The sequence below is a fragment of the Bidens hawaiensis genome, unplaced genomic scaffold (assembly GCF_021521415.1).
Source record: "Bidens hawaiensis isolate Kalapana, Puna unplaced genomic scaffold, B.hawaiensis_p1.1 tig00003536_1, whole genome shotgun sequence".
Lineage (NCBI taxonomy): Eukaryota > Viridiplantae > Streptophyta > Magnoliopsida > Asterales > Asteraceae > Bidens > Bidens hawaiensis.
In genome coordinates this window covers 2,302,258-2,374,346 of record NW_027491199.1, presented here as the reverse complement: position 1 = coordinate 2,374,346, position 72,089 = coordinate 2,302,258, and the positions used below count along the sequence as shown (strand labels likewise).

The following is a 72,089-nucleotide window of genomic DNA, read 5'->3' as shown; positions in this document are numbered from 1 at the left end:
AATCATTACTCCATTATTATTTTTATTAAAAAACAAATAAAAAACCACCAATCATATTCCCCTTTTCCCCACCTTCTAGCGCTTTGGGAGTGTTTTGGGTGGGGAAAGCGCCCCCTACACATGGTCTATTAAAACATTAGTTTTCCTCTCTTTTGTTCAATTAAATAATATTTTTTATACATTTATTATAATATTTTCTCTTTCATCCACTCACAACCACTTCTAAAAAATATTAAAAAAATTATAGTGTGTGAAAAGTGAAACCTCAATGTAAGATTGGTATTCTCAATCGTTGCCTCTTCTCATTCATATTGACATATAACAATATTATTCCTATTATACCCCCGCAGTCGAATCGGGAGGAGAGCGAAGGTTGAGACTGGAGCGAAAGTCTTCAAATAAGGCACGAGGTAGTCCCTTGGTGAAAATGTCAGCAATCTGATAGCGTGTCGGTACGTGTAGGACTCGAACTTGACCACGTTTAACTTGTTCTCTGACAAAGTGGATATCTAGCTCAATATGTTTAGTGCGCTGGTGTTGAACGGGATTTCCGGATAAATAAAGCGCACTTACATTATCACAGTAGACAAGGGTAGCCCGTGAGACCGGTTTTTTTAACTCAAGTAACAGATTACGTAGCCAACAAATTTCAGCCACTACGTTCGCAATTCCATGGTATTCGGCTTCGGCACTCGATCGTGAGATGGTGGGCTATCGTTTGGAGGACCACGAGATAAGGTTGTGACCAAGGTAAAGACAGTACCCCGAGGTAGAGCAGCGGGTGTCCGGGCATCCCGCCAGGTCCGCGTCTGTATATGCAGGGGCGGACCCACATAGTGTGGATCGGGGTCCCGGGACGCCAATGTTTTTTAAAAATTTATTAGAAGCGGTATATTAAATTTTTTGAGGACCCCATAAGATTTAATACTTGGAACCCATACTATTAATGTTGATGTGGTCTGGTGAAAAGTCCCTTGTTTTATCTTTAAAAGGTCATGGGTTCAAGTCTTACAAGGCTCAGTTTTTGGTTTTTTGTGTTAATTTTTAGTGTTAATCAATCATTTGATTGCTAATGTTGCAATGATAACTTTGGAAACATTCAAACACCTCTAAAATACATATCATTGTTTTCAACTTTATGCATGGTTTTCTTTAGAAACATTCAAACACTTTAAAATATCAGTTTTATTTTTCACTAGTTTAAGTTAATGGTTTTCAACACATGCTTATGAAAGGGTGGATCTAGGTTCTATATCAAAAATGTTTAAGAAAGGGAAAACAAAGTGTTTATGTGTCAACCCGACCCATTTTGACCCGTTCAGGTAGTGATGATTGAAAAGAAAGTTTTATTATGATATTGTTTTTTATTATGTTCTTCGCCTCGACCCGACCTGAACAACGACCTACCCGAAAAATTTGAACACCGAAAATATGGGACCCCATTGGCAAAAAATCCTGGGTCCGCCACCGTGTATATGCAAGAAGAGAGAGGGACGTGGGGCGGCGTAACGTGATACCAAGATCCGAGGTACCCTGAATATATCGTATAATACGTTTTAGCGCATCCCAATGTGTTGTATGAGGAGCATGCATATGCATACACACTTGTTGCACGACACACGTGATGTCGGGACGAGTGAAGGTAAGGTACTGTAGTGCGCCGGCGAGGCTTTTGTATAGCATTGGGTTGTCATAAACATCACCAGATTTGGACCCAAGTTTCGGGTTTGTGTCAACCGGGGTGGACACGGGTTTGCATGTTTGCATACCGGCACGTTTAATGATATCTTTCTCATACGCTTGCTGTGACAAAAACATTGTATCAGCCTTTCGTGAAACCGAGATGCCCAAAAAATAACTAAGTGGTCCAAGGTTTTTCATTGAAAATTCATCCGCAAGACCCCGCATTAATCGATGACGAAGAGCATCAGTGGATGTGATTAAGAGGATATCATCAACATAGAGAAGTAAGTAAGCTGTTTCATATGTGTTGTGGAGTGTGAACAGAGAGTTGTCACACTTACTCTGAGAGAATCCCAATGTGAGAACATAATCGGTGAATCTTTGGTACCACGCCCTCGGAGCTTGTTTCAGACCGTATAGACTTTTTGAGGGAGCATACATGGTTTGGGAAGGCTTTGTTTCGAAACCCCATTGGTTGGTACATGTACACGGTTTCAGTAAGCTTACCATGTAAAAAGGCATTTGTGACATCCAGTTGATGTACTAGCCAAGACTGTGAGAGAGCTAATGTCAAAACTGTGCGTATCGTGGCCGGTTTAACCAAAGGGCTAAACGTGTCCCCACAATCGATTCCAACCTGTTGCAATCTCCCATCACAAACCAATCTGGCTTTATAACGTTCCAACGAACCATCCGCATTAAATTTATGTTTAAACAACCACATACTTCGTATGACATTCATGTGCGGTTGTCTCGGAACTAATTCCCAAGTCTCATTTTTAACAAGAGCATTAAATTCATTAGTCATGGCATTGGACCATTCCGGTATAGTTAAGGCGTGGATCCGGTTTTTAGGTACAGGAACGATATGGGTGGAGTGAAGATTAAAGATTTGTTTTGGTTTGGTTATACCGTCCATGGCGCGGGTGCGCATGGTCCGTTGTGGTGGTGATGGTGGTGGAGGAGAGGGTGTAGGCTCGGTGGGTAATGGGGTGTAGATGGTCTGATATGTTCTCGCGGGTGTTGTAGTGGGCTGGTGTGGTGTGGTCTGGGCCATAAGGGACTGTTGAGTTTGGCTAGGTGGGGTAAAAGATGCTTTGGGAGTGTTTTGGTGTGGTTGTGGGTTGGGGTCAACGTGAGGCCAAAAGTGTGAGTTAATGGAGTCTGTTAGAAAGTCATAAGATGGTTTAGGAGTGTTTTGGTGAGCATATGGAAATATGGTCTCGTCAAACACGACATGACGAGACACGATGATTTGATTTGTTTTTAGATTTAAGCACTTGTATCCTCGATGGTTAGCGGGGTAACCAAGGAAGACACAAGGCATGGAGCGAGGGGAAAGTTTATGTATGGTAGTAGATGGAATTAGAGGGTAGCATAGACACCCAAATACGCGCAAGTGGTCGTAAGAGGGGGGCGATGATAGAGTAATTGAGTAGGTGTTTTGTATTTTGTGGTTTTGTGGGGAAGAATGTTGAGGATGTACGTGGCCATTTCAAGGGCATGATGCCAAAATTGTGGGGGTAGGCAAGAGTGGGCGAGAAGTGTTCGGATGATGTTATTAATTGACCGAATTGTACGTTCGGCTTTGCCATTTTGAGACGACGTATGAGGACAAGAATGGCGAAAAAGCATGCCAGTGGTGGCGCAAAATTGCTTGAACGAGTTGTTGACATATTTGGTTCCATTGTCACATTGTAGTGTTTTAATTTTTCGTTCAAATTGAGTTTCAATTTGTTTGTGAAAATTAGAGAATGTGGTAAATACTTGGAATTTATTAGCAAGTGGGTATGCCGATAAGAAGTTTGTGTGATCATCCAAAAATAAGATATAATAACGATGCCCTGAAGAGCTTAAAATAGGCGACGTCCATAGATCACTATGAATTATGTCAAAAGGTAACAATGTACATGTAGTAGAATCAAGAAAAGGCAAATGAATACTTTTCCCAAAAACACATGATTGACAAACAGTCTTATTAGTACGTGCAAAATTAATAAAACTAGAGGTTTGCAATGAGTTCAATAAATTGTCCCCTGGGTGACCAAGGCGGTGATGCCATAAAAATTGAGAAACCGCAACAAAAGTTGATGGTGTTTTGAGGTTGGAGAGTAGGGACGGAAGGAGCGTGTAGAGGTCACCGCTGCTGTTGCACCGGATTATAGGGATCCGGGTCTTGTAATCCTTCACAAGAAAACCAAAGGGATCAAACTCAATATAAATCCAATTGTCAGTTGTAAGGCGGCGAACGGAAACAAGATTTTTTATTAATTGTGGAGCATAAAGAACGTTATTTAGTTTAAAGGTGGAAAGGGAGGTGGTAGGTTTTGATTGCCATAACCATTAACCGGAATAGTCGTGCCATTACCAACAATAATATTTTGTTTAATGCTATTATTAAAAAAGGAATGAAAATTACCCGGATTGTTGGTCATGTGTTGTGTAGCTCCGGTATCCATTACCCATTGGTCGGGCGGATTTAATGACATCGTGTATAGTGCTTGCTCGATGTTGGTGGGCTGATAGGCAGCAAGGTGCGCTTGATTCGGCCAGGGCCCAAGAATGCCATTACCAGTAGGAGCTTGTGGTGTATTGGGTTGAGTTGGATAGGGACAAGGTGGTGTGGACCATTGAGGGTAGTAAGGGACCGAAGGTGGATTGGGTTGAGCCGGATAGTTAGGTGCTTGGGTCGAATAATAATTAGGACCTGACCAAGATGGATAGTAGGGCTGTTGTGGTTGCCAGGTTTGAGGGGAGTATCCGCGTCCACGACCAGATTGGTGTCGGCCACGTCCGCGACCCCGGGAGCGAACCCCCGACCACGCGAACGATAATCAGGGGACTCATAACGATACTCTGCTGGTTGGTGAGGACTGCTAGTGTTACTAGATTCGGGTTTATTAGAACTTGCATGAAGGGCAGTACCGGCTGCCTTGGAGGCGGCCATGGCCGTTTCAGCCTTGCGGGTTTCTTCACGGAGGAGGCAAGATCGAGCATTATTAAACGTGGGTAGTGGTTGGAGTTGTTGAAGAATGTTGGCAAACGGACCATATGCTTCATTAAGACCCGTGATTAATTGCATGACGAGTTGAGTGTCGTCAATGTTTTTGTCTACGTCCGCCAACTGATCAGATAACATCTTCAATTCCTGACAGTCAGCGGTGGCGTTCGGAAAATTATCAAGGCGGGTATTCGAAAGCTTGTTGGCAAGGTATATACCCCTCGTGACTTTATTATCTTGAAAGATGTCTGCAAGTGCTTTCCAAGCATCATACGCGGTGGTGTTCTTCTTTATAATGGTATAAAGGAGGTCTTTGGAGATAGTGCCGTATATCCATTGGAGAACAATGGAATCGACGTTCCCATTGTTCGGTTTCTTTGGTGGCGTCGGCTGCTTTGGGGTCAGAGGAGGCGATCTGCTGGTTAAATGGTCGAACACCATGAAAGCCTTGCAGTGGATTTTAAATAACTCAGACCAGGAGGTGTAATGAGCGGATTCCATCTCTAGAGTGATTGGAATACTGGTCTTGCTTGATATTGGATACCGTAACTACCGGGTGAAGTTTTGAGTCCATGTTAATGGTGTGAAGAGAAGAGGAAAGAAAAGTAAAAATAATCAAATAGGCGGCAGATTAGGGTAGAGAAGGTTTTAGGATCGATGAATTAGGTTTGATACCATGTAAGATTGGTATTCTCAATCGTTGCGTTGCCTCTTCTCATTCATATTGACATATAACAATATTATTCCTATTACTCAAAATTTGATTTTCAATTTATCATTTTTTATTTTTTCTATTTACAACCACTCGTAACCATACCAATTAATTTAGACAGTACAGAGATTGCCTTTTATGTTTGTACATAATTTCACTTATTACCCTTTATCCTCAAAATTGATCTATTTTATGCTTTACGTTCACAAATCCAACAACGTTTGTCCTTTGGCCTTCACCCAGTTAGTTTTCCTTGTTAAGTCAGACAATTTGAATTGCAAACAAGGATAAATCAGTCGTTTTACCTACTTAATTAAAAATAAATAAACAAAAATAATTATTTAAACTAATATAAAAGAAGGGTCAAATTATTCTATAAAAAAGAAACAAAAATGAGAAAAATGAGAATGATTTGTAGCCACACAAAAAATTTCTTAGAAAAATTAATAAAACTCATAACTAAAATTTAATAAAAAAACGAAAAAAGTAAAAACACGAAAATGTTTCCATCATCTCTCTCGTTCTAAAACACACACACACAATGGTGAGTGAAAAAGATTATTGTGTTTTTTTTGTTATCATTGTGTTTATTTTCGTCATTGATTGTATCTTTTTTCCTTCACATTGTGTCTTTTTTTCTTGATATTATGTTATAGTACTCAAAATTGTGTTATATTTTGTTCAGCATTGTGTTATATTTTGCGATATATTATGTCTTTTTTTAGTTATAAATGTCTCTTTTATTCATTTTTGTCATTGTGTATTGGATCTCGGCATTTTTGTCTTTTCGTCGATTTTTTTCCACGAGGGAATGAGTGGGAAAACATTTTAGTTTTTTAAAGTTTTCTTTTTTATTTATATTTTGAGTTATGATTTTTTATTATTTTTTAATTTATTTTAAGAGGTTTTTTTTGTTGGTCACAAATCCTTCTAAAACTTCTCATTTTTTTCACCCTTTATATTTTAACTTTACCCTATAAAAGAAAGGGGGCAACTTCATAGAATAGTAACCAAGTTTCAAAAGTGTTTCAGTTAAGTCACTTAACTTTAAAAAGTGTTCCAATTAAGTCACTCAATTTTCATATTATATTAAATTAAATGTTTTAACATGTTTTTTAGCGTTTTTCTTTTTTGTTTCACATAGGAAATCTTTTTATCTTTCTTTTGATGTTGACGTTGAGTGGCGACGTGAATTTTATTTTTTGTTTTTGAATTTTAAAATAATTAACATTTTTTAATTTTATTTAATTCTAACTACATATATTGCAAATTCCGACTCCCATATCTTATCCTTCATTTCTTTCTTAACGCACACAAAAATCGGTGAGACTCGATTTAAAGATTTAGTGACCCGATTTGAAGAAAATATGCATGAGTGACCTAACTGAAACACTTTTAAAAGTTGGTTACTATTTGATGATCTTCAAAATTCATCATCATCTACATCCGATCTATTCTCCCACCGACACCCTTTCCACATTTTCAATTATATCTATTCCTCTTTGGCCTCTCCCAGATTTCCAATTCCCCTCAATAAAGATATGCCCGACATCATCACCTTTCATCATCTTCCCAGTATGTTACAATCAACCACCGCCGCCCTAGCCTGCTACAACTGCAACGACCGCGAAGCTTACCACAACTAGCCACCTAGATTCAGACATACAAAGACAAAGATTCAAGTATCGCAGATTCAACTAGCCACCGTATGTCTGATCTACCCGACATTGAGAAATTGTTCAACCTTAAACGGCGACTGCGACTTCACGTCGCCGGAGAAAGCGAAAACCCTAGATGTTACGAAATTGTCGATCAAACTCCACCTAAAACACTGATTCTCCAATCAAATCCTAACTCAGGATTCATTATTCAACACTGATTTAGAACGTCGTCTTCTAGCCCTAATTGGCCAGCCGTAAGCTCTATTTTTGAGAAAATGGATCTCGTTGAAGTTTTTGAGGACTTCGTCTCCACCACCATGTTCGAGATCGTCACCTTCTAAGGCTGAATTTGCATGACAATGCCTCCAAACATGATGGTGTTTCGCCTTGAAGCTTGATTGTTTAGTTAGATCAGTAGTTTTCGTTCACGAAAGAGATGGTAAAGACAACAAAGATAGAGTGGGATTATTTTGGTAGTCGGAATTGGTGGTTTGTGGTGGTGGTGATAGGCAGTGATGGTGTTGTCCAAAGGGTGGGTTCCCGACAGTGAGACTGTGGCTGGGTGGGGGGGTGCAAAGGGTCGTAGTGGCTTGGGTTTTAAAAGTAAATGTACTTTGTTTAAATCTTTTAATTAAATTTAGTTTTAATTCTTAGGATTCAGATCAAATACAAATGAAATTAACATGTTAATTGTGAGAATCAAGTAGAGTAATTATATATACACGTAGAGTAATTATGTAATCACATCATAGAGTAATTACATAATTACTCTACGTGTATATATAATTACTCTACTTGATTCTCACAATTAGCATGTTAATTTCATTTTGTACGTTAACTTTTCCCTAATTCTTAAATGTTTTTTCAATAAACTGGTAAAATGACCAAGTTGTCGTCATATTTAACGTACATTACCAGAGTTAACGAGAAAAACTAACTGGGTTAGGGCTAAATGACAAACGTTGTAGCATATGAAAACGTAAAGTAAAAATTAGATCAATTTTGAAGATAAAGTACAAACGATGAAACTGAATAAAAACATAAAGGACAATTTATGTAATTTTGTCTATAATTTACAAACTCACTCACATATTTACAGAGGAGTTGAGAATGCTCTACCAAACATAAAAAGGTAGAATCTTATATTGAATATTCAAACTAAACTTTATCGTTTTTTTTATTATTTCCATCATCATTCATCACTTTGGTGGGGTGGTCATGAAGTTTTTTCGTACAAGTTTTTTTTTTTTGGAGGTCATGGGTTCGAGTCAATACTCCTTACATGATTAGGAGTGTTGATCGTTAAAAAAATAGCTTATTATTATTGTTATTATTATTATTTCAGTCTTTATGGTTTTTTACCAAACAATGTAATGGGAATTTCTGTATATATATTGTGGCATAGATTGCTTTTGGATGCTTTTACCTTCTACCTTTTTGGAGTAAAGGGTAAGGTTGGTTGGGATTAACTAAATTTCTTCTTTAAAACTTCACATCTAACAAATTATCATAAATATGTCGCGAAAACAACTTTAGCGACTGATTACCATTTTGCAATAGTGTGTGCACTTTATGTATCTTTTAAAGATATGCGCGTGACTCCATTTCTATAGACTATGGAAACATTAACTGTATAGTTTAAGCATTAATCAGTAATCACTAATCATAGTATCGTAGTTATTGGTTTTATGTCGGACTTTGTCACCCAGGTTTATAATGCCCAGATTCTGAATAGCATGAATATATCTTATGAATCGTGTAAAGATCATTGTCAGATTGAAATAATTCGTTGGTGGTCATAAAAGTTCAATCGGATAATTCATAGAGAGTAGCAAGAACAGATATGCAAAATCTGTTATATATGAAATAGCATACCGACATTCATGGTTGCAAAAGTTGTTAAGCGTTCCTAGGTTGGTAGACTATGGAGTTACGAGTACTCAGCCTATGTAGAGGCTGAAGAGTAATTTGTGAGTACTGAGACATGGTAAATGATAAACAAATTATTTTTTAGGAAATTAGACATATGACAAATATCATAAGTTTGTTAATATTTATAAAAATAAATACATAATTATCAATATAAATGAAAAAAGATAAATGTTGAAATACTAAATATTTAAAAAATTAGCAAATTGGTATTCAATTTTATAAAAAAAATGACATTCATTCTTTAATATTACAGACATATTAATTATGTTTCAAATTTTTTTAAATTAATTCAGCATGAGTTGACCGACTATATCCAATTATGAATGAGGCTGGCTTATTTGATTGATTCTGAGTAATTTGGCGAAGTTAAAAGAAAATCGCCTCAGCACACTTCCTTGTAGCAAATATTCGGTCGCGTAGAACGAGGTTTACAACATTGCCACCATTTAGACAAAATGCCTTCATTATATAGTGGTTGAACCAACACACTGTTTCAGTTTGTGATCATAATAAATATCGGCCGTTACAGTTATATTAGTGGAAAAACCTTAAGAAAACTATAGCAGTAAGTGGTAGTCATGGTGCTCACCTAATTAATACCACTATTGATGTGACGGACCTAATTGCCATTTGCAGTATCTACTTACTACTGATTATTGCAACTAATAGTTGGTTACGACTGATGATAAATTTCCACGTAGTTCTTCATCAATTGAGCAATCCAAAAAAATGTTCCGATAGGTGGAAGCTGGCATTTCAATAAGGTACAAGAAAAAAATTTCCGCAAGGGCTTTGCCTTAGACACTTCACAGGGTGTTGCCCCCTTGAACCCTTAGAATTTATTGGCGTGATGTATAAAATAAATAAAAAATAGACTTGAAAGAGCGTTGCTCCGCGCCTTCTAAGTCAATAAATATTTATTCTTATTATTCCTCGTCTTAACTTAAAAAATATCAGTTATACTTACATGATTATGATAACACCAAAACCATCAACTCGTCACACAATTAAGGTTAGATATTTTGAGTTGTATAATCTTATACTAGACAGATCCTCTCAATAAATAACTATAAATTTGTTGATCATGCAATTGATATTGCCCATTATTATCATAACAACTTCATATCTTAATGTAACATTCATTACATACAACGCATACATATTCACACTCAAGGCAAGGGGAATGAAATAAATCAAGGGCTTCACTTTCCCTTCACTTTCTTAAGGCCCCTAAATCTAAAAATAAAATTATTTACAAGTAACTTGGGTTTTGGGATTGTTGGCGGTTGTTTTTGGGTTTCAACGGTGGTTCGGAACGAAAACGGATAAACTATTTGACCCATTTTAGTTAATAAATATTTCGTTTCGATAGATATTAATCAATATTAATATATATGTATAAACGAACTATAAAACGCAGCGGAATATAAACGATTTAAACGAACCATAAACCGAAACCCAAAACCCGAATCCGATTACAACAATACGAGTACGAGTATACTAATAAATAATCAACCATAGATGGGTATTGTCGATATACCTCAGTTAACAAGAACCGGGAAGACACCGAGAGCAAACGAGAAGAGCTAGAGATGACACAATCGACACCCAACGTAGATCCGGCAGCAGCGGCAGTGAGCGGCGGCGGCGGCGGATTCCGGCAGGTGAGATGGACGGCCGCAGTAGGTGAAACAGGTCAGCTACAACAACTTGGGTGGCCGGCGGACTTCAGGTAATAGACAGCAGCAGCTCGCGGCAGCTATAGGTCGTCGCCGAATGAGTTTGCCGGAAAAACGAACTGACCGGGAAGGAGCTAAAGACCCCCGGAAAAACGTGGAGAACAGCACCAGAAGTTGATATAGGAACTAGGGTGGTGTTATGCTACTTATTGGCCGGAGAAGACGACCGGAGTAAACCTCCAGTGGCCGGAAATGGTCGCCGGAAAATCGGGGCTGCCGGATTTCGGCGCCGGAAAGATGGGAGGCAGCTAGGGTTTGTTGTTTGGAGTGGGTTACCATAATTAGAATAAACATTATCCATATATAGTGAAGGTATTAGGGTTTAACAAGTAAACCAACTTGGGCTTGAGCCCAATAAAAAAACAAAGCCTAGTCCATAAACCAGTCCATCCAATTAATTGTGTCGGGCCTAATTAACCTTTAAGTAGGCCTTTATCTCGTTACCCCCGGTGTAACTCTGTCCGGGTAACGTTCGGGTCCGTCACGTTGACTTGACCCGAAACGTCCATAAAATCCAACAGTCTCCCACTTGGACGTATTTGGGTCAAGTATCACAACGCTGACAGCCAGAGGCGTTCTAGCTACACATAGCTGTCCCCAACCGAATATGACATTTTAAATCCATAACCAAAGTATCTTGGAATACCTTATTGCAAGACAATGAATTTATAGTAATCGTTGTCATCTATCCTTTCTGTATAAGACATCAATTGAACAATGAGACATGGATCAAATCAATCTCATATAGTGTTCAATTATTGTAGTTCTCGATATAGAGTCAAAGTGGTCCAATCAAACACACAGTTAGTTTGGGTGAGGCCTCACGCTTTACCAGTTTGAATCAACGAGGGTGCCATTATGTCTAACTGTTACATCTTAATGTAAGAGTACAGAATCTCATCTTGAGTACATACAACTCCCACTGAACTCCAGAACATTCCCAAACAATGCCTTTATGGTTGGCAGTTACGCAACAGCGGTTGACATGATCAAAGAATATTCCTCGGTAAACGAAAGTTCTAATATTTATCTCAGGTCTAAGGATACTAAATGAGCATACTATTATCAAAACATCTTATGATCAAGATCCATGAAGATGATTTGATGCGAGTTACATCCAACGTCATTCATAATGAGGTCTGTGAGTTTGGAAGTCAACTGCTTGAGTCCAAAGTCAGAATAGTCTTAATTCAGAATCGCTCCCACGAGTCTGACCGACTACGGATAATTTAGAATACAATATTCAAGGATTAAACGTTTTAAAATGAACACAGTTGTATTATTCAACGTTTGCATTTAACCATTAAATCAAAAGTGAACAGAAAAGTACAACTGATTAAACGTTCATACATCCAAATACTAAATCAAAATAAATCACTAGTAAGTCTAAGCCCGATAGCATCTCCATGCTGATCATGCTTGTCCTGAGTCATCGGCTTAGTGAACGGGTCAGCCAGATTTTGATATGTGTCTACTTTGCTTATCATGATGTCACCTCGATCCAGTATTACTCGTACATAGTGGAACTAAAAAATGTATTTGGCCATGTGATGATAATTGGGCTCTTTGGCTTGAGCAATAGCACCTGTGTTATCACATATCACGTCGATCATTTTCCTAAACTTGGAATTAGATCGAGGTTGGCTATGAATTTCTTCATCCAAGCAGATTATGAGCGAGAAGCATCTCGGTCATTTTGGAAGTTAGCGTCAGTGTAACAACTTACAATGAGCTCCTCTTCCACTCCTCGAAACACGCTTACGAGGCGTCAAGTCTAGTGCATAATATAGCATACATGACAGAGCCAATCGCTGAAGCATATGGAATTGCTTGCATGTGCTTTGTCTCAATGTCCGTTGCCGGAGATTGCGATTTGCTAAAACGGTTCCTTTAGCAATGGAACAGCTCCTGTCTTGGAGTTGTCCATTGAGAAGCGTGTCATGACCTTGCTTATGTATGTACTTTGGCTTAGCCCTAGAAGCCGCTTAGATCTATCTCGGTAGATCTCGATTCCCAGAATATAAGCAGCTTCTCCAAGATCTTTCATTGTGAAACAAGATTCCAACCAGTGCTTAACTCCCTTAAGCATAGGAATGTTGTTTCCAATTATTAGTATATCATACACATACAAGATGAGGAAAGATATAGTGCTCCCAGTAGCCTTTCTATAAACACAAAGCTCATCTTCATTGTTGATAAAACCAAACTCTTTTATTTTCTCATCAAGTGAAGATTCCAGCTTCGAGATACTTGCTTAAAATTCACTTGCTCCCTATTGCCCGACCTTCGGGGGGGTAGCTCAATCAAGTTCTAGACTTGATTGTTATGAATAGATTGCATCTCGGCGTTCATGGCATCTCGCCGTTTCTCGGATTCCGGATCCAAGATTGCAGATATGTAGTTAGTAGCTTCGTCCCCAGACTCGGCTACTGATAAGACTTACGGACCATCCAGATGCCATAGGTATCTAGGATTGGGTGCGAAAGTCATAGTACTTCTGCGAACGCTCGTGTTCATGTTTGATGTATCAGCAACAACAACTTGTTGATCAGACACTCTAGCTTCTCAGCGGTTGTTTGTGGTTCTTGAATTTCTTCAAGATCGACAAACTAATCTCCAGTTCCACGATCTAGAAATTCTTTCTCGGGGAAGTGGTCTTTCTCTTGATAGAAATCATATTTATATCAGGATGAAAGAAGTAATAACCGCTTTGGTATTAGTATTCGACGAATGCGGGAGGCGGTCATAAGGGTGAAACTCCAAAAGGAGTGAGGCAAGTTAGTTTTACCCATCATCGATCAAACCATGTTTAGCAAAGTTCGATTCCTCCTCTCGCTCACGACATTATGTTGGGTGTGCCAGGTGGAGTGAGCTGTGAAACAATTTAACACTCTTTTAGATGAATGATGAACTCTGAGCTGAGATAGTTTCCACTTCGATCTGATCGAAGTATCTTAATGGTTTTACCAAGTTGGTTTTCCACTTCGTTTTGAAACTCTTTGAACATTTCAAAAGTTTCATGCTTGTGTTTCATAAGATACACATAAGCATATCGACTATAATCGTCGATAAAAGAGACGAAGTATCTTTCATGGTTTCTAGGCGTGGTTCTGAAAGGTCCACATACATCAGTATGTATGAGTTCTAACAGATCTTTTTCTCGTTCACTTTTATGAGTGAATGAGTCTTTGGCGAGTTTGCCAGGTAAGCAAGACTCACAATCGTCAAAAGAGTCCGGTCCTGTGGATTCAATAATCCCTTCAGATTGGAGTCTTTTAACTCTTGCCTTGCTTATGTGGCCAAGTCGACAATGCCACAGAGTTGTATCATTTCAGATCTGATACGTTTTGAAAGATTATATACGTTATTATTAGTTTGAACATCAATCTAATATATATCATTTCAAGGTTTAGCCTTAAAATAAAATATATCATTTTAGTAGAAATAGCCATGCCATTGAAAACGTACTTAAAACTTTGTTGAAACAACAACGAAACTGAAACGATGTTTCTGGTCAAACCAGTAGACAATTATTCAAATGAAAAACTAGGTCAGATGGACAAGTAAAATAAATACTCCAGTTGCCAGAACTGGTACTCTCTTCTCATCTTCAACGATGAGTTCCATGCTGCCTTTATTCAGTTTCTTCCACTTCTCAGGCTCCTGCAAGACATTAACGATTTGGAAACCACATCCGGTATCAAATACCCATGTGTTGCTAGAGACAGTGAAAATTTTAATAACGTATATGGAAATACCTCGAGAAGAGCCTTCACCATTGGCTCTCTTCATCTTGATCTCATCAAGGTACTCGGGACAGTTTCGCATCCAGTGTCCCATTTGGTTGCATCGGTAGCACTTGCGCTCCTCAGGGGGCGGCGGTGGTATCTTTGGAACCCCTTTGTTAGCATTGGTGGCACAAGGGGCAGCAATGGTAATATTCTTCTTGCCTTTACCCTTATAAACCCGGTTCTTGGGATTACGCTTCTTGACACCAGCAGATCGAATGGTCAGAACTTGATTGGTCCTTGAAGGAATGTTCATCTCAGCCGTCTTGAGCATGTTATGAAGCTCCAGCACTGTCTTTACCCAATCATTCATGTTGAAATGCATAACGAACTGGTCGTATGAGTTGGGGAGAGAGTTGAGGATGAAATCCGATGCCATTTCATCGGGCATGGGATAATCAAGTTTCTTGAGTTGATCGATGTGCCCCTTCATCTTAAGAACATGCGCACTGACGGGAAACCCCTCTGCCATCTTGCAACTGATGAGTTGTTTCATGGTGTCGAAACGTTCTTGACGGGCTTGTTTCTGGAACATGCCCTTGAGTTGCTTAAGCATCTCATAGGCACCAAAGTTTTCCAAGCCTTTAGCGAGCTCAGAAGTCATGGTGGCTAGCATAATACAGGAGACCTCAGACGAGTCATCCTTATGCTTGTCAAGAACCTTTCGTGCAGCGGCTGTGTTGTTTTCAGGCTCGTTTGGAACAGGTCCATCGAGAACATACAGGCGCTTTGCCATGGTTAAAACAAGTCTTAAGTTGCGGTGCCATTCGATGAAGTTGGTACCATTCAGTTAATCCTTCTCAAGGATAGTCTTAAGGGCGTAGGGTGAAATTTCGTTTGACGACATCTGATTAATTAAGCAAAAGTAAATTTAATTAGTATTTTCGACGTTGTAGTCCTATTATTAATGACCCAATAACATTAATTAATTAGGAGTATGAGAATCTGGCTTCCAGTTATTAAAGGCAGCTGTAGCACACAACATTAATAAGTGGTTAGGCAGACCGACAACGATTGTCAATTGTGAATAGAGCACAACTCTCGGTTATGAGGCCTATAGAGACAACGATTGTCTGTATCGATACGTTTAGCCTCATCTTTACCCACTTTAAGTCTCCAGACAGCTGTAGCACGTAACAGGAGAGTAAAGTAATAGTTGTCCTAGTATAGTGACGTGTGAAAGGGCCGGATGTGTCAACGAAACGCTTTCACCTTGATGGGATAGGCTAGAAAACAAGTACGGTGCTGTAGCTCTAAACACTCGAAATTTCGCAGTATGCCTCAAGTGTGACTAGTAGTAGGATTGACATAAACTATTGGTTTTATATTGGGATTAATTTTAAAATTACCAAATAGAGTAAAAGTTAAATTTTACTGTATTTATTATCGGGACGAATAGATGAACCATTTCATCTCTCAGGACACTTAGTTTTAGATAACCTATTAAAAACTAAGTTTGTCGCGACATGACTAACCAATTTTAAGTTAATAGAAATCTATTAAGTTATTAGTTTTGGAAATCAAAACGCTTTTAATTTGCAAAACATAATTGGTTAATAAAATGTTTATTTTCAAATTTATTTGTTATTAGGTCGGTGATATTATAATCCTATTATAAACAATCCAAGCAACCACAAATAGCAAATAACAAAAATATGTAAATCCTTATGGCCAAAAGTTGATTGGTCTTGCTAGAGCCAATTAGGGAGACCGATCGGGTCAAGGGGGTCACAACACAAACAACCACAAGGATGGACTTCACGGTGCATCCCGTCGTCTTGTCCGAACTCCCACTAACTCCAAAAAGGTCCTCGAGCTCGTCCTCGGTTATCTTCGCGTCTTCTTAATTACAAATTTATAAACTAACAACATATTGTCCTATTACAAATTTGAATCTTTATGGCCAAAAGAAAACCGAAAATTAAATAATAACCTTTTTACAACTTTTGAACCAACCATATGGCCAAAACAAGCTCAAACACCAAACACAACCAAACAAACACATAGGTCGAGGCCGAATTTACATATTCAAAATAAACTAATTTCGGGTCGTTTTGATTTAGTCAAATAAAATAAACAAAACTTTGACCAACACAAAATCACCCGAAAATAAATCTAGATCTATAAACTTTAAGAGATTTAAAGTTTAAGATGTAGATCCGGTTTTAAACGAACCGGTATCGACTCGTACATTGTAACCTGGCTCTGATACCACTGTTGAGTTTCAACGGTGGTTCGGAACGAAAACGGATAAACTATTTGACCCGTTTTAGTTAATAATTATTTCGTTTCGATAGATATTAATCAATATTAATATATATGTATAAACGAACTATAAAACGCAGCGGAATATAGACGATTTAAACGAACCATAAACCGAAACCCAAAACCCAGATCCGATTACAACAATACGAGTACGAGTATACTAATAAATAATCAACCATAGATGGGTATTGTCGATATACCTCGGTTAACAAGAACCGGGAAGACACCGAGAGCAAACGAGAAGAGCTAGAGATGACACAATCGACACCCAACGTAGATCCGGCGGCGGCGGCAGTGAGCGGCGGCGGCGGCGGATTCCGGCAGGTGAGATGGACCGTCGCAGTAGGTGAAACAGGTCAGCTACAACAACTTGGGTGGTCGGCGGACTTCAGGTAATAGACGGCAGCAGCTCGCGGCAGCTATAGGTCGCCGGATGAGTTCGCCGGAAAAACGAACTGACCGGGAAGGAGCTATAGACGCCTGGAAAAACGTGGAGAACAGCACTAGAAGTTGATATAGGAAATAGGGTGGTGTTATGCTACTTATTAACCGGAGAAGACGACCAGAGTAAACCTCCAGTGGCCGGAAATGGTCGCCGGAAAATCGAGGCTGCTGGATTTCGGCGCCGGAAAGATGGGAGGCAGCTAGGGTTTGTTGTTTGGAGTGGGTTACCATAATTAGAATAAACATTATCCATATATAGTGAAGGTATTAGGGTTTAACAAGTAAACCAACTTGGGCTTGAGCCCAATAAACAAACAAAGCCTAGTCCATAAACCAGTCCATCCAATTAATTGTGTCGGGCCTAATTAACCTTTAAGTAGGCCTTTATCTCGTTACCCCCGGTGTAACTCTGTCCGGGTCACGTTCGGGTCGGTCACGTTGACTTGACCCGAAACGTCCATAAAATCCAATAGGTGTTTGTGATCTATAATTATACATGTACATAGATGATAGAAGATAAATGATCAAAAGCAAAATAATATATTATTATTTTGAAAGAAAATGGCCCCAATTTTGTTATCCGCTTTGGTTCCCAAAAACCCTTGAGCCTGTCTTGTTCATAGATTGGCAAGTTGCTTAGTTTACAACCCTACAATCCTTCCTGATCTCCTGACCGCCCCCGGTGATGCTACTCATCTTGATCATAGAATTGACAAATGCTTTCAAAAATGCCTCTTTCGAGCTGGCAAACTTAGATACCAAACTTCTGGTTTTAGGGGAATCCAGCAAAGCATTATCTGAGGAAAATAAAACTTTATGCTGCACCATTAATCTGTAATATGCATTATCAAAAGTAGAAGATGAAGGATCCATCGCGACTGCTGCTTTCTTTGTATTGTTTTTGGCATTGCAAACTCGTCTTAAACTTGCAGCGAATGATGGGTGCAGTGATGGGTTGATGTCAGTTGTCGAGTTGAAGTTGTGGATTCTGTTGTTGAAAGACGAGCAATGCGAGAACCCAAGAGTATGCCCACCTGACAAGGTGTAAAACGTGTTAAAAGTCACCAAAGTATACATTTAATGAGTATTAACTTCTTAATAGTTTGTTTCTATAATCAAATAAAAATGACCTTTACCACCTAGTTCACCCATATCCACCTTGCCACCTCTAGAGACAGCTTCTAATAGAAGGATGCATGTAGTTGGAGTTTGTTTTTCTTTTATACTGGATTTAAAAAATAATGTTAATCTAGCCGGGGTCTCACCAGAAGTTGTCACTGTATCTTTTGGGATAGACGTAAGGTTTACTCTCATCTCACCATCTCCAAATCGACTCTACTTTTACAAGTGGAATAATACTGGGTACGCTTTTTTTGTGATTGAAAGTTTAAAAACGAAATTACCTGAAAGTGCTGCTAGATCTTCCAAGGAGAGGCCTCTCTGTGAGAAACTTTGTCGAAGTTGAGAAATGTTGAAGGTAGGAGCTGGTAGTTGTATGCTTTCACTTGCCTTAGATATTCTTCCATCTTTTCTTCCTTTAGGCACATTCCAGTGTGGTCCTCCAGACTACATTGAAATTTTCTTAAGGTGTACTTTGTGAACAAGATAGGTTTATCTAACACGGTAGCACGCGTACCACAGATACAACTAGGGGTGTTCATAGTCTGGTTTAAATTGTTTTTAATCATTAAACCAAAACCAAACTATAAAAAATTAAAACAAATCAAACAAAATCGTTACTTGGGCTATACTAAGCCAAAAAAGATGATTAAAAAGGTGTAACAATTTGTAAGGACATAATTGAATGATGATTGGAATAAAAAAAAGTGAATGAATCTAAACATGCAACTTTAGCACTATGATGTTTATAATGTATTATTTAATTTGTTTAAATTCTAAATAAAAGATTAGTTTTAAATAATAATATTAATAAAAAAGAACTACAACAAAAGAGAAGTGTAAAGAATTAGGCGAACGATTACGTCCGTTTTATGCAGGACAGTCCATAAAATCGAATATGAAACCTAACTTATGATAGATTCGATTGGTATAAAAAGGATCGTGAACACCTCTAGATACAATATAAAATTTGCATGCTTACCAACACAACTGCATCTCTTGCAGCTAAAGCCAAGATATCTGCACATGAGACCACACCAGGACACACAGATTCAACTGCTTTTTTCGCGTTATCAATGACAAAAAACGAGTGCAACGAAACATTAGGCGGCCCATCTTTTTCAGCTGTGTTATTACCCTTAGAATCCAACAAAACCGAACCATCACACCCCTTCCATTCATGATATAAAATCAATACCGACTGAAGTTAGTAGAACTTTTAACCAAGATATTAATGAATTTGTAAACTAAAAAGCCATGGTCATACCCGTATGAAACAGTCATGGAAATGCATCCGAAGGAGCCCGGCTGGAACGGTTTTGTCAAGTTTGGCCGCGTCGATTACTGCTTTTGTGACGAGTGATTCTGCAGCAGGGCATGTTTTTTGGTAGTAATTTGAGGTTAATGAAGTTCCGAAAGAGAAGAATGAGAAAATAAGCAGTGAGCTTAAAATGCAGTCATGCTTACTACTTTTGGTTTCAATGCAATTGCATGGAATTCATGAATGGGCTATTTATTTGTACACCCAACAAGCCAGTTGTCCTATTTTTTTACAACCCATCATACACTTACACTTGCTTTATTTGGCACCTTTTTTAAATAATTATAACAACAATAATAATAATAATAATAATAATAATAATAATAATAATAATAATAATAATTTATAAGGCAAATTGAAAATCTTTTTAAATTCAAACTGTCGCTTATTAGTTGATATTAGCTATTTCACAGTGACAATTTAACTAATGACAAGCCTAACTGTTACTTTTTTTGTCAATATCAATTCAATTGGATAAGTAACTTTGTATGCCTGTAGTTAACAGTTAGATGATTTTCATTTAATCGGAATATTATAGATTGTTTTGAAATAACATAAACAAAAGTTAGGGCAAACGATATCCATCTTCTTCATTCGGCATTGAGCTCTGCCTCTCTCGACCTCTCCCACTCTTCACCAAGTTTTCCCCAAAAGCCAATGGGGTGGTGTTCGCATGCAGTGCATACGACCTCAGCATCACCAGGCTTGGTCATTTTTCCATCGTGTTTACTCTTAGAGGCAAACAAAGCTACTTTTCTGTTAAAATGAAACTGACTTTGTTAAAAGAAAAAAAGTAAAAGCTTAAAAACATCATTTTGTATAAATTATTATAGGTTAGATCATATTAGATCGGACTAATAGTAATAATAATTAATTTATTTGTTAAATTCTTGTCTTTGAAAAGTAATAATAATTTATTTATTTATTTAGTGGGCGGCATAACTTATAACCAAAATTAAGGCCTATTTAATTGGGATCATATGGTAATTTTTCAGAGCTAACACTCTTTAAAGAGAGAAGATTTGTGTTCCTATGGTTATAGCGTGGGCGCACGTTGCAACCTCAAAAGTCAAAATGACCCCACTATGCTTTAAAAGAGGGCACAAGTGAGTCCTCTCCGTCAAAGATGCGTCCAACGGAACACTGAAATGACTATTACAACCTTTTTAAGGTTTGTATTACGTCATGGTGGTATAGAAATATTCAGATTGCATCCTTCCAACAAAGAAAATGTTAAAAATAATGTGGAGGCTAGGATTCAAACACCATACCTCCATTTATCAACAAAGAAGTCTACCATGTGAGCTGAGGAGTTGTTGTTGTTGTTGTTATGTATGGACACAAAATGCAAATTAATATTGAAGAAACGTGGATCGACTCACTGGTAGACGATCTACTTTCCTCGGGTGTGATTATGCTATTTCACCGATGGTTCTCTGGGATCTGGATTCTTCCACCTACAAAATGAACAGCACCATAAACTTACCCCTCAGAAAGGGACAGAGGGGTCCTCTTTGGGGTAACCCTCCGGTGTGAGAATAAGTGTTTGTAGGAGAAGATAATAATATGAGAGTAAGGAAATGGAATGTATTGCTTAATAGCTGAATACTCTGGAATTGTGTGTGTTTCTCCTTGTGGAGTTGATGTGGTATTTATAGTGCTAGGGTTTCCCATGATTGGGCTCAGACCTAATTAGGGCCTTGTTGGCCTCCTCCAATTGCTTTGCGCCACGTGTCCTTGGGACACATGGTGCTTTTTCATTGGTTATAATCACGTGGTAGCACATGGGTTTTGCTGAGTTGTCCACCTTTCATTGGCAGCTGTCAACATCAGCATATTCTTATTCCTTAAAAAGATACCTTCTGGAAGGTTGTCTGACGTGCACAATCAAGGTTGCCCTAATCCTGATTTGGATAAGGACGAGGTTGATTATGTGCATGTGTGATATGCGCCAATCCTGAGGATGCGCGAGGTCTTCTCTTTATTCTCACGCGCAGATGTTTCATGCGCAGATGTGATATGCACGAGCATGTGATATGCGCCACGCGCATATGTGATATGCGTGAGCATATGTGGTGCGTGGGCATATGTGATTCGTGAGCATATGTGATGCCTGAGCATCTGTGATGCCTGAGCATATGTGATGCCTGAGCATGTGATGCATGAGCATATGTGATATGCGTGAGCATATGTGATGCCTGAGCATGTGATGCATGAGCATATGTGATATGCGTGAGCATATGTGATATGCGCCATGCGCATAGGTTTTGGCTTTGTGCCTTAATAATGTCTTGATTTCAAGCCTCTTGTCTATATCTTGTGGGTTGACCCGCCTCGCTCGGTGTTGAGGCGGGTACATACCTCTTCAAGCCCCCCCCAGTCTAATGTGTGTCTTGTCTCGCGCGAGCGAGGTAAGATAGATATTAGACTTAGTAGTTTGCTCTTTTAGTAGGGGTTTGTCTTTTTCTTCTTATTATTCATCGTTGCGCGAAATTCTATCCTTTTGGTTGAAAACGAATCGTCCCTGTACGTGGTTGGTTGTTGCTGACATGCGTCAGTGATGGAGACGTGTCAGACCTTTCGTGTGCTCGAGGTGCTCCAGTTGCCTTTCATGTCCCCTCTCATAGTGTCATGAACACGTGTCGCGCTCGCGTTGGTCCGTACCTGCGAGTGGTGGCGCGTGAACTCTGGCAGCACCTGTATAGTTTCTTTTCGTGTCCCCTCAAACAGTGTCAGGGACACGTGTCGCGATCGCGTTGGCTTACACCTGCGAGTGGGGGCGTGTGAAGTCCAATCAGTACCAATTTTTCTCTCTCCTGGGCCTATAAAAGCCAGCCCCTTTGAGTTTTTTATCCTTCATCTTCTTGTTTATTCAGAGCTTTTTCCTTTCATACTATTCCGATTAGCTGTCTTCTGCTTCCAGATCTCTGTTCTTCAGATCATCCTTTGTCCGTTTTTACAGTTGTATGTCTGATAGCTCAGACAACACAATCTCCCCTATCCATCGCCGTGTTAAATCGTTAGTAATGTCTACATTGAAGAAGACCGGCAAGGGGAAGAGGGCTGCTGAGGCCTCATCGGAGGAGGTGGGGAGGACCAAGGCAGTGAAGAAGTGGGATGAGATCCCCTGCAAACTGAGGCAGGCCGATTTTGACAGCCTTATCGCCTCTCAGGGTTTTCTCCCTGAGTATGGCTGCATGTTGCCGGCTGCCGGGCAAACGGCGGCGGACCCGCCCACCGGCTTTATATCCTTGTATTGCCATTTTTTCACCCACTGCAACCTTCGTCTCCCGATGACAAGGTTTGTGGGTGCGCTGCTTAGGTTTTATGGGATTCATATATCCCATGTCCATCCGTTTGGACTTGTGCCCATGACTCATTTTGAGTTCATGTGCAAATCTCAGCGCGAGGAGCCCACCCCTCGTCGCTTTCAATTTTTTTACAAGCCAAAGATCCAAGATTCTTGGTTCTCTTTCATTCCTCGCAGTCAGAAGGTCAAGTGTTGCACTGTTTCCTTCAAGAGCCTTCATGACTGGTCTAAGAGATTTTTTTACATTAAGGCTGGTGTGATCCCTATCCGCATGACCATGCGCGCGATCTCTTCTGCGCCTGCGGATGTGGGTGTCTTCAAGAACCCAACTGGCGCCTGGGTAAAAAAGTTGACTGCCGAACCATCCCCCGCCAAGAAAATTTGCGAGGAGGCGCTGGTGGGGGTTGGTATGAGCAGGAGGTGGGCTGACAGCGCGACTGAGCCCGTTATCCAAGTTGACGGCTTATGTAAGTTAACTCATTGCATTACTTCTGCGCGAATATAATTCGTTTTGCTGATATCATTTGACTTGTTTTGTGCAGTCAGCAAGGAGTATGTCCACGCCGCCTATGATGAGCATATGGAGGGTGGCTCCGTCGCGCTGGGCGCTGGGGAGGTTGGCTTCCCCGATCGCTTCGATGACATGTTCATCCCTGTTGATCTGGGATTTCTCTTTGACAGCGATGCGCCTGGTAAGCCTTTATACTTATGCATTTGCCTTTATAATACCAAAATTTGCTAACACTTCTGTTGCGTGTATTGTAGACTCGCTTGAGAACTATGAGCTGGAGCTCGCGGAAGAGGAGGTGGAAGAGGAGGCGCCCCAACTAAAGCGTAAAGCTAAAGGGAAAACTGGCGCAGGGGCCAGTAAGAAGCAGAAGAAAGATGATGCCCCTGTTGTTCCGAATCCTCCTACTCAGGCGAAGGGACTTGAGAAAACCCAGGTGTTTACCACCAAGTTTTCCTTGTCTTCTCTGCCTCAAAAAGTGGGCAGACCTCCTGTCCACACGAGGTAAGGTGCCACTACCTCCTCCCTTCGCGCGGTGGAAAAGGGAAGCGGCGTTGCGCCTTCGACAGGTATACTTTGCTTATCTTTTACTTATCTTTTATGGTTCTATGAGCGCGATTCTGATAAAATTGCTAATGAATCTTTGCTCACTCAAATGTTTGTAGAGCCGGCGACTTTGGTGGATCAACCTCAAGCGCAACAAGATGCCGAGGCTGCGCCCGAGGTCGCTTCGAAGTCCCCTGTTTTACCCTCGAAAAAGGGTAGAATGGACTTCATGGCGATGTTTGCCTCGCGAACGGAGTTGCGCCAAGGTACGTATTGTGCTTTTATTTTCTGACTTTTTTCTTTTGGATCAAGTCATGAACCATTTCTTTTTGTTGATTTTTTCAAAGGAGTCATAGCTGGCGTACAAGCTGCTGGCGGCACTCCTGGCGCCAGTGCCAGCGCCGTTGGTTCTGCTCCTGCTCCTACAAGCGCTGAATCTCCCCTCATCGGGATTACTAAGGAGCAGGAGGCCGTTTTACGCGCCGACCTGGCGGCGTCGAGACCTCCCTCACCTCCTCCTGCGCACAGCCCTCCTCGCGAGACTGATTTTGGTTCTAGGTCGCAGGAGAAAAGGCCTGTTTCAGAGGAGGATGAGGAGTTTGAAGTTGAAGACTCCGACGGCGGCCGCGCCAGCCCTGCAGCGCCACGAGATTTTCCGGCGCAGCCTTCTCGTGGGGCTGGCGCTGACTTTTCTGCTTCATCCCCGCAGGTATAGGTTCGTTTTTGCTCCGCTGGCCGGACTTCCATATTAGTGTTTTGATGACTTAGATCATTACTTTGTGTTTGCAGGAAGCCGATCACATTTACCGCCCGAGATGGAACATTACTGAGGACAGCTCATTTCAGTCCATGGGTGTGTGTGAGGACTTCTGGGCTCATTCTGTGCCTCCAGCTGAAAGGAGGTTTCAGGAGGGCCGCGCTCGCGATGACTTGCTCAAAGATCATCTGTTTGCTGGGTCGGCTTTCTTTGCTGCCTCCCAAGAGCTTCGCTATGATTACGTAAAGGTACGTGATGCTCTTGCGGAAGCCAAGCAAGAGGCTAAAGTGTCTGCTTGGCATCTTTCTGATGCTCGAGAGAGAGCTGAGAAGCTCCAAGCAGAGCTCAGTGAGAACAGAGCAAGTGCCAACACCGCCTTCGTGAAGCGCGGTCATGAGCTACAGGCTGCGCAGGAGAAGCTACAGGCGGCCGAGGCGGACGCGGCCAAGTACGCGCGTAGAGTGCGCGACTTGGAGCTTGATGCGGAGGCGCGTGACCAAGCTCTTGTCCAGTCTATAACTGACAAATCATCGCTGGAGAGTGAGCTTGCGCGCCTGAAGAAGGAGCTGGCGGCCGGGCAGGCCGAGAAAGATGAAGCCTTGGCGACGGCAGCATCTAGCCAGGAAGCACTCGAGCTTGCGCGAGCGGACAAGGAAGAAGCCTTGGCGGCAGCAGCGTCCGACAAAGAGGAGCTGAAACAGACTAAGGAAACTGTTGAGTTGTTAAACTCTCAGATTCCTGCTCTTGAGACGTCTGTTGCTTCCCTCGCGCAGGATCGCCAATGGCTAATCTCACAGGGTATGACTCGTTGCGCTTACGCGATGAAATACTCAGACGAGTTTCAGGCCCTTGTGATAGATTGCAACGCTGCCGCGCGCTTGGTGGGTCGAGCTGAAGGGTTTAAGGATGGCTATGAATATGGCATGTTTAAGAAGAACCCATCCGACTACCCTTATCAGAGCGACGTTGCCTGCGCGGACATGGCCGCTATGGGGGAGAGGTATTTGAATACTCCCATTCCCATCCTTGCGCAGGTATTTTAACCTTAATGAGATTACCTTGACTTATTTTCCAAGTCTTTTTGTACTCATATTTTTCCTTTTGATTTGCAGATATCCGCGCTTGCTGACCAGCCCGATCTCGGCGCGCTAAAGAAATTACTTGACGAGTGCGAAGGGGCTGGTGGCAGCGATGATGGCGCGGGGAATGCTGCCCCTGCTAGCGGCTCTGGCGTGGCCAAAGGATCCGCTCCTGACACTGTTGTGATAGAAGACTCCATTCAGGACGAACAACTTGACTATGGTCAGTTTGGAGATGACGAGGAGCGGGCTGCGCCAGATGCTGAGGGCGGTGATGAGGACTATGAAGAGGCTGACGTCGACGTGGAGACTTGAGAAGCCCTTCATGTTTTTTTTTGTATTTTTATTTGTAGTTTGTATCTCATCATCTTGTAAACTTGTAAATTTCAATGCTTTGGAATGAAATTATGCTTTTTCTCTTCTTCGCATCTTGCGCATTCCCCATTCATCTCTTTATATTGCATGTTTGCTTGTTGAATATAAGATATGCTTGCACGTTGAAATAAGAACAAGGTTGTAAGGAAATTATTATACTTAATCCTTGTCATATTGTAAGTGATTTTGCCATATCTTGATTATGTTGACACGTGCCTTGGCGTTTTCATTATTCCTCTTTTGCGCGACGTTATCGCGCATTTATTATATGGAATTATGAGTTTTTTAGCCTTTACGTGTCAATATGTGTTACTCAGATATCCATTACAATTTCATGCGCGACCTCGACCTGAGACCTTAACAACTATGTTTTGGCATTTGCTTTGCCTTAGTTGTGCTTAGGTATTTTTATGGTCAGGCTGCGCAGCATGTAGGATGGATGTTGTGAGTGATTTGAGCTAAGGCTCACATTATTGGGCTAAGGCCCTGAGCTAAGGCTCATATTATTGGGCTAAGGCCCTGATGTTTTAGAGTTAAGACTCGTTAACGCGTTTGAGCTTGAAGCTCGCGCATGTATGTTTTACTTCGTTTTATTTCGTTTTGATGTCAATACAATGTTTTCATATTGCTCAAAATTAATAAAGGGAAGTGTGAAACATGTATGCAAAAGGTAATAGAATTGGGCTAAGGCCCTGACGTTTTAGAGTTAAGACTCGTTAACGCGTTTGAGCTTGAAGCTCGCGCATGTATGTTTTACTTCGTTTTTATTTCGTTTTGATGTCAATACAATGTTGTCATATTGCTCAAAATTAATAAAGGGAAGTGTGAAACATGTATGCAAAAGGTAATAGAATACACATTAGGAGAAGATAGCGCGTATCATTATTCATAATGGCTTAAAAAGCCTTGATTACAAACTTGACATTTTTTACATGAAACATTTTCTAAGCTGTGCCGCGTTCCATGCGCGCGGGATCTTCTTTCCATTCAAATCTTTTAAAGCGTATGCGCCTTTTCCCAATTCTTCCGAGACTTGATAAGGTCCCTCCCAATTGGGGGACATTTTTCCCGGGGTATCGCGCGGCTAGCTTCATTGTTTCGAAGGACAAAATTATTTTTCTTGAAGTGGCATTCTTTCACACGCTGGTTGTAATATTTTTCCAGTTTTTTCTTGTATTTGGCTTCACTGATGATAGCCGCCTCTCTGCGCCCTTCAAGTAAGTTGAGATCCAACCTTCTTTCGCGCTCGTTATCAATCTTGCTCATCATGAGCACTCTATGGGATGGGCATCCAATTTCTGCTGGAATCATAGCCTCCGTTCCATAGGTTAGGCTAAACGGGGATTCGCCATTGCTGGTTTTGCTTAATGTCCTGTGTGCCCACAGGACATTAGGTAGCTCTTCGACCCAAGAATGGGATTCTCCCTCCAACCTTTTCTTCAGCCCATTTAACAAGCTTTGATTCGCGCGCTCCACTTGGCCATTCCCCTGAGGGTGGTATACCGAAGTGAAGATTTGGTTGATGTGCAATTCCTTGAGCCAGTTGGATATCTTCCTGTCAGTGAATTGTTTGCCATTATCGCTCACAATTTCCATGGGCAAGCCAAAACGGCATATGATGTGGCTCCAGATAAACTGTTTCATCGCTTCGGCTGTGATTTTTGCTAGTGGCTTGGCTTCAACCCATTTTGTAAAATAGTCTACTGCCACTACCAAAAATTTTACTCGCCCTTGCGCTTGCGGTAGGGGACCACAATATCGATTGCCCATTTGTGGAAAGGCCATGCGGAGGTCACCGGAATCAAGTTGTTCTTTGGCCGCATGGTGTTTGGCTCATAGCTCTGACATGCTTTGCATTTTTGGATCTCTTTTAAAGCGTCCAAGTACATGCCTGGCCAATAGTAACCTGCGCTCATTGCCTTGGCAACCACCATGCGCGGGCCAGAATGTATTCCACAGATTCCTTCGTGTATCTCTCTGATCACATAGCTTGCTTCCTCAGCATCTAGGCATTTCATGAGCGGTCCCAGATAAGAGCGTCGATATAATGTACCATCAAGCAGTTCATAGTTCTGCGACTTGTGTCTTATCTTCCTCGCCTGTGCGCGATCGTCCGGTAGTTTTCCCTCCTTCAAGAATTCCATTACTGGAGTTATCCATGATGAAGGGGTTGTATGAGTTACAAGGACAGACTTCGCTCCCACCGACGGGTTGCTCATTACTTCTACCCTGACATCTTTGCCAAAGTGATCGAAGCTGGTTGATGCCATCTTGCTCAGCGCGTCAGCAGATTTGTTTTCACTGCGCGGAATATGAATGATTCTGAAGCAGTCAAATTGCTCGATGAGCTTTTTCGCCTGCTCTAGATACAGAGGCATGGTGTTCTCCTTGGCATCATAAAGGCCATTGACCTGTGCTGCTACCAAGTATGAATCAACATGGGCCTCTAGCTTTTTAACTCCGAATTTGTGCGCGATGCGCAGGCCAGCCAGCAGGGCTTCATACTCAGCTTCATTGTTGGTGCTCTTGAAGTCCAACCTGATGGCGTAAGTATATTCCTGATTCTCTGGATCCACCAGCTTGAGGCCTGCGCCGGATCCTTCGTTGTTTGAAGCTCCGTCGGTGAATAATCTCCACACATTTTCTTCATCATTGGCTCGCGGAGGGTCTACCTCGCGCTGAGCCTCTTCAATTTTTCCTTCGGGGACTTCTGCAATGAAATCAGCCAAGACTTGTCCCTTTATTGCTGGACGGGGCTTATAGGCGATCGTGTGTTCTCCCAATTCCAGCGCCCACTTTGTCAGCCTTCCTGAGAGCGCGGGACGCCGCAAGACTTGCTGGATGTTGTAACCAGTCAGAACTTCAATAGGATGACCATTGAAGTATCTATGAAGCTTGCGCGACGCGTGTGTTAGTGACAAAACTAATTTTTCCATGATGGAGTAGCGCGTCTCAGGATCTGTCAGCACCCGACTCACATAGTATATTGGCGTTTGGATTCCCTTGCGATCCACCAACAATACTGCGCCGATGGCGCGCTCTCCTGCTGATAGGTACAATGTCAAAGTTTCACCAGGAAGTGGAGCTGTGAGCGCGGGCAGATTTATCAAACACTCTTTTATCTCACTGAAAGCTTGCTCGGCCTCAGGAGTCCATTTGAATTGGCTTTTCTTTAAGCAATTCCTCAATGTGTTGACAAATGGGGTAGATTTGCTTGCATGGTTCGCTAGGAACCTGTTGATTGAAACCAATCTACCATTCAGCTTCTGGACTTCTTTCATGGTGGATGGCGAGGGCATGTCAAGGATGGCCTCCACCTTCTCAGGGTTCACCTTGAGACCATCCTTGGTGACCATTACACCTAGAAATTTTCCCTCTTGTACGCCGAAAGTGCATTTGCTCGGATTGAGCTTCATGTTAACTTCCTTTAGGCGCCCAAGGGTTTCTTCGATGTCTTTGAGCATTTGTTTTTCCTCCCTGCTTTTGATCACCAAATCATCCACATAGACTTCTAGGTTTCTTCCAATTTGCTCGCTGAAAACGGCATCCATAAGTCTTTGGTAGGTGGCTCCCGTATTCTTCAAACCAAAGGGCATTTTTGTGTAACAAAAAACACCCTTGTCGGTTCTGAAGGCGGTCTTGTCCTCGTCTTGTGGTGCCATTTGAATCTGGTGATAGCCCTTGTAGGCATCCAGGAAACATTTGAGCTTGAATGGCGCCACGGAGTCCACCTTTGCGTCGATGTTTGGGAGGGGGTAACAAACTTTTGGGCACGCTTTGTTGAGGTCCTTGAAGTCAATGCACATCCTCCACGACCCGTTACTTTTCTTTACCATCACAGGATTGGCTACCCATGTCTGGTATCGTATCGGGCGGATGATGTTTGCGCGCAATAGATCCTCAACCTGCTCATTCATGGCGCTCGCCTTCTCATCCCCCATGACTCTCTTCTTTTGAGCAATTGGCTCTACAGACTTGAAGGTGTTGAGAGAATGTTGCGCCAGGTCTCGCGGAACCCCAGTCATATCAGAGTGTTGCCACGCGAAGACCGACATATATGCTGTGAGCAATCTTTTCATTCTCAACCTCGTGTCGTCTGATATCGTAGCGCCAATTGTGACTGTTTGCTCCGGGAATTTTGGGTTAAGAATCCATTCCTCTGGCGCGTTGTTTGCCATTGGATGTTTCATTCTCCCTTCCCGCGGAGTACTTGTCACTGCACACAGATGATCTCGGTATACAAAAGTTACACCTGTTGGTGTTGGGAACCCTAACGCGCCGTGCGCTGGCGACGGTATGGCGTTGAATTGGGCAATCGTTCCCCTACCCAAGATCATGTTGTGGCAAGAAGTGGTGGGCAAGACCAAGAAATTGACAACTTCGGCTCGCTTGTGTTTTTCATCCCCCATGGTTAGTTCAAATTGTATTTGACCTAGGGGATGAATGATTTCATTCGAAACACCAGAGATTGGTGCATTCACAATTTCAAGCCTTGCTTGGTCTGCCGGATCCAGTTTCCTGAAACATTGCTCATACATGATGTCTGACTCGCTGCCAGTGTCCACCAGGACTTTTGACACTTCATAATGAGCAATGTGTGTAGTGATGACAAGAGGACTGCTGATGGAAGGGCCTCCCCTGATTCTTGGGAAGATGACTTGTTGCTCGCGCCAATCTCCTTGGATTTGCGCGCTTCTCTTTCTTGATATTTGCCCTTGCCTTCCTCCCTCGGCTACACAGATTCTTTTGTACTTTTTGCTGGCTGAGGCTCCTGGTTGTTCATTTTCTGGTCTTGAGTTTTTCACCAGGTGAGCCAGCTTGCCTGATTTCACATCTTTTTCAATTGCATCCTTCAAGTGGTGGCATGCATCAGTGTTGTGTCCTGTGGACTTGTGAAACTCACAGTACTTGCCACTGTCTGATGGTCCCTTGTAGTATAGTGGCTTGGGGCTTTTGAACTGGACATTCTCAGTGCTTAACACTTGTGAAGGCGTTTTAGTGAGGGGAGTCCATATTCTTGGCAGAGGTCTGTTAGGATCTCTGCCGCCTTCCCTCTTGTCACCCTCCCCGCGATTACGAACGTCTTTTTGGGGCTGGGGTGAGCTTGGTTGCGCCTGCTTTTCTGCGGGAGAAAAACTGGTTGGTTGCAACCTGGACCATACAGAGTTCTGTTTGCCCCTTCTTTCGTTGCTGCGCGGTGTCTCAGCTTGATGCGCTCTTTCTCTTGCCCTATCTTGGGCAATTTGTTTTTCATTTCTCGCGAAGACTCGCGATGCTTCCATTAGTTTGGCCCAAGTGGTTGGCATGCCATCTCTGCTTACGAGAGCTCGGCGGAGTTGATCACTGCGCGCGCCTTGTATAAAGGCCACGCGCAAGAGTTGCTCAGTGATACCTCCGATTGCCAGAGACTCCTGATTGAAACGAGTTATGTAGTCTTCAATCGTTTCATCATTCTTGCGCACGCAGTGCATGATGTCATCAGGGTCGCGCGTGTGTCTGCGCTGCTGTACGAAGTGGGCTTGGAACTTTTCCAATAGTTCCTCGAACCCATCGATTTGCCCAGTCGGCAAGCTCTCGAACCAGACACGCGCCGCGCCCGTGAGGCAGCGAGCAAACATGTGACACCATGTTGGCATCGTCCAGCTTTCTAGGTTTCCAGTGTTGTAAAAACCTTGTAAGAAATCGTCTGGATCTGTTGTGCCGTCATATTTGCCCAAACCACTTGGCATCTTGGTTTTGTGCTGAATGGGGGCCTTCGCGATGCGCTCAGTGAATTTTGAATGTTTCACCAAGATGGCTGGCCTGTACGGTGTGGTTACGTCCACTTGCCCTCTAACTGGTGGGCTGTACGGCGTGTGCAGATCCAGATCGGCTTTGGCTCCAGGCGCCATGTTCACGTGCGCGCAGAGCTGTGAGCCTCCTGCATGAGTATCTCGCGTCTTCCTCATGCTGTGCACTTCTTCATCACTAAACTCAGTGTGTGCAGTGTGAACAGAATGACCATCTTCCGGCGCGCGCGCTCTTTTTGTTCCATGAACGTTTTGCTTGTCAAACGCTAGCCTTTGTGTTAAGTCGGCTGACTTTTTGTGTTTGACCAGCTCATTGTACTTGTCCATTAGACGTCGTTGCTCGTTTATGAGCCATTCTTTGGGGTCATTGGTTTCATCTTCTGGACCCATGGTCCTTTTTGTTTCGCGCCGGTAAGATTTTGTAACGTGAGATCGTCTGGAGGAGTTTCAGTCTGGCCATGAGGTGTTGTGATGAAGGGACGGTTACTGGTGGCGCGCGTAGAATCACGCGGCACCCTCAGAAACTGCTGTCCGTCATTAACATCCTCACGTTCAATATCCTCCAGAACTTGATCAACGTTACGAACGCCAGAAACCATGGTGAAAATTTGTTTTTTTTTTTTTTAGAGATCTGATGAGATCTTGTTGCCGTTGTAACAGGTGATGGCGCCAATGAAGAAACGTGGATCGACTCACTGGTAGACGATCTACTTTCCTCGGGTGTGATTATGCTATTTCACCGATGGTTCTCTGGGATCTGGATTCTTCCACCTACAAAATGAACAGCACCGTAAACTTACCCCTCAGAAAGGGACAGAGGGGTCCTCTTTGGGGTAACCCTCCGGTGTGAGAATAAGTGTTTGTAGGAGAAGATAATAATATGAGAGTAAGGAAATGGAATGTATTGCTTAATAGCTGAATACTCTGTAATTGTGTGTGTTTCTCCTTGTGGAGTTGATGTGGTATTTATAGTGCTAGGGTTTCCCATGATTGGGCTCAGACCTAATTAGGGCCTTGTTGGCCTCCTCCAATTGCTTTGCGCCACGTGTCCTTGGGACACCTGGTGCTTTTTCATTGGTTATAATCACGTGGTAGCACATGGGTTTTGCTGAGTTGTCCACCTTTCATTGGCAGCTGTCAACATCAGCATATTCTTATTCCTTAAAAAGATACCTTCTGGAAGGTTGTCTGACGTGCACAATCAAGGTTGCCCTAATCCTGATTTGGATAAGGACGAGGTTGATTATGTGCATGTGTGATATGCGCCAATCCTGAGGATGCGCGAGGTCTTCTCTTTATTCTCACGCGCAGATGTGATATGCACGAGCATGTGATATGCGCGCACGCGCGGATGCGCCACGCGCATATGTGATATGCGTGAGCATATGTGGTGCGTGGGCATATGTGATGCGTGAGCATCTGTGATGCCTGAGCATATGTGATGCCTGAGCATGTGATGCATGAGCATATGTGATATGCGTGAGCATATGTGACGCCTGAGCATGTGATGCATGAGCATATGTGATATGCGCCATGCGCATAGGTTTTGGCTTTGTGCCTTAATAATGTCTTGATTTCAAGCCTGTTGTCTATATCTTGTGGGTTGACCCGCCTCGCTCGGTGTTGAGGCGGGTACATACCTCTTCAAATATGATGTTTCAAATATTTGTGTTCAAATTGATGTTTGAATTGGGGAAAATCTCTAATATAGTGGGTTCAATTCCAAACAAAATCGGTAGCTGTAAAGTTTAAATACTGTTGATCTTTCTTTAAATTTGATCTATAGTGAAGCCCCTTTTTCACTTGGGATATCAGATATGATTAACCTTGAAGAGTTAATGCTGAGTAATAATAATCTTAGGCTCAATCACGTTTACTCTTTCGAATTATTCTATTTTAAACCAGCTACAGCTTGATCAAAATGCCATAACCGTACACGCCAGAACGGCCACTCATGGCAAGCTCGATCAAAACGTTTATTGCTTTAGCATGTGATATCTATGTGTGTCAATATATTTGTAATTCTGTCTATATGCAGAATCGGTCTTTATAACCTATGACATCTTGGTATATTAATTTCTTTATAAATAATCCAAATCTTTATTACCTAGATATATGCTTGTGTTAATTTCTTTACCGCTAATTAACTTTTTACAACCTTGATATCTAGCTTATAAGAGAGAGAGGAGAGAGAGACTCACGTTTGCCAAATTTTCCTTGTTTGGATAAAAATATGACGGTCAACTAATGGAGAGACTCACGTTTACCCGGTTTTAAGGTATAGGGACACAACTGGGTCACTTTGACTTTTCGGGTTCTCAACGTATGCGCGCACTATAATCATAGTGAAGCAAATCATAATTCTCTCCTTTCAAAACAAATATAGTACTGCTTTCATGACTTGTATAAGAGCATTCACAATGGGCTACACTTCCCAAGATCTAATCTCATGTGTCATCTTACAAACTTGGAAGAAACCAAACTTCACCATTGTAGAGGATTATGGATTGATGAAGGTTTGCCACTACAAACTTGTAACAAACTTAGAGTGTGGGTCCTCTCTCTCTCTCTCATACACATGCACACATATCATATAATATACACATATACATATGCATTGTGAAAGAAAGTGGGGTTTTAAGAAAAGTTTGAAATATGATGTGGCGATAATGTGGTGGTTTGTATGCGTTTGTTGTTGTGGATGCTCTAATTAGTGTGAATTTAGAATTTAGAGGTTTGGAAGAGGGGCTAGCTTCTTGACTTCTCGTGATTGGCATTTGGTACTTTATGGCTTTATGCCTTTTCACCTCTATGCATGAACTATCCCGGATTCCCGCCTATTAAATGATTTTTAAATAATACTACAAATTTTAGACTTCTTTCAAACTAAAACCTACACCTATTCATATTTTGGTTTTCTACATAAATTTTCGCGTATACTTGTTCTTTCATAAAGTTGGCATTTCAAAAAGAAAAAAAAAGAAGCTATTCATATTTTGATGAATGGTAAGATTATTCAATTCTTACGGAGTGTAACATTTAATCGTTAAAAAAAACCCTACAAAACACCCGAAAAAGAAAAAATATAAATAGGTTTTTCACTCTTACTAAAAGAAAAACATCAATTTTTTCCAACTATCTAATATTTTCATACTACACACCATAGAAACTTTATTTTCTTTCTTTCACAAAGGCTACTTAACATTTTTTTGCATATTAAAATCCATATACATGTTAACAGGGGCGTCTTCAACAATTTAAATACCTCGGCCAAGCCAAAATAAAAAGGCCCGTAGACTTTAACGGAATTTTTTATTCGCCAATGTACATGGATAAAATTTTTATTAACCAATTTATTATAAGCAGAAATCATTCTGAGCATGTAATTATCTCATAAACCATTGCAAATAACCTTATTTTTAGCACCAAAAACATATATATGTAATATGTACAAAAATGTTTGTGCCCCCAAAACTTATGTGCCCCGGCCGATGGTGCAGCTCGCACACACTCCAAGCCTCCCCTGCATGTTAACTTTGACATAATTGCGATTGAAAAAACAACTTGAAACCAGTATATCCAAATTATTTATTAAAAACAACTATGGCAAAATATATGAACCGCCCCAAGGAAAAAAAACACAAGCAAAACAACAGATGTATCGGTTCTAAGTTTTTTATAGAAACTTACGGTTTTGTTTAAAGTTAATATGTAAAAGGACTTTAATGTGCAAGAAGTTGTGAAACTTTTGTGAAAGAAAAAATATAAAGTAAGTTGGTTTTTACCTAATTATCATCAATTAATTTTACGCTTTTATTAAAAAAAAACTAACTCACACTCTACTAACCCGACTTCTAAATCTACATCTTTTACCCACCATGAATATGGCTATCCAAAAGACTCGAGAAATAGAGTTCGGTGGAAAGCTTAATCAAGAAAAGCTCGCTTAAATCAACTCGTTTGAAATTGAGTGGGGCCTAGTTTGTTGGGTTTGTAAGCAAGTTGAGCTCAAGCCAAGGGTGGCTCCCTAATTAACTTGGCTTGATTTTTCTCGAATTATTTTACTTTTATGCGTGTGTTTTTATTGTGGGAATTTTTTTAAGTGGTTGTTTTTCTTTCAATCATATATCTCTTACATTTTTTGAACTTTGTTATGTACTGTATTGAACTTATTTTGTAACCCGTTGAACTAAATTTGCAAATGTTTTTTGAGCCATTGAATATAAAATGTGTTTGTTAATTTTTATTTTAATTTTTAAATCAAGCTGGGTCAAGTCAACTCAATTTATCAAGTGTTAAAAGGTACAAGTCTTGTCAGCAAAATTTGTGATACGTTGTCTTTAAGTGTTTATTAATGTCAAGAGTTGTTAAATAAATCAAGTTGTGAGCTAAGGAACCGAAGTTCGTTTGTTGATGTTTGAAAGATGGGGATATGAAGATGAGGACTCAATGTGATTCAGCTAGAAAGGATAAATGAGTGTATAATCAATTGTTGTTTCTTGAATCTGTTATTAACACATTCAATGTATCAAATTATCATTTCCTCTCTCGTCTCATATGAGTTTCATACATTATATAGGGTTTTAACCAATTGCTGAAAAATAAGGCCTTTGATCACACAATGTGAACTTACTTATTCGACTTTTTTATTACTAATATATTTGAAACTTTATTGTTGATGGTTGATTATAAAAAATTTTAGAAGGTGAGAATGAGGTCCTAAATTAGAAGGGTGAAATTGTTATTTCTCAAATTATTTTTAATGAAATGAGTGAATTTAGTATTCGAACTAGTTGCTTACACACAACACCATATTCTAATACGTATCAAAAGGACAAAAGGGTAACTTTATATAATTTCAAGATTTAAGTACTTACAACATTTTATAACATATGATACAATCCTTCAAAGCTAAATCTATCTATTCTAATAAAAGCTTACCTATTTTTGCCACTAGTCATCTTCATAGCCTTTCTCACATACTTTTCACTTATTTTAATATATGATACTTATATTTTAAGTTATGTCAATATATAAATTCAAATTTGTTTTTATTATATGTAAATTCTAATTGATTCATTCATTAACTTTAATTGTGAAATAAGAAAATAAGGAAATGTTAAAATTGACGTTACAGGTTTGTTAGAATATAATTTTAAAGTCATAGTAATTGCAAATTAAAGCAAATAAATGTGCATTATTGCCGAAGTATTTAGATTTGTATGATAAACTATAAATTGTTTTTTAAACTGGGATTCAAGCAACATTGCATATAATTTTTTATATAAGATTGGTTTCAAATTTGGATTTAAAATCTTCGCATATGCATGTAAACTCGGGAAAATGTATATTTTCTTAATTTTCTCCAAACGTTTTGTATAAATATTGCAAAACATAGAGACTACTTATTATATATCTTGGTGTTTAACATTAAATTATTGAAGTTGAATTATATATTTATAATCTATATGTATATCGATTTACTATATGAAGTATATGTCATTTATTTATATGATTTTTTTGTGTAGTATAAAGAGTTTTAGCAATAAGAAATCAATATTTAGTTTTTAATATTTTCTTTTATAATTCAGACCAAAATGCTTCTACATATATTTTCACATTAATTTAAAAAAATAGTTAATACGGTTAAAAGTCATTTACCATGCTTCCAACAAATCCGAAATCTTTGTTTTTTTTTCTATAAGTTTTTTAAATATTTATATATATATATATATATATCGATTAATTAAGTATTACAACAACTCCCATAATATTAACAAATAACAGGGGATTGGTATTCAAAATTTAAAAATTCTTTATCCAATACTTTCAACTATTATAAATAAAAACCACTACATTCACTTTATGCAACTTTAAATCTTTTATTATTCTACTAACTCAGAAAAATACCTTTTTATTTGAACATAACTTTAAGGGTAGTATGTCTTTGTCATTTTTCATTAATATGAAATGAAAAAAAAAATCATTTTGTTATATTTTAATTTTCGGTTTTATATGTTGCTTGATTATACAATTGTTAATTGTAAATATTTGTCATACACAAAATATTAATGACACCAAATTTAACATGATTAATCAATTTCAAATTCTAAAAATTATAAGGATGACTATATCATAAAAGTTCAGGTAATCTGGTTTATTGGATAATCATGTTTTGGGATAAATATGAGCACATGATCTCAAATGACATTATATATATTAATCGATTAACATGTATGATATTTGATGTGTAAGAATATTTTTTTGTTAGTTTCATGGATATATTATCATTTATCTATGGTTGGTATATACTTGAAGAATCTTATTGATCACACGGATAATTATACGTGGCTATATCAAGAGTTATAAACATACCTTTATGCTACCTTATTAAGAGTTATAAGCAGGCTTGGACTAAAGATTTGATTTGTGATAAACACGGACGATCACAAATGTAGTGTACAAGGACTGTTTTACTTATTTGTAATATATTTGTGTAATCTTAGTTATGTAATTTATGTAATTTTAATGTAAATTGTAACTGTATAAAATATATGATCATTTTGTTAACTATATTTCACTTAATGGTTAAATTACAAAATTTTCATCAATTACCCGTATAATACACGGGCCTCAAACTAGTTATTTTAATATATGCAAGTCACATGTAAGTTTCTTATTTTTTTTAAACATCAATAACTATTTATACACATTCTTTTAAATACAAACCATAATAACGAGTGTTTTTTTATTATTAATATCAGCACGTTATTGATATATACAAATTTGAAAGTAATATTTACGTTTTAACTGATTTGTTGGTTTATTGGATGATGCATTTTTTTTCTTTCAAATATAATATTATTTATCGCCAACTTAAATGTTCTAATTTTCCTCGAATTGTCTGAGACTCCGAGTAACCCTTTAGTAAGAGAGAGAGAATATGAATGTAATAAATTCACCTAAACTAAAAGTTTCTTATAAGTAAAATCAATGTTGCAAAAGTCGCTAGGTGGTTCCTAGGCGGCCGACCTCTTTGGAGGGAGTACTCGGGGAGTAATCGAAGAGTACTCGGACATGGTAAAATTAAATAAAATTAATATTTGGTTATTATATATATGTCAAATATCATAAGTTTACTAATATTTATAACAAAATAGGTGAATATCAATATAAATAAGAGAGATCCATTTTTAAATATAAAATATTTTAAAAATTACTAATCATTAATTAAAAAAATGATATTTGTTCTTTAATATTATTGAAATAGCAATTATGTTTTATTTTTTTTGAGTTAAAATCGGTCCAAGTTCACCGATAAGATGTAATTCTGGCTGAGGTCACATTTGACCGATTCTTAGTAACTAGACGGATTTACAGAAACTCGCATCGGTGACATACCTTGTAGCGAGTACTCGAAGAGTACTCGGCCTTGTAATCATACTTTTACAACATTGCGTAAAATAGAATTGTTACGAAATTAAACCAATGGAAAGGTGCGACTAATTAAATAGGAAAAGTAACGAAGCAAAGCGTGTCAAATTCTCAATAATGTACCTTTAGGCATTTCTAACTTTTTTACGCAATAATTTCCGTTCTTTTCAATGAATTGAATAATCTGTTATATGTTTTTTAGATATATCATTAAGATGCTTTTGGTTAACTTTAAATTTATTTAAGTATATTAAAATTGTCTAATTACATTACATCCCATATGATTTAATTAAAGCTAAACCTTTTAATTTATGATTATGAGAAATGTGATCCGTCCAATTTATACAGTTCAATTGTTGAAATGATTGATTAAAGCTAAACCTTTTTTAATTTATGGAATATTTTAGGAGAACAAAGGCTTGTTAATAGTTTGAAGGTAACCAATAAATTCAACTCAATTATAAACCAACGATTTTAAGTATTAAGATAACCAAACTATATATATTTAATAACGAAGGATTTGAAACTTACGGATTTACATTTCATCATTATTTGGCATGGCTTAACATAAATCCATCATTTCAGAAAACCTTGACGCAACATTTATGCATCTGGATATTTGCAACATAAAATGTTTTGGATAAGAGTATTAGAATGCCAATGAACTAGAAGACTTGACTACTTAAGTGAAAGCGACCAATCACATTTGTTGCTCATCCTCAGCTTAACCAAAATAGTTCGCCTATTAAATCATTCGACTTCAACAAAAACAAATGTATAGATTACCCATCTAAATACTTAAAATTTGTTTCGTCAAGTACTCTAGATATGCTAGAGTTATATTCAATGGTTTTGTATTGTAATATTTTATTTAAACTTTACATTTATCCTTTGTCTGTGAGGTGATAATATTGATCTCTCATGTCAGCACAAGTTGTTTATCATTTATTGAGATCAATAATCATCTAACTCATACCTGACCAACCAATGACCTTTCCTTATGTTCATTCTTGAACCTCTTAGAATCTTATTTTTAGAATGCTTCAAGGTTTTTAAGTATCACCAACCTTTAGAACAACTTTGAAGCGACCGGTGTCGCCATTTTGAAAACTTATGATTTAAATTTGGTAACATATGATTTGAATTGGTAATGAAATTGTTTACCTAGCCTCTCTATTAATCATATCATATGTATTATTAAAAACAACAAACTAAACCTATCAAAATATGATTTTTGAAATTGGATAATACTCATTCATACTCGAAGTTATAGGTGCCCATTCTTGTTTACCGGTTATATGAAAACCGCTATGGTCAATGCAGTCAAATAAACCGGTTAGGCCAATAACCGTGTCGAATCCTAGTCGGTTTTCATACAGGAAAACTCTATACATTACTTGTTTGGGGTATTAACCGAATCGGTTAACCGGCAAACAATCGAAAAAAAAATGGTTTCTTTAAATTAAAAAATATATATAAATAACCTAGGTTAACCGATTTTTTTGCTCAATACTCCAACCCAGTTTTTAATCGCTGGGTAGAATCGGGTAGTAATCCTTTTCTTTCGCCCCTACTCAAATTAAACCGCTTTGGGCTCTGGGCTCTTGGTTTGTTGGGCTTGGGCTAATTACTAAATTCTTGTAACCCGTTTTGTAATTAATTTAATTATATCGACCCACCCATTTAAGTTAAAATCTAGGGTTTATTCTTCTTCTTCTTCTTCTCGCCGGAAGTGAATTATCATCATCATCATCATCATCATCCCAATGGGTTCAAAACACAAGAGCAACAAGCCGGTAAAGAAAAACGGAAGCCGCGTGTACGGCGCCGGTAACAAACCAATTACCGACGAGCGGTTCTCACTGTCGCAAAAGGACCCTAGGTTTCAAGATGTCCCAAAGCATAAGAACAAAGTGGCAATTGACTCTCGATTCGACCGCATGTATACCGATAAGCATTTCTCCACGTCATCTGCTCGTGTCGATAAACGAGGCAAGGCTAAAAACGACGGCGTTTCGTCCCAAAGCGTTCTTAAAAACTACTATCGAAACGACGACGTTGAGAAGAAGAAGAAACTTCTTCAGGAGTCGGAATCTGATGACGTGAAAAGTGAAGAAGAATCTGAATCTGAATCTGAATCGGATGATGAGGTGGATGTGAAGGATGATTATAGTTCAACGGATACTGATGAAGGTTATTTGGAGGAGGAGGAGGAAACTAATGCTTTGCAGGTGAATTTGATTTATTGTTTTTGAAGATTGTTATTATTTAAAAATAAAAGATTTTTGTGTTTAAATGTTTTGATTGGATTGGGGGATAACAGGAGGAGAATGTACCTGAAATTGAGAAAGAAACGAACAGGCTAGCTATTGTTAATCTCGATTGGAGTCAAGTTCAGGTCAGTTAAATACAACTGAAATACCCATCAACTGTTGTTATCATGTACAGATGTTTATATTTGCTAAGACATAGATTGAATTATTAACTGTTTACTCTTGCCTGATGCATTTACATTCATTGCTCCTCAAGAACGGTCATGGTTAACTATAAATAATGGCATCAATTATATATTAAGTGGAATTGTGTATTCGGGTTACTCGGGTAAACGGTGCTATGTTATTGGGTCGGATAATCAGGTATATTTGAAATCCCATGCCTGTCCTAAACCCGTGAAAAATTTCAAAAGTAATCCTAAACCCTAATGGGGCAGGTATTACCCGTCTCAAATGTTTCGGGTATTCCTATTGGGTTCGGGTTTCATTGCCATCCCTAAAAGAGATTTAACTTTATTGAAGTTATATGTATATGTCAAATATCTTAAGTTTACTAATTTTTAATAATTATAACAAAATACGTGAATGAGATGCTTAACGATAATGCTAAATCCAGACATTTAAGGTTTAACACAATGCCTTATGTGTTGGAGGGGGATCAAAGAAACTAGCGGACTGAGAGGTGCAAATTCGGACGTCACCACAGCACTCTTTGTTTTCTCGCTTTCCAAAACCACTCATCTTTATCCAAGTGTAAACTTCAGGTCTCTATGGACAAGTGAATCATCGCTTTTGTGCACAGGCAGTCCTCTTTCTGCTAGGCTTTTCCAAACTACCCTTCGCCTTTCTATCTCTTAGTTAAGGGGTTTAGTGACACTTTCTTCGGTGATTCCTATAATTCTCTAAAGTCTTAGAAGGGAGCTGAACTGTGTGTCTATCTCTATGAAATTGTGAATATCAATATACATCTTAAGAATACATGTTTAAATACTATATTGTTTCAGATATTGATATTCTTTTTTTTTCTTTAATTTATAATTTAAAGTTTTAATCGTTTAATTCTCATCTTCCAAGTTGTCTTCTCTTGAAAAACAGTGCAAAATTGGTTAAAAACAGCAAAAAAACGATGATAAATACGTGAAAAACCGAAAATCCAATCTGACTGAGACACCGAATAGCCCGAGTAGAAACACGTAGGTTCGAGTATGATTTTTTTTAACTGAGTGGGGCGTGTAAGCCCAGTTTTTAACAAAACTGGGTGTAACATGTTGGATATGCCCATATATCATTTAAGCCTTTTTAACGTGTAATACAGTCATGTATATTGTATAAGTTTATAAACATCATATTTGTGTTATTTTCTGCAGGCAGTTGACTTGTATGTAGTCTTAAGATCGTTTCTGCCAAAAACAGGCCAGATTTTGTCTGTGTCTGTATATCCGTCTGAGTTTGGGCTCAAGCGCATGGAAGAAGAGGCCGTACGTGGTCCAGTCGGTTTATTTGACGATGAGGATGGGAAAAATAAAAATGATGATGATAGTGACAACAGTGATGATGATGACAATGAGATTGATAATGAAAAGTTGCGTGCTTATGAACTTAGTAGATTAAGGTAATCAGATTTTAATTAATTAAACGTTTAAGCGCCTTTCATTTAACTTGTTTTTATTATTTTGTTTTGTATCAGGTACTATTTTGCAGTTGTGGTATGCGATTCAATTGCTACAGCTGATTATATTTATAAAAGCTGCGACGGTATCGAGTTTGAAAGATCATCAAATAAGCTAGACTTAAGGTTTGTTCCAGACGATATGGAATTTAAACATCCTGCACGTGATGTCGCTACTGAGGTACTTTTTTTTTGCTTCTTTCATTTTATTTATTACATATAAACTCTCTTTCTTTTTTATGTCTCAGGCTCCGTCAAACTATGAAGGCATAGATTTTCAAACCCGAGCTTTACAACTCAGCAAAATTGATCTTACTTGGGATGAAAACGAGCCCCATCGTGCCAAGAAGTTTAAACGAAAAATTAACACTGACGAGGTATTTAAACTGGTTTATTTATTTATTGTGAAACTGTATTATTGCAAATTTATAATAATAATCCATTTACGTTATGAAGGAATCGAAGTATGTTAAGGATGAAGAAGACTTGAAGGAACTTATTGCTTCAAGCGACAGTGAAAGCGACGAGGATGATTATAATGGACATGGCGGTGATAAAAAACGACAAAAAACCGATGCGTATCGCTCTTTACTACAATCTGGGGATGGGTCGGATGAAGATGAAGACGATGATAAAGTGGATATGGAAGTGACATTCCACAAGGATTTAGAGGGTATTAGCAAAAAGATTCTAGAAAAGAAAAATGAAAAATCAGAAACCACTTGGGACACATATCTTCGTAAGCGAAAAGAGAAAAAGAAAGCTAGGAAAAACCGATCCAACAATTCCTCAGATGATGATGATGATGGTTCTGATGATGAACCTGCTGAAGAAATGGGTGATTTCTTTGTTGGTGAAACCTCACAAAAGAAAAAACATAAAAAAGATAAAAAATCTGAAACGGCTGAAGAAGATGAAGCGAGTAGGGCGGAACTTGAATTATTACTTGCAACGGACGAAGGCGGAGATGGTAATAATGTGAAAGGATATAACATGAAATGGAAGAAGTCGAAAGGTAAAAAGGGTGGAAAAGAGGAGATTGATGAGGAGAAGATACCGACTGTCGATTACGAGGATCCACGGTTTTCGTCTGTCTATACCCGACCCGAATTTGCTTTGGACCCAACTGACCCGCGGTTCAAAAGGTATCTTATATATTTCTGATTTGTTTTGATCATTTTTGGGATGTATGATCGTTTATTAATGTTATGTGTGTTTACTGGTGTTTAGGAGTGCGGTGTATGTGCGCCAGGTGGCACACAAGCAGAGTAAGGGTGATGTGGATAAGGAGGGACGGGATAATGATTCGGTTGCAGCGGCTCAGGCTCGACAAGCGGATGATAAAAACGAATCGAAGAAAGATAAGCATGAGATTTCAATGTTACTAAAGTCGGTTAAAATGAAGACTAAACAGCTCGAGTTGCCTTCTAATGGTAAGAAATCGAAGAGGAAAGGGAAATAGGGCAGTCATAATATTTGGAGAGAGAACTGAGTTTTGCAGTTTGATGGTCAGTTTTGTTTTTATGTTTTTTGAGTTTCATTTATATATATTTTTAAATTCTGTATTTCGATCTGAAAATTGTTGGAAATGAAGACTCACATAAGTTATAGAGAAACACATTGACCTCACAGTCAAATCTTAGCATTGCAAATACCAAAGCTTATTATGATTGTAAGAATCCAAAAACTAACTTCCAAGTACGAGTTGATTCTCCGAATCACACCCACATATAGTCATATCAAGACATAACCGATTCATCTAAGTTGTATCGTGCTAATTGGGTTGGTGAATATAATAGATGTGTTAAACGGGTTGACGGGTATACCTCTTTAATCATTTTAGTTAGATACGAGAACTTAAAATCTAGTTTTTTTTATTCAATTAATTTGGTGTCATTGTAATAATGGAGGACGTGGGTGTCGATATCTATAACATGTTCGGCAGTTTCGTGCAAAATTCCTAGGACTCCAGCATTATATTATATATGTAGCTCAATTAAGTTGAGGTTAGAAGAGTTCAAATTCCATGAACTATTTTAAACAAAATTTAATTGGGAGGATAGCTCCTTACATGATATGATACGAAAATAACTAGATTTTGTGCTGACTTACATAGTTCGTTAAGTAGGTCAGCTCTCTTCAAGTTCAAGAGGTTATCCTTTTGCTAAAGTGAAGCGGGGGGTACTCCCTAATTAAATGATTAGGGGTTCAATTCTATGGAGTGTAAGACCATGTGCAATCATAACATTCCACTACGAAGCGTTTTGCGAAACCAACAAAGGGACATTTTGTAAAAAGTTGTGTTGTGGTAAAATGTATCTCCAATCATTGCCCTATAGTTTGTTTGACCAACTCTCCCCTCACCAACTCCCCCCTCCACACCGTTGTGTAGTCAACGTTCATCGCCAAAATGTTCACCAATATACGCGGGGGTTGGGGGTGGGGGTACCCGGTGTTTTAGTCTGTTTTCTCCTTCTAACTACGAACGGTCTAAGTGTGAGGATTTTGACATGTCATTATTTTTCTAGTTATTTAAAGTTTACTAACACGATTCTAATTTTCTTTTTACTGTTTATTTCGAATAACTAAATTAGAACACTACACTTACTTTTTAGGGAAAAGTAAAATAATACCTCTTACAACTTTCTTTTAGTGGTCGTTTGTTAAACAATGTTACCATGATTTTTCGTGACTTTCTTACTTGGTGGTTTGGTTGGTATCTCAGTGGAAAGTAAAGTAGATGCTATAGGTGGAGAAATTGCATGAACTAATTTGTGAGAAACACATTTAATAAGCTCATTTATATGTGATATGTTGATTCGTCAACCCGGTTAGTTTTGAGCCATTGCCAACCTACCCATGTTACTATCTCTAGCTTCTAGTACAATAGATATAGAAAACAATGCTTCTATGTAACTTTGCACAAAAGACATTTATGTAGAAACATTTTAACACATCAACTTATATATTTTTCAAGATTATTTTGCTCCAGAATTAGAAGTCCAATAAAAAAACATGACAACAAAACAAAAGAGATGACTAACAGAAAACCTAATTATAAATATATTTACACTGAACATGCTTAATTGCATTTTCTACTACAACCAACTCTACAAAAGTAACAAAACAGGTTACATGTGCAACATATTTTCATCTATATCGTCTTTAAATCCTTATAAATGAGCGTATGAGCATAACTGAAGGCAAGGCTCAAGATCTAGATGTCGAAAGCAAAAGCTAATTCGAATAATATTATATCCTCAATTGTTATGCAATTTTGGATTACTTAATTTATGACTTTGGTACATAGTACTCTCTGAAATATTTTTGGGTGTTTTTAATTTGGCGAATTGGATTTTAATAATCTCAACTTAATGTTGTTGGCCGATAATAACTCAACTAAAAAAATAACTATCACCGGTCCCAAATATTTTCTAAGTTGGGATTATTATCGGCCAACTGCGTTAAGTTGGGATTATTAAAATCCAATTTGCCTTTTAATTTTTATAAAGTATCATAAACATATGATAAAAAAGAGATTTGAAAAAACTTTTGACTGAAAATTGATTTTCAAATATTTGCTAACTCCGTTATATTGAAATTGGTGGATACTAAAAAATATTTTTCCTTGACTTGATTTGGAATTACATATAGTTCGAAATCGGCTTTTTGAAACGTGGGTCTTACACGATAGGGTGTAAACGAGTCAAACCACTCGTCAGCTGCTCAAGATTGAATCGTAAAATACACAAAACAAGCTAAGATAAAATGAGCTTAAGCCCAAACTCAAGCCTATATTGAAACTCATTTAAAGAACAAAACTTTAGATTAAGCATCACATACTAAATTAAGAACAAAACTTTAGATTATATTTTAAATTATTATGCGTGTTAGGGATTATTGTTACACGCCTTTTTTTAAAAAAAAAAGAAACTTGTATTATGTCAAACCTTTTAGTTAAATTAGTATTTTTATAAATCTAGGATGTAAGCAAGAACTTAGATTGTGAAGTCTTTCGTCTAATATTTTGAAACTCAATGAGCTTAAATTTCCTATTTTACAAAAATGACTATTTAGTTAAAATCAATTTGAAATAAAGATCTCTTATAAAAACCACACAAACTTTAGTGTTCTTGTACTAGTTATTAGTCTGTACATGGAACAATAACAAGCTAAAATCATATTACAACAGGGCTCAATAATTTGCTAATATTATCATAGAGGTTTTCCATTTTCCAGCAACATATAATTGAAACGTATTTAGATCTTTTTAAGATTAACCCTCTATTTTTTATTTACTTTTACTAATATAGTTGCACATAAATTGTATATTGTATCATCAATTTACTTTAAATCATGTTATAAAAAGGACTTTCACAAAGCTTGTCAATGTTTTGTAAACCATATTTGTTAAGTTCGCTAAAGGTTATGCCTTGTAAAGTTTTTGCTTTACCACCAAAAATTTGATCTTTACCTTGCTTCGAACGAATATTGGTTCTGTATCATAATATGAAATTTATTGATGATTTCTATCATATTAAATAGTCTCAAACAAAACTATATATCAATATATGTACATCAAAACTACATAAGAATCGATAAGTAGCTCTGTGCGTTCGTATAAATCATCGTATGACATGATTCTATACTATACCACATCATATACCAACAGATTACAACAAAACAAACATCAAAAAATTGGTAACAGATAACACTAGTACAAAACGCGTGTATGATAGTGTGGATGCAGCACTACCTGGCCGAGTCAGAGTCTGACTCGGGTTAGGTGAACCATTCCTTGCCGTCGCTTCAGGCCCCACAGACATAGACGGAGACCCACTAGGAGAGGCCCGTGGGCTTATCGGTAATGTATTTAACTCCGTGCCATTGTAACCTGAAAATAAGATTTACATATATGTCCCATTAATCATACTTTTCTTTTTAACATTTTTTAAGAAAAATAATACGATTCACTCACAATTAGAAGCTTTCCAACCGAAAACATTCTTCTCGCGATCAAACACGACCCGATAACCCGTCATGAAATTTTCTGAAAAACATCAAACATTATGTTACATTTTCATAAATAATTAAATAAACAAATAACTTTATTAGGTAAAGAAAATGAAAACCATGATGGTTACTTACGCCCGATGATGTTAACATCTTCACTTTTGAGAATACCCACACAAAACACGCCTCCACTCTCCTACGTGACGATAACAATCATAAAATTAGAATTTAAATGAATAATAATAAATAAAAAATAGCAAATCTTGTACTTACTTCAGTAGGAGGAACAATAAAAAAGGGATCTGTGACAGGATACTGGTCTCCTCCTTTCATGGTTAGATTAAAAAATGGCGCTTCGAAAGGCTCCTGATCCGAACTGCACAAATAACAAATAGGGAAATTAGACGGGGTCAAAATGGTAATTTGATCTGTTTGAGGTGAAACATATAAGGACCTTGGGTCATAGCAATACTCGAAGGGGAGGTCGGGACGGGGTTCACTCCGGCTTTCTTTTATCTGTGAAGCAAACTGCAAAATAATATACAATTAAATATAAATATAATTCAAGAAACGAATACACATTTTACCACACAAAATACAAATTTACTTACACTTTCACCTATAATCGTGTACGCAGGATCGTTCAAAAGCGTGAACGAGGTACCGGTGTCATATATCGCTGTGAAATCAACGTTAGTAACATTGTCTCCTATAACTATTTGTGTCATGCTGATATATGTTCGGCTGAAATTTCAAGAAACAAAAAGTTGAATACTTGAGAATCAAAGTCAAACCAATTACTACACCATTTCAAAATTGGTCAAAGTCAACTTACTGAGAAGTGTCAAGATTGAGGGGGGTTTCTCCTTGATCTGAGGTGCCTTTATCTCCAAAATTGATCCGACCCGCACCATCGGGCCCGAAACACATGGAAAATGAATTGGCGGTAACACCACTACTGGCTAAAATGCTAGGAACCGATAGGTTCTCGATCCCTAGCCCAAACAGACCGTTAGGAGCTGCACCGTCTAGAAATGAGCCCGTTTGGATCATTCCACAGCTGCAATGAATTACAATTGAGTATCTATTAACCGAACATACTTTTGGTCAAACAGGTACAGCTTAACTTTCGAGGTCAACATGAACACACACTAAACATCAATACTTACTACAAGTGTTAAACAAAATCCACACGTGGAAGCTCACTTAAAAGGCTCTAAAAGCCTGCAACTCACTCCAAGCTCTTTTGAAAACGTTCAAAATCGGCTCGAACGAGCAGGTTAAGCTGACTTGGTCTGTAAACGAGCGGTGCTGGTTCAGTTTGAGTCTGAGCTCGAGCCAAGGTTGACTAACAAGCGAGCCACGAGCCGTATGATATTTTCTAATGAAAATATAATTAAAAACTCTCATAGTATTGAAAATTCTTGTTTAGCTCATTAAAGGTAAAGCCCAACTTTTAATATATATAAAAGAGTTAAGTGTCATTTTAGTACCCGTGGTTTGTCTAATTACGCAACTTTAGTACCGATTTTGAATTTTTTGCAACTGGCTACCTCACTTTTCAAAAACATGCTATTTTGGTACTTTTTCTTAACTCCGTCTAACTTTATCTGTTAAGTCAGGGGTAGTTTAGTAACTTTGATATTTTATTTACTTTACCTTTTTCTTTTAAATGTCTTCCCCTTTAATTCTTTCAAAACCCTAAGTCCTTTTTTTTATCTAGATTGAGCTTAAACCACCATTGAAGCTCATCCTATGATGTCAACATCAACAACTACTAACCACCGTAGCTAAACTCCATCACCGGTAGCCACCATCTCCGACCTCCATCATCACCGGTAGCCACCATCTCCGGTAGCCACCATCTCCGACCTCCGTCATCACCGAAAGCCACCATCTCCGGCCTATGCCATCTCCGGCCACCACCGCGATATCTCTCTTTCTCTCCTCTGTCCACCAGATCTAACGGACAACCACCGTATGCTCATTAAAAACTCCAATCTAGTTCCGGAAACGAGATAAGGTGTTGGAATCGACAACCGCTGTGGTCGTTTTCTCGCCGGAAAACCTACAACTGTGATGGTGGTGGCAAGCAAAGAGAAAGATGATTGCAATATTGTAATCCTCCCCTCTCGCCAAAGACTGATGCGAATGTGGCTGGCGAGAGTGCATATTCTTTTCTACCCTTTTATATTTCGAAAGGCTAAAACATTTAGAATAAATGGTAAAAATAAATAAAATAACAAAGTTACTAAACTACCCCTGACTTAACGGACAAAATTAGACGGGGTTAAGAAAAAGTACTAAAATAGCATGTTTTTAAAAAGTGAGGTAGCCGGTTGCAAAAAATTCAAAATCGGTACTAAAGTTGCGTAATTAGACAAACCACGGGTACTAAAATAGCACTTAACTCTATATAAAAATAATAACCCAAATTTTGATATATACAAGTTATGAATTCTATAGTTTATCATTCAGCATTACAGGTATGCTACATATACCATTTTTAGTTTTTATATACATCAACGTGTGTAAAATTTAAAAGATTTAAAAATAAATGAACTGGCTCGAGCTTAGCATTTCAGCTCGTTAAGATAATCAAGCGGAGGCAATCCACCCCGGCTTGGTTTAATGCCCTAATAGAAATGACTGGGTATAGAAATTTCCATGAAAACCCACAAGTTTTCTAAAGTTAAGAATAGTAGGTTTGAGCTGAAAAGTCAATGTTATGAAATAGTCCAAAGTATGCATAGAATATAATATAATGGGTACACTTTTGAGGTAAAAAAACTTTGAAAATTCATTATCATTATAAATATTTCAACTTTTTAAATATTAAGTATATAAAGTTTGACATCAACAAATCAACAATCAAAAAGTATAGATGCATACCCGAACTTGATCTTTGCATCAACCGGTTTCTCTGAACTATCTTCCGTAATCAAATGCAAATTATCTTCTACCAATATCCCAGTAGACAAAGTATTACTTGAAAGGTAGTTGACCTGATACGGGCAAATATCAGGTCTTGCAGAGCACTGTTTCTTTAATCTACACGAGGTACTATTACAAGGAACTCTTTGACTCGTAGTGGACGCGTTAGGGCTGTATATATTGAAGTCTAGCTGTTTTTAAACAAACAACTTTAAGTTATTTTAAAATTTTAAATATTATGACAAATGATTAGTAAATAATATCATGATAAAACACATACTCTTCCTCTTCTTGTGGCCAAGGCCTTCACGCAGCTCCGACAATCACAAGGAATCCAAAATAAATCACTTCCTGTGTCGAGTGCCACTAAAAACCATAAACTCGGGGTGCCAACCGAGACGTTTGCATAATGCAAGCTGCCAATTATCCACAAAATTTCAAGAATTACGGTTGCGCAAATTAGACAAATTATTAAAATTTTAAGAATTATGCTTACAGAAATTAAATAAAGTATCAAAATTTCAAGAATTATGCTTACAGAAATTAAAATAAATTATCAAAATTTCAAGAATTATGCTTGCAGATATTAAAATAAATTATCAAAATTTCAAGAATTATGCTTGCAGATATTAAAATAAAGTATCAAAATTTCAAGAATCATGCTTACAGAAATTAGATAAATTATTAAAATTTCAAGATACTAGCAGATATTAGACAAATTGACAAAATTTCAAGAACTATGCTTACAGAAATTAGACAAACTAGCTTACAAAAATTGAATAAAGTATCAAAATTTCAAGAATTATGCATACAGAAATTATACAAGCTATCAAAACTTCAAGATTTAAGAACTAGACATACAAGAATTAGACAAATTATCAAAATTTCAAGAATAATATCACAATTCAAGAACTATGCTTACAGAAATTAGATAAATTATCAAAATTTCAAGAACTATGGATACACAAACTAAAAAAAATATCAAAGTTTGGAGAATTAATGCATATGAAACATCAAAGATTCAAGAACTGTGTATAGTCAAATGATCAAAAGTCCCAAAATTGAACTCAATACAGTTACATATAAACTAAAATCTTTCTGGGTTTTAATCTTTATTCAATTTAATTAAACCCCAATTGAAAATTAGAGCTTACAATCCAAGAGACGGAAGCAGATAAGTTTCATTGCCGTCAAGAAACGCCAAGGAAGAATCAACGGTGGCGTCGGCGAGACGGCGGCGATGGAAGAGGCGGTCACGGTGGGCCATGGCCGCGTAATAATCAACCGAACCCATGTGCGGCAAATCACGGTCATCTATGTCCAATATACCCTTGACTCGATCAGAGTATCTGTGATGAATATCGAACCCGAATGTCCCAAACCCATCAATCAATCTTGAACACACCAAAATCAATGAAGCCAAGAACAGTAAAATTGAATCAAAAGCAGAACCCATTTCAATTGTAAAGAGAAATTAAAGGGTGTTTAATCTGTGGATTAATAGATCTTGGTATATATATATATATATATACAGTATGTATGTATGTGTGTTAAGTTGTTGGTGGTGTTCTAGAGAGAGAGAGAGGAATTACGGAGGTGATTGATTGGGTTGGAATGAATAAAGTGTAAGTCTTCTCTTTCTGCCGTATGTATGTCTGTGTCATGATTCATAAATATGAACACGAAAGCAGTATTTTATTTCTTGATTTATTTGATAATGTTTTCATGGACTATGGGAAAATGACGGCATGTCGACTCCCAGCTTCTTCTTAAGGTGACTCACCCGGGTTGACTCACTCTTACAATAGCCTTAAATCATAACTTAACCACAACTCAAATTGTGTGCCCCATGTATTTCAATTACTTTATTTTTTTTGAAAAATTCCCAAATGCCTCGACCATGTATTTCAATTACTTTATTTTTTTGAAAAATTCCCAAAATGCCTCGATTAGAAAGAGATTCTAAATATGTTCTCTCTAATTAGAGTTTCTAAATTTGTACATACGCTAACTTGTCACACTGGTGATGTATTTTTAGTATTTTTGTCAACGTGCTAGTAAACCAATCAGAGAGAGACGCGTGACCGGAATTAGTCGTCTCCGACGTGTTCCTCAACTCACCTCGTTGTCGACGAAACGCTATCCACGCTCATGTTCTATTGTCACCGCGGGGCTGCCATATCTGACACCCTTGTTCTCAACGCTGCTGGTGATGCGTGTATTAGACGAGAGATTTTCGTTACCAAATAATCCATTTTAAACAAAAAATTATCATGGCAAATCCTATATCATGTCTTCCTCCATTTCAACTATAACAAGTCCCCCCGACCTTATGTTAGTAGTAGATCACGTCGTCTTCGACGAACGTTAATAGTAGATGACGTCGTCCAACCCTTAGTAGTAGATGAAGTCGTCCAACCCTTATGTCAGTACTCAATAATGAATCATGTCGTCTTCGCCTGATGTTAATTCAATATTATCACCCCCCCCCCCCCCCATGGGAGCATTTATGTTCTTAAGTCGTTGATGTCACGCACCTCTCTCTGATTGGTTTATTAATACGTCGGCGAGAATACCAAACGCACCGCCGGCGAGGAGTTAGCGTACGGACAATTTTTGAAACTCCAAATAGAGTGGACATATTTGAAATACCTTTCTAATAAGAGAACATTTTGGTAATTTTCCCTTATCTTCTCTATTGTATTTCTATCTAGCTTTTACCTTTTATATATCTTATCGAATTAGTTAGGGAATACATTACCTCCTTTTAGGATAGCCGTATGAGATTTTAACATATGTCGTCTTTACATTCATTTTGAGTCTTTTGAGTTGTTAATGGTATTTTTGAATTACTATTAGACTTATTAACAACATACATGACAAATTACAATAAACAAGATTTTATACCAGTATGTTGCAAACACAATTGTATTTTAACTTTTAAGTAGTAGTTATGTAGAATGGTTGTATTATAACTTTTAAATAGTAGTAATGCAGTTCGTGACACGTGAACAGAATCAACAAAACAACTGCACAATTAGAATCGCCTTCATCCAACCAAATTTAGTCATACACACTTGGTTATTGATTACAACAAATTAACTAACTCCAAATAGCGACGATGATATATTGCACATCTCTTGTACTTAATCCCACTCATAAAGTCATTAAACTTTGAATACCATTGTCATGATGCTTGCATTGACAAAGCCACATAATCATTAACCTAGAGTATTACAAATTGCACAAAAAGAAGGCTATACAGACTTGTATTTTGCACAACATAGTTTCGACAGTTGATGAATAGTTAAAGTTGTGAGAAGAGTGAAAGTTGGTTATTGATATAAACAATTATCATTAAGTTAAATGGTTTTGAAGAGGTAGGTCCCAGCAGAGCCCAGTTGGACCCGCAAGACTCACCTTGAAGAGGGACGTCTGCGCAACGACCAACTGCTTCCGCAGGACCCACCATGCTCAGAGAAGACCTTACGCGCAGTACGCCAGCTGTACCCGCAGGGAAAGCCTCCCAATGGTGAAGTACCCCACTTGTTCCCGCAGTTGCGGATACAAGCCATCAGGGAAGGCTACCCGCACTGATAGCAAGGCTACACGCACAAGGCACTATTGCTACTTCAGTAATGTCACCTGAAGGAATGAGCAAGGCGGAAATACTCCCGCCCAAATGAGCCAGTCCGTATGCTTCTAGAAGATCTTTTGTACTATACCTGCCAAGGTATGGGCAAAACAGACGGTCTGACCAAAGCAGCCCATGAACCAATCACAGGGTGACAGCTCACCGACAACAGTACGAGGAGGAGCACCCTCTAGTACTGTTTGTCACTATTAGCCGCTGCCTACTCACCAACCCTTACTATGGGACGTGCGTAGCCTACAGTTGGTGGAACAGTGCATAGCCGGCAGTAAAGGAACAGTATACAGCCAACCTTGTTACTATCGGCCGCAGCCTATCCACCAACCAGCATGGCTTGTGCGTAGCCCACTGTTGGTAGAACAGGAATACTATTCAGCCGGCTATACCTTCTTGGAAACCTACCTTCGGCTATAAATACTCCAACACCTTGGAATGGTAAGGACATCATCGGATATCTCATTATCTTATCTTCTCTAGCAATCTCTTAATATACACTTATATTCAGAGCAATCTAGTCTGATTCTCACGCCGGAGGGTGGTCACAAGGAGGAACCCCCCATTCTCAGTGACGAGCTTACGGTGTCTGTTTTGCAGGTCACCTGAAGAACAACTTTCTTTGCTGGACCTCATCCTCGTGGGAAACATCTATATAACCCCCAGATTATCCGTAATCTGCCCGGGGTCACTTAGTGTTTCTTCATTGGCGCCATCCGTGCATAAAAGCTAGAACTAATTCTTAGTTTTTTCAAAATTTCTGAAGAAATGGTTAACGTTACTCCGGTCCCAAAGCCAGTAAGTGACCAAGAAACCCCGGTAACCACAACCCCAGCAACTGGGGGGAACACCGGCGGTTATACAAATTTTACGAACACTACCCCGGTTACCCAAGCCGGGACAAGTGCAGTAAACAATATTTCACTGGGGTTCACTGATGCCCAGTTGGAGAAACGGACGAGGGTCCCTCGCCAAACACTAGATCAAGTTAAGGCGTGGGCCGAAGCACGTCAGAAAGAGTTCCAAGCTGAGTTGGATGAACGCTTGCGTTCACTTCAACAGGCTGACGAATTCGGCAGTACTCGCCAACATCTCAACATGAACAGTGAGTGCGAGTACTCGGACGATGAGCGGGAAGAATCCGATACCGACGCAAACCCTCGCCATAAGGCAAAAGGGAAGCGTAAGGAAACGGACTTCCAACCGACAAGGAATTTTGGAGAAACCTTTAAACCAACGAATGCGGGGAGAAACCCACGTGACTTCTCCAAAACCTTTAGACCAACTGCTGCAAATGCAGGAAAGTCCAAGTTTGCAAGGGACATTGCGGAAGCAATCGCCCCGAGAAGTGCCAAACAAATGTCCAACATCGGCACTTATGATGGTCTATCCGACCCAGACGACCACTTGAACAGATTCATTGCGGGGGCAACCGTCAGTAACTGGACGAAACCCACGTGGTGTTATATGTTCCAGATGACTCTGGTTGGAGCGGCCAGGGCATGGTTCGATCGTTTACCGGTCCACCACATCTATGATTGGCGGACTTTCAGAACAAGTTCAGCCAACACTTCAGCCAACAGAGGAAATATTCTGAAGAACAGTGGACGATCCTCAACTGCGTTAGAGAGGAGGATGAATCTTTACTAGACTTCATCACTCGCTTCAACTCCAAAAAGCTGAGTCAGGGCAACATAAGTGAAGATCTTGTTCGCGCCGCTTTCATCCAGGGCGCCGAATACCCAGAGCTTATCCGCACATTGACGGGTAAGGACGGCATGCCATCCACATGGGATGCCATCATGACGGCGGCCAAGCGCTTTGCCGAGACGGAGAAGCAACTGGGAAGGGATCTTCCCCAGAGTACACACCTCTACACGCAGAGGACTAGAGAAAACAATGTTCGGATCGCCCGGCAGAACAAAAAGAGGAAGCTAGTTATTTGGCAGTCAAGGGTAAACTTTGACACCTCATCCAGCTCTAGCCCTCTTGTTGGCGGAAGGGATAACACACACCCTTCAAGCCGAAAACACCGGTGGACGCCACTCACCAAAAGCGTCACGGAGATATTTGCCACCGAAAAACTACCATGGCCAAAAGCTCCAATGATCCGGCAGCGACCTAATGCGGATCAAAGCAAATCCTGTGACTTCCACGGGACAAAAGGTCATAGTACGGAGGAGTGTACATCCTTGAAGGATATTGTTGAAACATTCGTGAATGATGGAAGACTTGCACACCTTGTGGCATCAATCAAGCAGTGAACCAGTATGTCGCATTGAACTCCTCGAGGCACCTTCAGTCCCGCACAAGGAAATTTGTGTCATCCAAACCGGCACAGAAACGTGGATGACACCAATAATAAATTACCTTGCGGCAGGTACACTACCAGAGTCAAAAACACAGGCAAGAAAACTACGCTGTAAAGCACTGAATTATCAACTCATCGATGACATCCTTTACAGACGTAACTTTCTTGGCCCACTCTTAAGATGTGTGGACAACCAAGATGCTGACTACCTCCTAAGGGAAGTACACGAAGGCATCTGTGGAGTACACGCAGGTCCACGCGCTGTTGTAGCTAAGCTAAACAACGCGGGATACTTTTGGCCGGGGATGCATACAGATGCGTTGGCATACATCAGAAAGTGCACGTCTTGTTAGCTCTACGCACCCAACACGCATCGCCCGAAGAATGTACTTGTTCCGGTCACCTCTTCATGGCCATTTCAGAAGTGGGCCATCGATGTGACATGCCCATTTCCGACAGCAGCAGGAAATGTTCAGTTCCTAGTGGTAGCCATCGACTACTTCACCAAGTGGATAGAAGCAAAACCCTTAGCCCAAACAACCGCGAAACATATCAAAAAATTTATTTGGGAATTTATTATTTATCGTTTTGGACTTCCACAGAATTTGGTGAGCGATAACGGCACCAACTTTGCTGACAAGAAGCTACAAAAGTGGCTGGAAGAACTCCAAATCACCCACACTTTTACCTCAGTGGCGCACCTGCAAGGTAATGGTGAGGTAGAAAGAGCAAATAAGAGCATCGTCGAAGGCATAAAGAAAAGACTTTTGGAACACAGATCCGGCTGGGTGGACGAGCTTCCGCACGTCCTTTGGGCAAACAGAACACTGAAAAAGGCCAGTACGGGAGAAACCCCGTTCAGTCTCACTTATGGCACTGAAGCCATGGTCCCGGTCGAAATTGGTTTACCCTCACCAAGGGTCTTGATTCAGCCAGAAGACAATGATGCGGAAAGCCGGTTAGACCTTATGCTAACCGAGGAACGCAGAGACTTAGCCGCAGTGCGTGAAGAGAACTACAAGCGACAAATGCAAAAGTACTACAACACGCGGGTAAAACTCTGCAACTTCAATGTAGGAGACTACATACTGCGTAACAACGAGGCTTCGAACCAACAACGCCCAGGAAAACTGGCCCCGGTCTGGGAAGGGCCATACATTATGAAAGAAGTTCTGGGAAAGGGCGCGTACCGGCTCGAAAGGCTCGATGGCACTCCCATCCCAAGAACATGGAATGGAGCTCAATTACGCAAATGTTACATGTAGATCAATTCCAAACTTGTAAAGAAAAGGCCTAGAGCCACTTCTAATGGAAATGATTCTCCTTTCACAATGTGTTGATAGCCTTACCTTTATACTTATGAACTTCCCGCACTGATGTGCCGGTATTCACCGCATAAATATGGGAAGAAGTAAGTCGTTACGTGTGGAAGTCGGCAAAACCCGCATAAACACAAAATGGTAAAAATTTCAAAAGTTTAAGGAAAACCTCCACGCAGGTCATATGTAGGCAAAGTTTAGCCATCCAATTAAGTGCAAGTGACGGTCTTACCCGCACAATCACGAACAAGGAGGCAAAACTTCAACCTATTATCTACCACGTTCAAAGGTTAACTTATTCTAAACACTTAGAAAATTTCAAAGGAAAAGATGAGGAAAACTTCCACGCAGGTCAGATATAAGTAAAGTTAAGCCATCCTACTAAGTGTGACGGTCATACCCGCACAATCATGAAAGAGGAAGCGAAACAAACTTATAATTTGCCACGTTAAAAAGTTAACTTATCTAAGTACTAAAGAAATTGCTAAGTTAAATCAAAACATGCGTAAAATAAACAAGGCAAGGAATTAACACAATTTTTATTCCATCAAAATTCAAATATTACAAAGATTGCTGGGTGCATACCCGCATGCAAAAGAAGCTATACAAAAATCTACTCTAATGGTGGAAAGGGATCTTCAGGATCAAGCTTCAGGACCACATCCGCTTGGACCCGCACCATCAGTAAAGCGTGGCGGTTCAAGGAAAGCTTTAAGGATAGCTAGCCCATCATCAGCAGCAGCGACTTCGTTCACCTTCTCCACCACCGGATGCGGGAAGGCGGCATACTGGTTCACTGCTTGGTCATAAACAGCTTCAGTATCCACATCATACAAAGGGAAGTTGGAAGGCGGGATGCCTTTCTCAACAAACCCTAGACCAAGCAGGAAGCCGGCCTTTTCCCCATCCTCATAAGAAGCGTTGAGGGCTGCGCTCATGGCATCGTCGTATAATGTGTCCGTAAAGACTCGATGCACAACCTACAAGAAAAAATACAAGTATAAAAACCTTTTCTATTTACAAAGAAAAGCGTAAAGACATTATGAAGTTAAGCTTACCTGAGACAACGCTTCTCGAAGAAGCCATTCCTTGGCAACCAGAGCTTCTTGGAGGGCGGCTTGAGCTTGGTTACGGGCGCGTTCGGCTTCACTTTTATTGAGGTTGGCAAGCAACACTTCCTTTGCAGCAGCCTCTTCAACACCCTTTAGCTTCCGCTCAGTGTGGTCAAGCACGCCCCTCTGGTCCAAGATCTCTTGGAGCTTCTTGGCGTCTTCCATCGCCAAGGCATCATGAGCCTGTTGGAGCGCCTCTAGTTTGGCTTTAAGTTCCTCATTCTCGAGGCGTAGAGGCTCAGCAACAGCTTCAGCCTTGGTGGCCCTCTCAGTTGCGTTCCGTGCAGTTTCCTTAGCCAACCGAAGCTGTTCGTTAACAGCTTGGGCAGCCTTGGAACGGGCCTCGAGACGGGCCTGAACTTCAACCTCGAAGGCCTTGAAGGCCTTCTCCTTTTCCGCAGCCACTGCGGTAAGCCTCCTATTCTTCTCCCGGACAGCCCGCGCCTGAGCTACTTCTTGGATGCGAGCTGCTTTTAACTTGTCGTTTTCACGACAAAGCAGCTCGACGCGCGGCTGCATCCGGGCCAGGAGAACCCGAAGCTCATTGGTTAGCCTACCCTCCTGGTAGCTAGCCATGGCTTCCCCCAACGCACCACTGGGAGCTGCGTGACGAGCCCATTCCACGCACTCCACAGGCGTGCGAAGGGTTGTTCCTCGGCAGATGTTCCATCGTGGAACATACACTTCATTGGAATCCGACACTGCAAAAAACAAAAAGCAGTTAGGAAAAGATGATATATAAAAAAAAAAGGCCAAAAGAACCCTACGCACCTGTAGGGTCAACAACAGGCCGATAGCCGCCAAACCCATCACCTGAACCCAAGGGAAATCCGTCCAAGAGGTCAGGCAGATGGGAAGGAGGCAGAGGTTGGCGAGAAGCCCCAAGCATACCTGAAGGATCGGCCGTCGTTGCCGATGACGGAGGAGGCATGGTGAAGGCCGCCGCGGTAGTAGAAACCAACTGAGGCGAACTCACCGTAGGTGAACTCACAACCGTGGTCGCCACTGCGGAGTCCGCAGAAAAAGTAACCGCCGGCTCAGTGAAAGATTCAGTAAATATGGCACTGACAGCCGGCGGTGATGTCATCACAGTTGGAACATTTGGCTCAACGGGGTGAGCAACTGAACCAACTGAAGCAGGCGCAGCTGCCTGGGTCGTCGCCTCAGGTAGGCTGACCAAGCCTACCGTCATGGTCCGGAGGTACTCCTCCCCGCTCCACCCTGGAATGCGGTAGCATCCACGCCTGCACAACGGAGAAGTATTAATGGTGGAAAGCTATGAAGTTAAAAATAAAGGAAGTTTGTACTTACGGGTTTTCTTGAGCCTAAAAGTGCGGACAGGCGGGGACGAACCCGATGGAGCCGGCCTCTTTACGCCGCTCACCGTCGTCATCCTGGGTTCTCCGGAGGTGACAGTCGTCGCAGCCTCCGGAGCAGTGGTCTTATCACCACCAGGGTTCCCCGCCACCTCCTCGCTCTCGGTCTCTGAATCAGACCGAGGCACCGGATCGGCAGTGGAGGCCACCTTCGCCTTCCCCTTCCCGCCGGCAGCCTTCTTCTTCCGCACCAACGGAGGACCATCTGCAGATTCCTCATCAGAACACAAGATTAGAGGAATTCCAGCAGAGGTTTCAGCATTGAGGGGTCGAGGGTTGAATAACGCCTTACCTGGCCGCCTGGCGCTCAGGATCTCGAGGCCTGGCGGGTAGACCTCCACGAACCGATCCGCCGTCTGTTCAAGGATGGGCAACTCGTTCTCATCTAGAGCACGAGTACCCATCCGAGCGGGACTATCAGCCTCCCGCGGATACAGGAGCGACTGCAAGTCGTTCCCCTCTGAAATAAAAGAAAAACAGTTAGAAGACAAACCTATATAAACAAAGAAGACAGAGCATACCGTAAGGGACAGAGTTCAAACCGTATTCAAGGACGATCGGGATCTTTTGCGCCTCCGCATCCTTCCACACCCGGCTCATCCCGAGCATCACCATCCCGGACTCCGCAAAGCGGTAAACCGGAGATTGCACTCGGGAAATCTTTGAGAACCATTCCGCCTCCTGGTAGTTGGAGGCGTGAAGGCTGGGGAGTGCTTGCCCATTCTTGAACTTCATGGCAAGGGGTATGGTGCGAGCGGAGATATAAAAGAACTCCCACTTCCATGAACGAAGACTGCGCTCGGTTGCGCAAATCTTCAAACCCTTGATTCGGGTTATCAGAGTATACCACCCCTGGATGCACCTCCAAGAGTAGAAGGTCATCAGGCGGTCGACGAAGGGCTCAACGCCCAGAATCCGGCACACCCACTCGAAGTGGCGAATCTTCGCGATCGCCATCGGGTGTACCTCGGTCAGGAGTACACCGAGCCTCTCTAGAACACGGTACACAAACTTCGTCAAGGGGAACCTAAGATTCCCATAGACAAAGAATGCGGCATATACCCCGATCTTGCCTCTGGGGGCATCATACACCGTCTGGTGAGGTTCAGGAAACTCAGGCTCGAAAGACTCGAGCATGAACTTCCTGACGATGTACTGATATAGATCGACAGGCAGAGCACACTGGCACTCGGCAGCAGTACTCTTGTCATCCTTGTCAAACGTGGATGACGGGTTCTCGGCATACACCCCAGCCTCCTGGGCTATAGCCTCAAGATCGTGAGCAGAAGACATCTTGCAGGTATGAAAGAAGAGAACGATTTCAAGAGAATGCTCGACTGAAAAGGTGAGTATTCGCCGAAAATCGTTTTGAAGATGAAGAGAAAAGTGAAAGTGTGGATTACAAAGGACCCTCTCCCCCTTTATATACTAATCGCAATCAATGCGATGAATTTAATGCGGAAGAGAGAGAAATCGCAGGTGCAATGAAACTATGACACGTGGCAAAGAGCAAGCTGGCAACAGCTGTTGAAAGGACGCGTGCCATTAATTTCGCGGCCACGCGCCCGAAAATTCGCGCCCACGCGCCTGAAAAAGCGCCTGGAATGACCATATACTGTCACGTCGCCATAACTTCCTGCACGTCCTGACACTGTCAGAAGAAACCGTCAGACGACGTTTCAATAGTTTGGACTGTTCTTATCCTTTCACCAACTCTTCGAATTTCAAAATTTCAAAAAGATTCAAAAGCGGGAAAATACCCCTTACCTTGGCAACCAAGTAACTATAAGACAGGTGCGAGTTAGTGTTAAGGCAAAACCCTTCACATACTTAGCACCCGCATGAATACGTTGGAAGTAACCGTAAAACGAGTGCGGGTACAGTGTCAAGGAAAAACCCTTCACATACTTAGCGCTACGCGGGGAATTCAAACCAAGAAGGATCTTCTGGGCCATGCTTGCGGAAACGGGAATAACATCCCAGCATAGCGGGAACGTCGAGAACTATATTGTTTGAAACTCCAAGATGGAATTGGTGGTTTTAACATAATTGATCACTATGTTCAAAACTACCAAAACCCCATGGAGAATCCACACAAGTGGGACTCAACGCTCCTGACTTGCGAGGAGGTTACAGACCTACCCGCTTCATACCCAAAGATCAAGCAGAAAAGTCGGGAATTTCTGCGTGACATTAGGAAAACCGCGGGAAGAATCCCCACGGAAAACCTTAAAACTAAAAACCCTTTTCAAAACCCCTTGCTAAAGTCCAAAAGTTCACCTCACTTATTAATAATTCATGAGAAGAACATTGGACTGGGGGGACTTGAAGAGGTAGGTCCCAGTAGAGCCCAGTTGGACCCGCAAGACTCACATTGAAGAGGGACGTCTGCGCAACGACCAACTGCTTCCGCAGGACCCACCATGCTCAGAGAAGACCTTACGCACAGTACGCCAGCTGTACCCGCAGGGAAAGCCTCCCAATGGTGAAGTACCCCGCTTGTTCCCGCAGTTGCGGGTACAAGCCATCAGGGAAGGCTACCCGCACTGATAGCAAGGCTACACGCACAAGGCACTATTGCTACTTCAGTAATGTCACCTGAAGGAATGAGCAAGGCGGGAATACTCTCGCCCAAATGAGCCAGTCCGTATGCTTCTGGAAGATCTTTTGTACTATACCTGCCAAGGTATGGGCAAAACAGACGGTCTGACCAAAGCAGCCCATGAACCAATCACAGGGTGACAGCTCACCGACAACAGTACGAGGAGGAGCACCCTCTAGTACTGTTTGTCACTATTAGCCGCTGCCTACTCACCAACCCTTACTATGGGACGTGCGTAGCCTACAGTTGGTGGAACAGTGCATAGCCGGCAGTAAAGGAACAGTATACAGCCAACCTTGTTACTATCGGCCGCAGCCTATCCACCAACCAGCATGGCTTGTGCGTAGCCCACTGTTGGTAGAACAGGAATACTATTCAGCCGGCTGTACCTTCTTGGAAACCTACCTTCTGCTATAAATACTCCAACACCTTGGAATGGTAAGGACATCATCGGATATCTCATTATCTTATCTTCTCTAGCAATCTCTTAATATACACTTATATTCAGAGCAATCTAGTCTGATTCTCACGCCGGATGGTGGTCACAAGGAGGAACCCCCCCTTCTCAGTGACGAGCTTACGGTGTCTGTTTTGCAGGTCACCTGAAGAACAACTTTCTTTGCTGGACCTCATCCTCGTGGGAAACATCTATATAACCCCCAGATTATCCGTAATCTGCCCGGGGTCACTTAGTGTTTCTTCAGGTTTCTTATCTTTAACTTCAAAATTCCATATAATTAGACGGTGTTTTGGATTACTTATTTAACTCCAAAGTGCTTATTGACTTATAACCTTTTTAAGAGTTTTTTGAAAGAATTAAGGTTGTTAATTGGGTACTTGTCTAAAACACGATTAGACTTGTTAATAAAAAACGGTGCTATGTGATTTTTTTTAAATAACTAAAATTAGTATGCTAGACTCCATCATGCCATATAAAGTAATTAAACGAGTCGTATTAATGTTTGATATTTGTATTAAGTATGCCATTTCTAACTTGTTAAACATATTTAAACATGAACTGACAGCACTAAGTAAAATGTTTAGATTAGCTTTTGTGATGGGAAAAGTCAATAAGTTGTATTTAATAAAGTGTTTGGCTTAGCTTATGTCACACCCCAACCTAAGGCGGAAATGTCGGGCGTGAGCTAATTGCTCACAGCTCTCAAGATACTATCATGCAATAATTTAAATGTGACATATCTATTTAATTTAATTAAATATTCAAATAAATTCAAGTACAAAGTACAACTCATTTGAACAAACAATGAATACAAATATAAGTTTTGATTATAATTCTTCTAACTTAATTTTTCACCAAGTCTTCACCAAATCTTGCAACTAGTTTAAACAATAACCCGCATATGCATATAAATTAAAAAGGTTTGCCAACAAAACATGTTGAGTGAGTAAAACACCATTTTAAGACACTACAATAATAGTATATAATAAATAAATAAAAATGCAAACTGTTTCTGTGAGATAAGCAATTTAACCATAGCATATAAACAAATCACACAAATATAAAGATAGGCTAAATTGTTTCCATGCGTCGGGCATTGGTTACCAAAGATGAGTTGTCGATAAGCTCGATGCCAGATGAACTGGAAGATGGCTACTACGATGGTCATATGGTCATACTATAATGAGAATATGTTGAACCTCTCCGAAATGTATTCAAATAAAGCAAGTAAGCAAATAACAAGTTAGGTATAAACTGATATACACACAAGGATTAAACAGCTGCGGTTTTGAATATTAGATAATAGACAAATACTGTAAATACACATATGTCCCTAAAAGATTTAAAATAAGTAAAAAAAAGGGAGTGATTACTCACCTCGATGATTAAGCAAGTAAACCGAGAGAATGATTAAACGAGTAAAGTTCACGCGATGAGTGACCTGACCCAAACATACCTGAAACTTGTACATAATCAAATGAGTCAAAACCGAGAACATAGCCTTTGGAATCAATCCAAACAAATGTATAGAACTTCGGTTATGAGATTTTCAGCAAATAAGTGAGCTGGTACTGACCATAATCCAAATAGCGAGTTTGGAGTCGGGTTTTGGTCAATACACTCAAAATTTTAAAACAAACAAAAAAGTATTCTGACCCGAAAGCTACTTTTAACCAAAAGATAGAGAAATCGAATAGTCAATCTTGCTGACTATTTTGCCCTCAAACGGGTCGTAGTCCAATTGACATGGTAAATCCATTCAATCATATAAATTGATTGAAGGCTTTTGTAAAAGATATAAAATCATACAATATTAAAGAAGAAAAGTTACCCAAACGAGGATTGGAACTAAGAGAAATTTATGGTCAACGAGGTATTGAATCTTGAAAGTCAACGACGGCTTGAAGTACTTGATTAATCTTGAAGAAACCGAAAATAGAGAAGGGAAATTTCGAGGGATAGGGGGAGGATGGCTGGACTTCAGTAGTTTTAAGGGTTTAGATGTGTGTTTTTTTTATTAAATATTGAGTGTTATAATGTATTTATGAAGAAATCCACTCGATTAGGAAACAAAATAAGCTATTAAGGAGAAAATATGGTAATAACTAACCAAATTCGGTTTGGACATCAAGAAAACGAATTAGTATGTTTTACAACATTAATTTAGATATTTTGGAGCTTAAGTTCTGTTAATTTAGTAAAAAATATGCAAAACTAGTCCATGTACTTCCATAAATGCGATTTTTAGTCGTTTTAAGCGATTTTAAGGTTTTTAAGCATAGTTTAACGAGTTTGAAAGTTCTATGATATAAATAAGTCTAACAAAGTTAAATCTAATTAATATAAGATTTTAATAATTTGAAATATTCGAAATATATTCCCAAGTCAGGTAAACGAATACGAATTCAAATACGAAAAACCCGAGTTGTTACAGTTTATTCATATAAAATGACCAAAATCGACATCTTATATATTTCAAATCATTATTGCTTTTACATATAATTGTTGTTTAAAACCAATTTTAACATTTTCACATTTATCATATATTCAACCCGTGTAATACACAAGTACGAAGTACCTAACCGAGTGTGTGTATAATTGTGAACTTATTTTTAATTGTAATATTGTATATATAATATTATTTGGGTACTTTTACTAAAAATATACATAAGACTATTTTTTATATTTTCATAGATAAACGACTCATTTTGAATCAAGGCTGGCGTATGAAGGTCGGGCTCGAGCTTATTTATTAAATGAGTTTGGTATATTTATGAGTTTGAATTTGATCTCAGTTAAATTAAAAAAAACAAATAATATCTATAGTTAATATGTCGTTGGACTTATTTACACTACCAGTAGACATGGACGGATTTAGTACGGGTTCCCCGGGTTCACGGGAACTCATTGATTTTCAAATTTTACGTTAAAACGATAAATAAAAAGTAGTGAACCTATAAGATTTTTAGAAGTGAACCCATGTTAAAAAGCTTAAGATGGTGTAGTGATAAACTCCATTCCAATCTTTTGTAAGGTCTCAAGTTCAAGTCTTTTAAAGACCCATTTTTATTACATCTGTTTTTCTTTTTGGGAAACCAACACTTTGTTATTAGTTTGGGTTTTACTTGAAGAGTCTCAAGTCCAAGTATTTCTAAGTCCCGTTTTAATAATTTTTTTTTCTTTTTGGTAAAACTAGCATTGTGTATATACTTGGGGATTCTAATAGCTAAAAAAGAACGTTTTTACTTATGATAATTTCCAGACATATTCACACATAACACATTCGCAACTCATTTATTGTAAAAAAAATTTCATTTTAATGACCTTACATGTTTTTTAAATTAACATATTGTTTTATTATGGTATCGTATTATATAGTATTCTACAACAATGCCTGACTGGCCCAAAAAATTTAACATTTGATTGTGTGAAATTTAAACACCGAAAAAGATGAACCCATAGGAAAAAAATCTTGGATCCGTCACTGCCAGTAGAAGCTAATAAATAAAAAAGTAGTTTCTACATACCAAATAAGTTTTATCTTTATTAATGTTATTTTTTCTTTATAGTATCATATTCTTATCCTACATCAAATAATTTATGCATGCATGTATAATAATAAGAAAAGGAACTATAGTTAACTTCAATAAACGGGTATCCATCAACATCTCCCTTTATTTATCTATGGTAAAATTATGCTTTTATTACATAAACTTTTATTTCTTTGTTAGTTTTAAATCAACATTTTAAAATCTATATTATATAAGTTTATATATAATGAAAGAAGCATGACAAGAAGATTTGTATGAATGCAAAATAAAAGGCTATTCACATGGTCCTAGTTTGCTACCCAACTCCCCGCGTGTCAAAGAAAAACCATAGTGACCAATGTCTTTTATCCACTTGTCAAGCCATGATTGATGAAATCCTTTCTTAACAAATTATATATATATACAATTAGCAACTCAAGGTTGTATAAATAGTTGTAACTTAGGCTTAAGTGATTGTACATGTTTTTAGTTTTTTTTAGAATTTAACACTTTTGCATCTTCAACTTTGGTCCCCATACTTTTCAGCTATTAAAAATTATTCGTTTTACATTTTTGTCAAAATTGTGCGAGTTAAAACGCCACAACGTGGGTATGTGGTTCAACGTTTTTACACATATGTTTCTGTTTAACGGCTTTGCCGCAACCCGCGGGTCCTAGATTAGTTAATTATTGTTTTAAGTGTTTCGCGTGCTTGGTGAACCGTTTTTACGTATATTTTCGTTTGGTTTTAATTTAACTTAGTTTTTGTTTTCTTTTTTTATTTATTTATTTTTTTATACGAACCTTTCCAGTGATGGTGGTGGTTAATGGCGGTGGTGTCACACTGGTGATACTTGGCACGATTTACGCCCCTGTCAACGCGAGGTTTTTTATAATGGTTCACGAAAGTTACTTGCCACGGAAGATGGGATGTTGAGTGAAGGCAGTGATGATGGTGATGGTGATTTCATGTTTCCAAGTGAAATGAATGTGTAAATAACAGTTTTACACCCATCGCCGCAACGCGCGGGTGTCAATTCTAGTTTTAAAACATTTAACAACAAACTGAGAATTTTTAGGTATACCGATGATCTAATGACAAAAGGTTACCGTCAGATGATTCAACCTGTAACATCCCCAAAATTTTGATCCAAATTTGACAACTTAGGAAAGTTGAGGGATCAAAAAATAATACCGAGTCAAATTATGAGAAAATATTAAATAAGGAAATATAAGAAAATAAGGAAATAAAAATATTTCATAAGTTAAGTTACTTACATGAAAGAAATTCCATCCCACATGGAAGGATGCAAGAAAGTGGAAGAATTTCACTAAGGTATAAATAAGGGAAATGGAATCCCATCCCACATGGAAAGTGGTAAAGAAATGGAAGATCTTTATCAGGAAGAGATTTTCCATAGTAATATTCTTTTATGAATATCATGCACCAAGTGATCCTAGCGGAGGGTGCGTAGCACCCGACGCGCACAGCGCTCGCGCTCGGGCGAGGACGAGGAAGAGGACGATGGCGAAGGCGAAGGGCGCAATGTGGCGCTTTGATGGCGCACTTTGCACTTCGCATCGCCGCGAGCCTCCTTAGTATTTTTGGACAACGAGAATTAGACTATAAATGTCAAGCTATCAAAGACGAGGGACTAAACAATGAAAAATAATATTAAGGGACCCATCGCGGTACGTGATGAGTCCAAGAGGACGGCTATCGTGGTACGCGATGGGCCGTGATGAGTCATCAACACGTGTCGCACTCCGGCGACACGTGGCAGCAGGCCAGGACACGTGGCAACCGAACATTGCCTCGATTTGCGTGCCAAGAAGAGTTGATCAAGAACGCCTCGATAAACGTGCATAGAGTAGAAGTGCTGCCCGTATAAGTTTTTAAACCATGCAGACTCATGGTTGGTAAATAAAGAAAGGGACTAAAGGTTCAAATGTTTTGAATAAACATATGTTTTTATCAAGGTTAACGCTATACAAAAACGGACTAAAGGTCTGAAGCTAGATCGCTGATATAGTTATTTATACAAATGTTATTCTCGTACTATAGGTCCGAGGTAACAAAGCAAGAAGAAGAATCAGAAAACAGGAATCAGTAAAAGAAACTGATTATAAAGAGATAAGGTCAATACGCCCCAAACCTTTTATAATGAGTCTGCATGGTTTAAAAACTTTGTGTACAATAATAAGAAACGGACACTCTGATTAAGAGTATACATGTGTCTGGATCCAAACATACATGGTGACTCGGCATTTCCCCGAGGCCATGCATATCATCAACATGCCTCTGATGGTCTACGGGACTGTTCAGAGAAATAATATTGTGTATATAATTAATTGTACATGGTACTTAGGGTAATTTTATCCCAATTTAGTTGGGTGCCTAATGAGTAGTCACAAAGGTATTATTGTTGATTACACAAAGGTATTGAAAAGAAGATTTTAGAGTCAGCGTTATTCACCAGCTTTGTGCTGACGTATTTTTCCCCCGTGTTACAGGAAAACAAAGAAGGGGTTAGAAAATACAAGCAAGAAGGAATAGAGGATTAAAGTTATCGTCATTAGATGCTATCTGATGGCTCAGATATTTTATTTCAAAATATGATCAAGAGTTATGTTTTCTAAAGAAAAATATTGTAAACATTGAACAGGTATTTAAACCCGACTTTTTAATAAGTTTTCAAAAGTAATAATATTTTATTTAAAGACTTCCACTGAAATAAAACCCGCAACTCTGATGTATTTACAAAAGAGGTACCAACTTGTGGTCACACGCCTAGGCCCTAAAGTGGGGTGTGACACAACCTAACTGTATGGAGCCTTTAAACATCTCTTAGTTATCTACAGTTCTGGGAAAACCACCAGCCCGAAAGCCCATTGATGGTAAAACCGGGACTCCCTCAAAATCGAATTGGATATCACAACGATCCGGGTCTTTTTTTATTGAACCACCCATGCATCCACAAAGTGTTGTGTGTGTGGATTGAACCTAAGTCTCAATTGAAAAACTCATCTTTTCCAGTGGCGGATCAAGAAATTTTTTCAAGTGGGTTCACTGTTTTTAGATGTTCTAAGTTTATACGACCGGAGAAAATTTTAGGCTCGGTTCGACAGTTCGTGTCGGTTTGACGGTTCAAGTCGGGTAAAGTTAATCACATAATAAAAATACGATGCAAAAACAAAAAGCAATCTTCCTCATTAGCTAATTTTCTAGTATGAGCTGGCTCAAATCACTTTGAAGGTCTAAAACATAATAAAATTTTGACACCTTATCCAAATTTCGTTAGTTTGAATCTTCCATTATTCAGCTTGTTATAAAGAAATATCAATAAAGGAATATTAATCTAAGGGTTAATGATTCTTACCGTAACATCTTATCTAAGGTAAGTGTGACCTTTGTAGCAATTTTCAAACAGAATATTTGTGTGTAATTAAAAGCATGCTAATGCATAATATATTTAAATAGTTGAAGCATAAAGAATGAATGCATTCAATCAAAAATTGAAATCCTAGGTTGTAGGGTTTTGTGCGGTTGTTGTGGAAAAAAAATCATGCTCAATATGGGATTAAAAAAGTTATGCAGACAATGGGATTTGAACCTGGGTTGGGATTACAAGAAGCAAGATTCTCTACCACTATACTAAGGTTGAATTTGTGTATGGGTTCACTCAACGTTTTATATGTGGGTTCACTACCATAATTTATATAGACATTTTATAGAAAATTCGAAACTCAATGGGTTCCCGTGAACCCGCACCTTGCATGCTAGGTCCGCCCCTGATGTTTTCTACAACTACACCATATTAGAAAGGACAACAAATTTAAATAGTTTAGAGTATGATATATAATCAATAAAGGTTTAAAAAATATATATAAACTTTAATAAATTAGTTATTTTTTAGAAAAGAAGAGAGAAAGAAGACTGATTGGATATTTATGGTTCAATGTTACCTATCTTCGAAGTTTGAATCGAAATAAATAAGACAATCGAGTATTTTTTAAGTTGTTAACTTTAAAAACAGTTACATAAGTACTTACATTAAATACTTTTTACAAAGGAAATACGTTTTCAGAGTATTAATATAATCAATAAATTTTCTATCCATCTATAATATATATAAACGAAATCATAAAAATCATAAGTGTCGCAATGTGGTCGTTCCTCATATTTTGGGAGTCACCAGATTTGCTTGATTTTTAAATGGAGGTTTCTCATGCACTTGACCCGAATTCACGGGTATGGGTCTTACCAAAGCCAGATATTCCTTAAACAAGTTATAACATCTCATTAAATTAAAAGTTATTCTCACCAAATTATTGATGTGAAAATCCAATAAAATAGGATATATTAAAAATTTTTATATGA

At 39.4% G+C, this 72,089-nt stretch overlaps 4 protein-coding genes across 4 annotated transcripts; 1 reads left to right on the top strand and 3 right to left on the bottom strand.

The window, feature by feature from the left end:
- Nucleotides 1-4,383: 4,383 nt before the first annotated feature.
- On the bottom strand, nucleotides 4,384-5,185 carry LOC143623732 (uncharacterized). Its single transcript, XM_077094572.1, has 2 exons — nucleotides 4,497-5,185; nucleotides 4,384-4,390 (listed from the first exon to the last, which is right to left on the bottom strand). Exons 1-2 carry the CDS (start codon nucleotides 5,183-5,185, stop codon nucleotides 4,384-4,386), a joined length of 696 nt encoding a protein of 231 aa, XP_076950687.1.
- A 12,640-nt stretch (nucleotides 5,186-17,825) lies between these two features.
- On the bottom strand, nucleotides 17,826-19,969 carry LOC143623722 (peroxidase 64-like). Its single transcript, XM_077094563.1, has 4 exons — nucleotides 19,612-19,969; nucleotides 19,327-19,515; nucleotides 18,629-18,791; nucleotides 17,826-18,259 (listed from the first exon to the last, which is right to left on the bottom strand). Exons 1-4 carry the CDS (start codon nucleotides 19,636-19,638, stop codon nucleotides 17,862-17,864), a joined length of 777 nt encoding a protein of 258 aa, XP_076950678.1. The 5' UTR covers nucleotides 19,639-19,969; the 3' UTR covers nucleotides 17,826-17,861.
- A 21,236-nt stretch (nucleotides 19,970-41,205) lies between these two features.
- LOC143623763 (pre-rRNA-processing protein esf1-like) lies at nucleotides 41,206-44,995 on the top strand. The gene is made up of 7 exons (XM_077094611.1): nucleotides 41,206-41,694; nucleotides 41,787-41,861; nucleotides 43,104-43,348; nucleotides 43,424-43,586; nucleotides 43,654-43,782; nucleotides 43,862-44,550; nucleotides 44,636-44,995. The coding sequence occupies exons 1-7, from the start codon at nucleotides 41,230-41,232 to the stop codon at nucleotides 44,865-44,867; spliced, it is 1,998 nt and encodes a 665-aa protein (XP_076950726.1). The 5' UTR covers nucleotides 41,206-41,229; the 3' UTR covers nucleotides 44,868-44,995.
- A 2,922-nt stretch (nucleotides 44,996-47,917) lies between these two features.
- Nucleotides 47,918-52,972, bottom strand: LOC143623762 (aspartyl protease family protein 1-like). The gene is made up of 10 exons (XM_077094610.1): nucleotides 52,507-52,972; nucleotides 51,633-51,768; nucleotides 51,311-51,543; nucleotides 49,254-49,478; nucleotides 49,030-49,162; nucleotides 48,873-48,946; nucleotides 48,692-48,794; nucleotides 48,554-48,614; nucleotides 48,384-48,455; nucleotides 47,918-48,299 (listed from the first exon to the last, which is right to left on the bottom strand). Exons 1-10 carry the CDS (start codon nucleotides 52,806-52,808, stop codon nucleotides 48,079-48,081), a joined length of 1,560 nt encoding a protein of 519 aa, XP_076950725.1. The 5' UTR covers nucleotides 52,809-52,972; the 3' UTR covers nucleotides 47,918-48,078.
- Nucleotides 52,973-72,089: the final 19,117 nt, after the last annotated feature.

Bases quoted from the DNA above. Each gene is read 5' to 3' on its own strand.
- LOC143623732 (XM_077094572.1), bottom strand. From the start codon at position 5,185: ATGGAATCCGCTCATTACACCTCCTGGTCTGAGTTATTTAAAATCCAC.
- LOC143623762 (XM_077094610.1), bottom strand. From the start codon at position 52,808: ATGGGTTCTGCTTTTGATTCAATTTTACTGTTCTTGGCTTCATTGATT. The intron at 48,795-48,872 runs GTCCTTATATGT...TTATTTGTGCAG, and splicing joins GAGTATTGCTATGACCCAAG to TTCGGATCAGGAGCCTTTCG. The intron at 48,456-48,553 runs GTAAGTAACCAT...GATGTTTTTCAG, and splicing joins AGATGTTAACATCATCGGGC to AAAATTTCATGACGGGTTAT.
- LOC143623722 (XM_077094563.1), bottom strand. From the start codon at position 19,638: ATGCATTTCCATGACTGTTTCATACGG. The intron at 18,792-19,326 runs GTAAGCATGCAA...ATTTCAATGTAG, and splicing joins CAAGAGATGCAGTTGTGTTG to TCTGGAGGACCACACTGGAA. The intron at 18,260-18,628 runs GTAATTTCGTTT...ACACCTTGTCAG, and splicing joins AGATCTAGCAGCACTTTCAG to GTGGGCATACTCTTGGGTTC.
- LOC143623763 (XM_077094611.1), top strand. From the start codon at position 41,230: ATGGGTTCAAAACACAAGAGCAACAAGCCGGTAAAGAAAAACGGAAGC. The intron at 41,695-41,786 runs GTGAATTTGATT...GGGGGATAACAG, and splicing joins AGGAAACTAATGCTTTGCAG to GAGGAGAATGTACCTGAAAT. The intron at 43,587-43,653 runs GTACTTTTTTTT...TTTATGTCTCAG, and splicing joins CACGTGATGTCGCTACTGAG to GCTCCGTCAAACTATGAAGG.